This window comes from Anabrus simplex, chromosome 8 (genome assembly GCF_040414725.1).
Source record: "Anabrus simplex isolate iqAnaSimp1 chromosome 8, ASM4041472v1, whole genome shotgun sequence".
Classification (NCBI taxonomy): domain Eukaryota; kingdom Metazoa; phylum Arthropoda; class Insecta; order Orthoptera; family Tettigoniidae; genus Anabrus; species Anabrus simplex.
The window spans coordinates 194,743,452-194,815,540 of NC_090272.1; the positions used below are offsets into that span (position 1 = coordinate 194,743,452).

General features: G+C 40.5%; 1 protein-coding gene across 1 annotated transcript; it reads left to right on the forward strand.

Annotated features, from left to right (window-relative positions):
• Positions 1-5,640: 5,640 nt before the first annotated feature.
• LOC136878957 (uncharacterized) lies at positions 5,641-31,129 on the forward strand. The gene is made up of 2 exons (XM_067152595.2): positions 5,641-5,687; positions 29,025-31,129. The coding sequence occupies exons 1-2, from the start codon at positions 5,673-5,675 to the stop codon at positions 30,354-30,356; spliced, it is 1,347 nt and encodes a 448-aa protein (XP_067008696.2). The 5' UTR covers positions 5,641-5,672; the 3' UTR covers positions 30,357-31,129.
• Positions 31,130-72,089: the final 40,960 nt, after the last annotated feature.

Genomic DNA, 72,089 nt, shown 5'->3' on the forward strand with positions numbered 1-72,089 from the left:
TAGTTACACGAGGATGACCCCTACAACTTTCGATCTTTTATTAAGTTTGATTGTGACAATCATTTCTGCAACTTCCTCCCATAGCTTATCCACGAGGGCTCTGTTGCTGTGAACGTCCAAATTGAAGTTATAAATAGCTGGACGTTTTTCTATGGACACAACAAGCTCCTCAGCGTCACACTCCATCTAAAAGGGAGAATATATGTTTTACAGATATCAGTAAAATGTACTTGTAATTTATGAACCAAGAGTTATGTTTGATTCTGTTTTAAAGAGAGAATGGTCTGCTTTCAATATCTAACATTTATTTACCCTGTAAGTTTGTGAGTGCGTACAAAAACATTTATAGACAAGTTGTTGCACAGAATGTGAAATATACAATTAAGTTTGGCTTACCTTGACTTATGTTCGCTGCAAACAAGTAGCCTCAGCACAATTTCCGCCTGGCTGAGGTAGCCGGGAGCAAACGAAAAGTTTTGCCTCGGCAGTGTGGTCTGTCATCCTTCGCTTCCGATATTTCGAGGGTTAGTTGGCAGCCTGAAATGGTTTTGTTTCGTTTCGTTTCGTTTCGTTTCGTTTCGTTTCGTTTCGTTTCGTTTCGTTTCGTTTCGTTTCGTTTTGTTTTGTTTTGTTTCTATTTTTTGTTCTGTTATTGTTTTGTTTTGTTTCGCGCACTGTGGCTGTACCCTTACCTTCACTCTGCAATGTCAGAATGGAGATCAAATGTATTGTTCAAACTTAACATCGAAGCCGACCTCTTGACTGACTGACTGACTGACTGACTGACTGATGACCGTTTCAACTATGAAGATTTGACTGACGAGTTCTCTACTGTTAAAATGTACACCCCCATGGCTAGATGGTTAGCGTGCTGGCCTTTGGTCACAGGGGTTCCGGGTTCTATTCCCGGCAGGGTCGGGAATTTTAACCATCATTGGTTAAAGTGATACGAAAACGTTTATGATTGGTAAGATTATTTTCATCTTCTAAAAGGTTCTGGAGCTCTGGTTTTGTGTAATTATAAGTCTAGGGTGTAACAATAAGGTTTCAGAGCACATTCCTCACAGGCAGAGGAAATGCTTTATTTCCATGTTAGAACTTATTTTCTACAACTCTACATGAAATGAAATGGCGTATGGCTTTTAGTGGCGCGAGTGTCCCAGGACATGTTCGGCTCGCCAGGTGCAGGTCTTTCGATTTGACTCCCTTAGGTGACCTGCGCGTCGTAATGAGGAAATTAACCAATTATGATTAAAATTCCTGACCCCGCTGGGAGTCGAACCCGGGACTCCTGTGACCAAATCCCAGCACGCTAACCATTTAGCCATAGAGCCAGACACCTCTACATAGTACATTAATCATGGGAAACAGACGGGAACAGAACGTACCAGCATTTCACATGGAACGCTTTGTTACATGACATGTTTGAAATGCCGAAGAGGGGTGATGAGGGAAGTTGGCGGATCCAGATATCAGCAAAGGAAAGAGAATAGCCACGAAGTGCGTGAAGATGAACGACTCCCCAGGCCAAACGGGCGATCGGACATGAGTAGCCTGGTACAAGCAAGTAGAGGAAATGCCACACTCATTTAGGGACCTAATAATCACCCTCCCGCGATCTCAAGTTGCTAAAAGATTGAAAAGATTAAACAATAATAATAATCATAATAAGTTTGAAATAGCCTTCCGACTCACTGTAAACATATATAACACTAGCCCATGGCTTCGTTCGCGAAGATCTCGTAAGTTGATAAAAATTAATTTTTCCTCGGTACTGCACTAAGACATTGTCTGAAAATCCCTAAAGTATATATATATATATATATATTTTTTTTTTTTTGCTAGTTGCTTTACGTCGCACCGACACAGATAGGTCTTATGGCGACGATCTAAAGTATAAAAACTCGCCGAAAAATTGCATTTCATTTACCCCAGAACCTCTTTGTAAACCACGTTTGTGGCATTGCCTTTTGGGGCTAAGATGACCAAGCTACTGGCAGAGCTAAATCTGGGACACGGGACATGAAACTCTATATGTGAGAAAACAGTCCTCTTTTAAGTCGGGGGAAAAATGAAAGGGTTTCTTCATTTCTAAAGGAGATTCCAAATACCAATTTTCACGTCTGTTACATCTTACCTTTTGAGGTATAAGTATCCTCGTAAAGAGAATTCAACCCCTTCTCCATTTATTTTCGATCTCTAGCTTAAGCTGATTTTCCAAAAACAAAAATTACGTGTTTCTTTATTTTTAAAGGAGATTACAAATACCAGTTTTCACGTCTGTAACATGTTAAGTTTATGAGATATACTGTAGATATACTCATTTTAAAAACTGCTCCACTCCTTGGCAGAGTGGTCAGCGTTGAGGCATTCGCTTCACAGGGTTCCGGGTTCGATTTCGGGCTGAGTCGGGGAATTAAATCGCGCGTGATTAATTCTTCTCGCTCGGGAACAGGTTGTTTATGTTTGTCCCAACACTCTCCTCTTCATATTCACTTTAGCAACCACAATAGGAGCACGCATTAGTAATTGCATCCCTAGACATATGGTTGGCGCCAGGAAGGGCATCCAGCCGTAAAACAGGGTCAATCCACATTTGCGACACAGTTCGCACCAGCGACTCCACAGGTGTGGGAAAAGCGGTAGAAGAAGAAGATACCCATTTTAAAAATTCACCCGCTTTTTAATTATTTCACCCCTTTAAGTGTATTTTACAATAAAGTGTGTTCATTTATTTTTAAAGGAGATTCCAAGTACAGTTTTAACGTCTGTAACATGTTCAGTTTCTGAGTATCCTCATGTAAATAATTCAATCTTTCCTCACTTCTTCCCTGCCCCCCCCCCCTCAATCAACCCTTAAGTGGATTTTCTGAAAACAAAAATTTTTGTTCTTTTATTTCTAAAGAAGATTCTAGATACCAGTTTTCATGTCTGTATCATGTTAGGTTTTTGTGATATATTGTAGATAATCTCGCTGCTGTACAATCTTGGAGCTGACGCCATGGTTACGGCAGTTCATTTCTTTATCCAATTGCTAGAGCAGGGGTAGTATGGTGCCAATATCTCCGTAACGGTTGGTTTTAGGGCTTTAAAACATGGTTTTCGGGCCCGTAGGGCTTACCGAGTTTTGTTCTTTACGTCAAGGGGCTTAAAGTGAGCTTTGTCTCGTCCTTGTACGACAAATTCGATTTCGCCTGCATTAGCCTATTATTTTTATATTTTTATACCTCCCCCCCCCCCAAATTGTTTTGAAAATAAAATACAGCCCATGTTACTCACTGGCAATGTAGCTTTCTATAGGTGAAGTAATTTTTAAAATCGGTTCAGTAGTTTTTGAGTTTATCCGTTACAAACAAATATACAAAATTTTCCTCTTTATAATATTAGTATAGAAAAAGTTCATCACTGAAAATACAAAAATTAATTATCAAACTGCAGTTAGACCTGAAACCTTATATGCAGCAGAAAGTTTAACACTTCGAACGCATAGTCTGCTTGAAAAAGTTATAATTAAGGAAAGGAGGATTGGCCTATCTGACAAATTCTTGGTTCCAGTCTGAAATATGGTGTTTACAGATTTCGGAGCAACTTACACCCACACTGGAAAGATATCAAGTGTAATCCGGAAAAGTAGGATAACGTTCTACGCTCACCTCTTCAGTTTGCCAACTGGAAGCATCTGTAAACGTTTGTTCTCCTACTTCAGAAGTCTCAAAACGATCCTTCCTTGGTTAATGAAGATCGACAAGGATCTTTTAAAGTTTGGAATCTCAGAAACAGACATTCAACTCCGAGCACCACCGGGCGAGTTGGCCGTGCGCGTAGAGGCGCACGGCTGTGAGCTTGCATCCGGGAGATAGTAGGTTCGAATCCCACTATCGGCAGCCCTGAAGATGGTTTTCCGTGGTTTCCCATTTTCACACCAGGCAAATGCTGGGGCTGTACCTTAATTAAGGCCACGGCCGCTTCCTTCCAACTCCTAGGCCTTTCCTATACCATCGTCGCCATAAGACCTATCTGTGTCGGTGCGACGTAAAGCCCCTAGCAAAAATCTCCGAGCACCACTCAAACACAAACTTAGACAGGTTCACCAAGAATAAGTCCCAACTCGACTGAAGCATGTCTATTCTGTTGCATGGAAGAAAGCACAGACCGAAAAGATGAAAATCTGGTGAGCCCGCACGAAGACGAACAGTTGAGATCTTGCTTAGCGGCCCCAACGAATAATAATAATAATAATAATAATAATAATAATAATAATAATAATTTCGTATGGCTATCGCTACTTTGGTGCAGTTCTTATAAGGCAGACCCTCCGAGGAAAGCGGGTGGTATCCGCCGTGTATACGAAACTGTGTGTTATTGCAATGGAGGATAGCATGTTGTGTGTGGTGTGCGAGTATCAAGGATGCTGGGGACAGTACAAACCCACTGTCCCCGAGCAAAGGGAAGTAACCACTTAGATTAAAATCCCCAACCCGTCCAGGAATCGAACCCGAGACCCTCTCTACCGAGCCCACTTCGCTGACCATTCAGCCAATGAGTCGGGCAGAAGATTTAGTAAAAAGAAATGAATGTTAAAGGTAGACGATACAGGATTAAAGGAATGAGATTATTTATTTAAAATGTGTCGAAATGCTGGGTTAGAAAGAGTGAAAAACCTTGACGTAATTTGAATTAAAATAGATAAATAAATGAATGAGGGAGAAAGGTTAAGAATATTTGGAAAATGTAATCGATTTTCACTGTCCCCAATATAATAAAATTCGAAATCGGAAGAGAATAAAAGTTACCGAGGTAGTCAGCTGCGCCATTCGCGTCGCGTAGCTGTGAGCTTGCATTCATGCATTCGGGAGATATTGGGTTCAAATCATACCGTCGGCAGCCCTGAAAATGGTTTGCCATGTTCAATAATAATGCTATTGTTTTCGCTTCCCACCAACTACTTTTGACGGTTTTTCTGAGATGCCGAGGTGCCGGAATTTTGTCCCGCGGGAGTTCTTTTACGCGCCAGTACATCTACTGACACGAGGCTGACGTATTTGAACATCTTCATATACCACCGGATTGAGCCAGGATCGAACCTGTCAAGTTGGGGTCAGAAGGCCAGTGCCTCTACCGTCTCATCCACTTAGCCTCGCATTAGCCATGTTCATACCAGGCAAGCAAATGCTGAGGCTGTACCTTAATTAAGGCCGTGGTCGCCACCTTCCTAGCCTAGCCCCTTTCCCTTTCTCACGCGCCGGAAACCTTTTCCGAAGGGTATAGGACACGTAAGATGGAGGAGAGCATCTTGTAAAAAGATGGAAACGAAGCGAGATTCAGTTCGGGGCCCACTGATCACCTACTGAGAACGAATCTCTGCCTTTTAGTAGACCATAGAGTGGTAATGCGAACAAAATAAGTTTGGGGTTATTTTTGTCATCAATTAACACCTCAAGTGCTTGACATAAATGACGTCATGGAGATGTTTGTGTTGTTATAAAAATTAGGAAATGTGTTGAAGATTCTTGCAGTGTGTCGAGCGAATTGTGTCACAACATTCCCCTCTCCCCGTCTGTATACATAATTATTTACGCACTCATCAGGTTGCGTATTGCAGTCTTGGCGAATTCTTTTCTCATTCGTGTAAGACCGGTCGTGAGTTCAGCCTATCGTCAGCAGCCGACACAATGCTCTTGGCCACAGTAAGTACCGATTAAGAATATAATGTTTTATTGAGATGTATTATTAACTTTCGTATTCATGTACCGACCAGGAGAAAGATTAACTCATAGAGTTACTGTAAATGTTGAATCGCGACTGAATGCAAATTACGAAATGGGTACGTTCTTTAAAACCAGTAAGATGAACATAAGTTTGTTCTCACCAAAATATACATAATAATATATAATTTAATGCAACTTCACAAACTGTTAAAAGCCGGCCTGAGTGGCTCAGTCCGGATGTATTGGAAGGTGCTCAGATACGTCAGCCTCGTGTTGGTAGATTTGCTGGCACGTAAAAGAACACCTGCGGGACTAAATTCCGGCACCTTGTCGTCACTGAAAACCGTAAAAGTAGTTAGGTGGAGCATTATTATTACAAACTGTTGAGGAGAGTTCGACAAACTCAGTTTTACAAACAGCTCAGAATATTCATGCCTTCCACTGACCCAAGATGTTTGACTTGAACTAACTCGATCCAGTATTTTAGAAAGCATGTATGTATGGTGAGTGCTCAGCCCGGAGGATGGTTTGGACATCAACAGCTCCGCCATCAGCCGTCATAGGTGGCCTGGACGTTACTGAAGTGGCGTACTAGGGAAATGAGGAGTGAGGTAGCTTCTCGTTGTTCCCCGCCGCACGTTTGCCTTCTCCCCGAGCCAGCCCGTCTGCTTAGCTACGGAACGGGACCGGTGCTACATTTTGCGTACTCCATCAGCCTTCCTCATAGCTCTCCTTGGTAACTCTCACATTACCGGGTGAGTTGGCCGGCACCCAAAATTGATGCTGACATCTTTCTTTACGTGTACCTCAATGTGTTCTCCAACTTTCATCGCGATCGGAGACTTAACCATTGCCGATGTTCCCTCGTTAGTGGCTTTCCCAAATGAAATCAACATAGGTCATTACAATGACGTCAGTAGCAATGTCGCGATTAAAATCAATGGTATCCTATGACATACTCGATCAAATGAAAAACCAGACATTTTCTCACTTTTAACGAACAGTACTACTCTGCCGATCTAACAGTCTAAAGATCCAGAGCTGGGATGACCAGGCCGCAGACAGCCGTGAACACTCCTCTGCCATTATTGCATTAAGTATGCACACTGATCATTCCAATCAGCGCCTCAGAGTAGGGATCAAATAGCTGGAATGTTATGAACCAGTGTGTTACGTACCAGTAGTATAAGAAAAAAAAATGACCGAGCTCGATAGCTGCAGTCGCTTAAGTGCGGCCAGTATCCAGTATTCGGGAGATAGTAGGTTCGAACCCCACTGTCGGCAGCCCTGAAAATGGTTTTCCGTGGTTTCGCATTTTCACACCAGGCAAATGCTGAGGCTGTACCTTAATTAAGGCCACGGCCGCTTCCTTCGCACTCCTAGCCCTTTCCTGTCCCATCGTCGCCGTAAGACCTGTCTGTGTCGGTGCGACGTAAAGCAACTAGCAAAATAAATATAAGAAAATGTATGAACCAGAGAATGGCATGCTAAAGAAGAAAATTATCTAACTCCCCAGCTATTTCCCCTTACCCTAATCTATCATTCGACTCAGCGTTAAAAAAAATATTTATAGCCTAGATTGTAGTGGCTCATTCCCCGACTTTACATACCGACTCTCTTCCAAGCCATTTTCTCGTGACGCGCGTGCAGACAGACAGACAGACAGTGATGACGGAAAATTAAAGAGTACATTTCCTTATTACTATGGACACATCCGATACAAAAATAACATTCTTTTCACATTCTGACAAATGTAGGCTACACACAAAATTCTTATTTTTTGTATATGTACGGTTGCGAGGTCTGGTGCTATATTCCTAGAACACCTTTTTCAAAATTACTGACTTTCCAAAACAAAACTCTACGAATGATTTCATGAGTCCCGTTACTGAAATCTAATAAAAAGATTCGAACCGAACTTCGTATTCGGCTTATTATATCTCACGTTAACAAAAAAGTGAAGATAACCAAATCTAGAATCCTCCTCATTCATTCTACCGACCCAGGCCTTGAGCAGAGCCTTTGTTGCTATTCGACAGTAGTAGGCTATGTGCCGGCACCTGGTTTCACCCTCTCTCTTCCTACTATCATATATCACGTCATTCATTCCATCTCATTGGCTCCTGTGATAAGACTGATGTCCGGTCTTAAAAACCCGCCACGACAAGGGTTGGACAAACAAACATTTCGTGTATTTATATGTTAAAACTAGCCTATGTATATACGTGGTAAGAATCTGCGAGCCATTTTCCGGAACATCTCAACTCAGTCTACTTATGTGCAAAAAGGGCTGTAATATTGAGTAAAACCATGGCCAAGTATACCCGGATAAATACATTCAAGTACATGTGCACTGACAATGAGATGAAAATATGGTTAGGAAAACGTGTGAAGACCCCAGAATGGAAAGTTGCTATCCTGAGTTTACTCAAGCAGCTGGTTAAGGAAACGTGGATGACATGGTACTGAACGGAAATGACAGTTTGAGTTAAGCCGCAAAAAGGCGAATAACGAGGACATAAAAATGGCAGGACGTGTTGGTCTGGAGATGCTTGCTTATTCTGACTCAAAAGACTCATAACGTTACTCGTTTTGGTTATGGATTCTGTGGATACTTATTCTGATTGTGATTCTCATTCTGTACTCATTTACTGTGGACCATCACTGTTTTTCAGTGTGTCGTGCTGCCAGTCCTCTAAGTTTGAATGATTGTTATTAACGAAAATGCGCACATTGAGCAAAATACAAAACCTATACCTATTACATTACTCTAGTCCTAGTTTTGTTATTGATATTTGCCCTTTACTGCAGATATTTGCGTGATATATTTCCAATGTTCATTGCACAATTCATACACACACACACACACACACACACACACACACACACACACATACACAATTTTCATTCGGGTGATGAAATTTCTTATTTTAGCAAAACCATATGTTGCATATCGCGTTATTACGTGTCGAAGCTCGTAATTTGCCTGTTTCCAATCATCACATAAATATGATTGCAAATAAAGGGTACAGATCTCTGCACATGGTTATGAGAGTATTTAGGATTGTAGTAAGGATGTAAAGGAGAGGACATAGACGTTTCTGGCAAGACCCCAAATGGAGTATGGTTCCAGTGTATGGAACCCTCACCAGGATTACTTGATTCAAGAACTGGAAAAAATCGAAAGAAAAGCAGCTCGATTTGCTCTGGGTAATTTCCAACAAAAGAGTAGCGTTATAAAAATGTTGCAAAGTTTGGGCTGGAAAGACTTGGGAGAAAGGAGACGAGCTGCTCGACTAAGTGGTATGGTCCAAGCTGACAGTGGAGAGATGGTGTGGAATGGCATTAGTAAACGAATACGTTTGAGTGGTGTCTTTTTTTAAAGTAGGAAAAATCACAATATGAAAGTAAAGCTGAAATTTAAGAGGACAAATTTTTCAATAAATTTCCAATTTCTTTTCAATCATTGAAGAAAAAGTTAGGGAAACAACAGATAGGTAATCTGCCATCTGGGCGACTGCCCTAAATGCAGAGTAGTAGATTTTGATCCGGCATTATGGCGTCTGTTAAATAAAAGACGTTCCATATGTAGCTGCATTATTCTTTGAGAATTCGGAGTATGTTTTCGTAGGCCTTAGTGTTTGGCAGGTTTATGTGCATTCTGATGCCTTCTATGAAGAAAGTTTCTTTCAGTAAGACGTAGGTCAGTCTTGATGGTGCTGTCTTCCCGATACCCAGGATTCGTTTCATATAAAAAGCTCTAACTTCCTCTAGCGTTATCAGGTCGTTAATTTTATGTTTGTCCCAGATTAAAAGTTCTTATTGGTGCTATAGCTGTTTTAACTAGTATAATTGCTTTTTTTTGTTGAATGTTTCTGTGGTTGTTGAATGTTGCAAATTGCTTTTATTGCTGATGTTGCTCTTTCTTTGATATGTTTGTTGAAAGATGCCAATTTTGTTTGGAGAGTAACTCCGAGATATTTGAATTTTGATACTACTCCTAGAGGTGTATCGGACTTATATGCTGTCTAAGCCACCAATATAAGCATGAAACTATGCTGAAAACAGTGGTGAAATATGCGGTTAAGTATGCACTTATTTTCACGCTATAGTTTTGTGAGCCGTACTGTTAAGCACTGGAAATACTTAATTTGTGTGTAAAGTTGTATATGATGATGCTGGGTTTAGAATGTTAAACTAGTAGTAAGTTATTTCTTGTAAAAATGTTCTTTTCGTGGAATTGCTTGTTTTATTCTTGTTGTTGTTGTTGGGTAAACTATCGTAATCACAAAGCCGCACATATACGATGCTGTCAATTGTGTAGACTGTTATATTTACAAATGATACACACATTATACACACATTATACACACACATAAATGAACCACCATTTTGAACAAAGCACTTGACTGAATCTAATAATAATAATAATAATAATAATAATAATAATAATAATAATAATAATAAGATGATGATGATGAAGAAGAAGAATGCCACATTAGCATGTCAACCAACACAACAAACTCACAACATGAATTCACACACTTACTAACAACTCCTCACTCACAACTCAAATCCACTAACCACGACAGTCTCTTTACCGTACTTTACCTGGCGAGGCTTCTAGAAAAGTATGACACAACATGTTTTCTCGTATCTTCTCGAGTCTCCAATAACCTATGTATGAGTACAAATGGATAGAACATTCTATACAACTCTAATGACAAAAGGTGCATTGTTCTGAACTCTTGCCCTGTGTTGCACAACATGACATCGGATTTATATATCATATGTACAGGTAATAATAAATTATATACTTTTTTAGTAGTGGCTTTACGTCGCACCGACACAGATAGGTCTTATGGCGACGATGGTATAGGAAAGGGCTAGGAGTAAGAAGGAAGTGGCCGTGGCCTTAATTAAGGTACAGCCACAGCATTTGCCTGGTATGAAATGGGAAACCATCTTCAAAGCTGTCGACAAGGGGATTCGAACCCACTGTCTCCCGGATGCAAGATAACAGCTGCGTGCTCCTAACGGCACGGCCAACTCGCTCGGTTTATATACTATTAATTATGTGAAAAATAAAGTCGTATTAATATATACATACACCAGACGTATCGCGACATAACCTCACATGTTTTGTTACACAAGACAGATCATACAACACACAAATAATACATGATACGACTACGATTTATACCAAATAAAACCCGTACAGACAATCTGTCGTACATAGCTACGTAGATGATGATGATGATAATAATAATAATAATAATAATAATAATAATAATAATAATAATAATAATAATAATAATCCCTTGCTGGCAAGATGTATGTTTACAGTGTGCTATGTCTTCTGGAATGGGCTAGAGCAATTTGTTACTTTCATTGACCTGTCTCAGTCTCATCCTTGGCTTTGACAATATGAAAGTGACCGAGGTATGAGCGATGCTAGTAATACAATTCCTTATGCAGCCAGTCCCTGTTATGATTGGTGTGAAAATATCGCCCATAGGGTCGGTTGGTGCATGCATTTCAGTGGGCTTGGCAGACTGATATGCAATAGCAACTTCTGGCTCGGTGAGGAAAGCAACGGAAAACTACCTAACTCCTCATTTCCCTATTATACCTTTTCAGTGACGCCTAGGCTGTCTATGATAGCCTTTTGTGGAACTGTGGAGGAACAGACCAGCCTTCGGGCTGAATACCCAACAACAACAACAACAAATAATAATAATAATAATAATAACTAATAACTAATAATAATAATAATAATAATAATAATAATAATAATAATAATAATTACGGAGTTTTCCGTGGTAGTTAGAGGTGAAAGAAGGTGCGGGGGGTGAACTGGTCTCAGGCTACGAAATTAAAGTGAATTTAAAATTTAACAAGGTTATATTTTCTTTTCAAAATAAAGAAATAACAAGCATGGCAGGTACAGAGTAGCAAGGCAACAAAAGTATAGGTACAATATTTACCGGATTTGGGCTTCGCGCCCAACTTCACAATCAGCCCAACCTTACTCCAAAATAAGTTTTAACAGAGGGGCAGAAAACCCCATTCATGCTCAGGAGCACTTGCTCCAAATTACACAGAAAAGCCTCCTCGAGGCATACAACACTCAATTTTCAAGAAAGAGCCACTCGCTCTCAAACTTTAAGCCTCTCAAAGGCCACACCAAACTCCACCTTCAAGCTGTCCTCTAAGGACGTAAACACAGGGGTAAAATACCCAACCTACTGAGGTCTATTAAGCGAGAAAAGGATTAATTACGTGACCTCTAAAATAACAATTTGAGAGGAGGCGAACCGCACTCCTAATACCTTGTTTAAAACCTACTTGGCACTAGGCCGCTAATGCTAGAGCTAATCCCATACTAAAGAGGTGACTTAGGAAGGAAACCATTTACATTACGTTAAGGAAGAATCGGTTATAAAAAAATAAGTTCACCTCAAAACAATATGAGTGTGAGCTCGAGAGGGTTAAGCACTCTCTATCCCAATATGTAGCTTTAAAAGAGAATAGGTGCTAAGAGTAGTTACATTTTAGGAAAAGGTTACATGGTGGAAACGCTTCGGACCCGCCCCGAGAGTTAAACTGCTGAGCTAGCAAGAAAAGAAGTTATTAAAAGGCCATTACCTGGTTGTTGAACAGCTGCCCGAAGAAAGAGGCGCTTCCCGCCCCCTGCTATGTACTTTACACACTGAAAGATGGTACTGAAGTGGCGCAGAGACCCTAAAATCAGCAGTTTATATACTCTCGCAGAAAGTTCGAGGCGTTTCATGAAGAAAAACACCCGCCCACAATCATTTATTGGCTAGGGTACAGCAACATATCCCCTTTGGAGAAGATACACCTGATTGGTTAGAAATTAATTTTAAAAATTCGGGATTGGCTAAATACAAAACAAGGGGAAAGAAAGGGGTATACAGCCAACTTAAACAATAACAGAAAGAAATTTAACAAGAAACAAACTTTTGAAATAAAAATTTCTCCAAAAAACAGTTCTTTCACTTCGCACTAGGGTGCACTATTGTAGTGTCCTCTAGAAGAGAATATTCACACTTCTTACTACAAGCAAAACAAAAATACGTCGAAAACAACACAGTTCAGAAACGTCAAAATTTCCAAGTAGTGACATCTTCAGGGTAACTTGAAAATTAACACATAAGACAAAGTTCAGACTTATTCCAGTAGGGGAGTTTCAACTGGCGCAAGGTTTGAATTAGCCGCGTGGAGGTGTACCGCCCGGTACAATAATAATAATAATAATAATAATAATAATAATAATAATAATAATAATAATAATAATAATAATAATAATAATAATAATAATAATAATAATAATAATATCACCTACTCATCGAGCTCGATATCTCCACAATTTACCGTGGGTTTAGAGAATTGTTTCCAGTCGTTCAATCAATACTTATCTGCATTTAGGGCAGACACCCAGGTGACAGATTCCATATCTGTCGTTTTCCTAGACTTTTCTTAAATGATTTCAAAGAAAATGGAAATTTATTGAACATCTCCCTTGGTAAGTTATTCCAAACCCTAACTCCTCTTCATATATAAACGAATATTTGCCCCAATTTGTCCTTGTGAATTCCAACTTGATCTTCATATTGTGTGATCTTTCCTGCTTTTAAAGACACCACTCACACTTATTCGTCTACTAATGTCATTTCACGCCATCTCTCCGCTGCCAGCTCGGAACATACCACTTAGTCGAGCAGCTCGTCTTCTTTCTCCCATTCTTCCCAGCTCAACTTTGCAACATTTTTGTAACGCTACTCTTTTGTTGGAATCACCCATAACAAATCGAGCTGCTTTTCTATAGATTATTTTTCAGTTCTTGAATCAGCCATACTCTAGTTGGGTCTTTCCACAGACTTATGTGCCCTCTCCTTTAAATCCTTACTATAATCCCTGAACACCTTCATGTGCAGAGATCTTTACCCTTTATTTACAATCCCATTTATGTGATTACCCTAATGAAGATCTTTCCTTATATTAACACTTAAATACTTACTATGATCCCCAAAAGGAACTTTCACTCTATCAACGCAGTAATTAAAACTTAGAGGACTTTTCCTATTTGTGAAACTCACAACCTGACTTTTAACCCCGTTCTTCATGCCATTGCCTGCTGTCCATCTCACATTATCGAAGTCATTTTGCAGAAAATGGGTAAACAGAATTTAATGAAAATCGGTATGTAAAGTCGAGGAATAAGGAACTACAGTCTACGCTACAATTAATTTTGTAAGACGCCCTAATATTACAGAGTCGAAAGAAAACTGAATGTGAAGGCCTACAATACAGAAAGCTCAGAACATTGATCAACAATAACGTTATATTGACCATTGTTTGTTGTGATGTGCTTTGTGTCTCTGTTGCCGCTCATCTCCGATAGATGGGATTACTGTTGCATACCGAGTTTTTTAAAAATTTGCTTTACGTCGCGCCGACACAGATAAGACTCATGGCGACGATGGGATAGGAAAGGGCTAGGAGTGGGAAGGAAGTGGCCCTGGTCTTAATTACGTTACAGCCCCAGCATTGGCCTGGTGTGAAAATGGGAGAACACGGAAAACCATCTTCAAGGCTGTCGAAAGTGGGGTTCGAACCCACTTCCTCCCGGATGCAAGCTCACAGCTACGCGCCCCTAACCGCATGGCCAACCCGCCCGGTCGTACTAAAAATAACAGCCTGCCTGAATATTGGCGGGAAGTAGCTGGGGAGTTAGATACCTTTCTTCTTTAGCATGTCATTCCTCTGGTTCATACATTTTCTGATACTAGTGGTACGTAACACACTGGTTCATCATAGCATACCGTACGAGCTATTCAATCCGTACTCTGAGGCACTGACTGGAATGAGCAGAGTGCATATTTAACAGAATAATGGCAGAGAAGTGTTCACGGCTCTGTTTCTAGAAAATAGAACTCAGAGAATTAGAGGTGAAGCTTTATCTGTCCCTGTAAAAATTAAGAGGGGAATTCCTCAAGGCAGTATTATTGGACCTTTATGTTTTCTTATATATATATCAATGATATGTGTAAAAAAGTGGATTCAGAGATAAGGCTTTTTGCAGATGATGTTATTCTGTACAGAGTAATAAATAAGTTACAAGATTGTGAGCAACTGCAAAATGACCTCGATAATGTTGTGAGATGGACAGTAGGCAATGGTTTGATGATAAATGGGGATAAAAGTCAGGTTGTGAGTTTCACAAATAGGAAAAGTCCTCTCAGTTTTAATTACTGCGTTGATGGGGTGAAAGTTCCCTTTGGGGATCATTGTAAATACCTAGGTATAAATATAAGGAAAGAACTTCATTGGGGTAATCACATAAATATGATTGTAAATAAAGGGCACAGATCTCTGCACATGGTTATGAGAGTATTTAGGGGTTGTAGTAAGGATCTAAAGGAGAGAGCATATTTTTCTCTGGTGAGACCTCAACTTGAGTATGGTTCCAGTGTATGGGACCCTTACCAGGATTACTTGATTCAGGAACTGGAAAAAATCCAAAGAAAAGCAGCTCGATTTGTTCTGGGCGATTTCCGACAAAAGAGTAGCGTTACAAAAATGTTGCAAAGTTTGGGCTGGGAAGACTTGGTAGAAAGGAGACGAGCTGCTCGACTAAGTGGTATGTTCCGAGCTGTCAGTGGAGAGATGGCGTGGGAGGACATCAGTAGACGAATAAGTTTGGATGGTGCCTTTAAAAGTAGGAAAGATCACAATATGAAGATAAAGTTGGAATTCAAGAGGACAAATTGGGAGGAAGGGGAGTTAGGGATTGGAATAACTTATCAAGGGAGATGTTCAATAAATTTCCAGTTTCTTTGCAATCAATTAAGAAAAGGCAGATAGGGAATCTGCCACCTGGGCGACTGCCATAAATGCAGATCAGTAGTGATTGATTTGATTGTCATCACGGCTGTCTGCGGTCTGGTCATTCCAGCACTGGAACTTTGGACTGTTAGATCGGCACCGTAATACTGTTAGCTACAAGTGAGAAAATGTGCAGTTTTTCATTTTGTATGATAACATTGCTTTTAATCGCTACATTCCTACTGACGACTTCAGATAGGAAAACCACAAAGACAGACATTCTGAGAATCCCGTAGCGAAGCACGGGTACATCAGCTAGTATGCATATATATGCACTATTAAACTTAATAGTACCGGGCGAGTTGGCCGTGCGTGAACTCGCATCCGGGAGATAGTTGGTTCGAACCCCACTGTCGGCAGCCCTGAAGATGGTTTTCCGTGCTTTCCCATTTTCACGCCAGGCAAATGCTGGGGCTGTACCTTAATTAAGGCCACGGCCGCTTCCTTCCCATTCCTAGGCCTTTACTGTCCCATCGTCGCCATAAGACCTGTCTGTGGCGGTGCGACGTGAAGCAAATAGCAATAAAACTTAATGATTCGTCCAATTTAACCTTGAAATGTACTTCCTTGGAAGCAAGCAAAATATGCATTCGCATAAACATTCCACGTCTAGTTAATTATAAGTGAAGGATGAACTGTGGACTTTGTCTCAATTCGGTCGCAGTATTAGAAGTATCGCACACTAACCGTCGTCAGTCAATCGGACTGTGCTATGTGGGAATAGCTCGACAAATATGAAGTGCAGTAGGTTGGACAGCACTTTACATCAGCATGGCACCCGCTACTACACGAGCATGACACGGCACGGGTTTGGGGAGATGTCGTCAGAAGAAGGTCGAACCTAGGACAGCTCTGGAGTTCCAGGACGTGAGGCTTTAAATCAAGTCGCGGAAGCAGCAATCTATTGGAGTGACTAACCCATTAGTCTGCAAAGGTGTAAATGGAGATTAATATGTTGTATTTAGGGCTGATCTATAGCCATCTTGATATAAAAGCGTGCTACCAAGAAGTGTGACGTCACACGCTTAGTGCTAAGCCTTCGTTGTCGCGTGTAATTCCTATACTACTGATACGATACTTTTTATCATAACATAGCAATAGAAATGCAATAATAAACCCTTAAACACATAACTATGAAGAAGCGCTATCAAAAGAAATTACATTCAAATATAGAAATATATACACTCAACATGTGTTGGATATTCAAAATATTCGAATGATGGCTGCTCAGCTGGACTGTACAATGACAGTCACTAGGCGAATTATTCTCTCTAAAAATAATGCCATTGTTTTATGCTTGTTCGAGCACATGATGTTGTTAATTATTTATAAAAAACTGTTAAAATGTAGGTGACAGATCTTGGACACAACACTAATTAATTCTTCACCACACACCCATGCTTGTCACCGAAATTGGCCAGGTTATTCAACTTTCATTTTCAAAACATTAAAAGAAAAATCCGTGTGTTTTGCATAGTGTTGTGACGTACGAGTATTATATAATGACTGCCCAGCATCGTCGGTTAATTTTGTCTTTTCCCTAGGCACAGCTGAAATGAAACCGTTTGGTCTTTTCACCGTGTCTACCCGAATTACAGTACGGTATATGATTTTCAGAAAAATGTCCAATACAGACACAGGCATATTTACTGGGTTCCAAATTAGCTCTGTGTATAGCATGACTCCATTTATGTCGTTCTCCTTATCGCTAGGAAACGCAAATGTTGAGATAGCACCTTCCTTATTTGAACGGTATTTACAGTATGTCCGCTTCTGTGGTGTAGTGGTTAGCGTGATTAGCTGCCACTCCCGGAGGTCCGGGTTCGATTTCCGGCTCTGCCACAAAATTTGAAAAGTGGTACGAGGGCTGGAACGGGGTCCACTCAGCCTCGGGAGGTCAACTGAGTAGAGGTGGGTTCGATTCCCACCTCAGCCATCCTGGAAGTGGTTTTCCGTGGTTTCCCACTTCTCCTCCAGGCGAATGCCGGGATGGTACCTAACTTAAGGCCACGGCCGCTTCCTTCCCTCTTCCTTGCCTGTCCCATCCAATCTTCCCATCCCTCCACGAGGCCCCTGTTCAGCATAGCAGGTGAGGCCGCCTGGGCGAGGTACTGATCATTCTCCCCAGTTGTATCCCCGACCCAAAGTCTGAATCTCCAGGACACTGCCCTTGAGGCGGTAGAGGTGGGATCTCTCGCTAAGTCCGAGGGAAAAACCGAACCTGGAGGGTAAACAGATGATGATGATGATTTACAGTATACGTACAACCAGGCACAACTACACGTTCGTCCCAAATAGCAAGGAGGAAACTATGCTAATGCATTATAATGCTAATAATAATTAAATAATTAAACGATAATCTTTCATATACGTTAGACAATTTATTATAGTTCAGTGGGTGCGCGTAACCTATCACATAACCTAATATCAGGCTGCTCAAATGATAATGCACCGGGCGAGTTGGCCGTGCGCTTAGAGGCGCGCGGCTGTGAGCTTGCATCCGGGAGATAGTAGGTTCGAATCCCACTATCGACAGCCCTGATGATGGTTTTCCGTTGTTTCCCATTTTTCACACCAGGCAAATGCCGGGGCTGTACCTTAATTAAGGCCACGGCCGCTTCCTTCCAACTCCTAGGCCTTTCCTATCCCATCGTCGCCATAAGACCTATCTGTGTCGGTGCGACGTAAAGCCCCTAGCAAAAAAAAATTATAATGCTGTACACACAAACACATACTATTGCTATAAACACATCTTTTACTGATGCTTTTTCGTACAGTTATCCCTTGAAAACACCAACGAACACCTTTAACAATGTTAAAATAACAACAATGTGCTACCAAACCACCATGAAAACAAGACTCATGCTTCCATATCGAAGCACTACAAGTGTGACGTCATCCCTGTGAACTGCCAAGTGTAGCAAGCCGGAACTACCTATGGAGTTGGCTAGAGATGGGCACTATCGGCTGATAACTATCGAACTAGTCGATAGTTTAAACTATCGTAACAGTCGACTACTTTAAAAAACAAGTCGATTGAATTCAGTCGCACTCCCGTCACATGGAACATGGAACTATCGGTTTAGGGTCACTTCGGATATGTAATATATGTGTTAACTTTATATGTACCTACTTAATATGGCGATTTTCTCTTGTCGTTTATGTGCTCTTTATTCGTTGCATATTTGTTTATATTAATTACGTTATTCATAAACAAGGCATAACTATAATAATAATAATCTGCATAACTCTGATAATAATAATAATAATAATAATAATAATAATAATAATAATAATAATAATAATAATAATAATAATAATCTAGAAAATACAGTAGTAGCGTAAAAGTGTGTTTGGCTATTCTCATATAGGCCTATATCTTGATTGTGTACTACAGCAGCAAGTTTTACATATTATTATTGTTAGCATTGTTCGGGAATGGAGCCTCATTGTCGTCTTTCTACATTTCATTGTCCATTTACTGTAGCACCAAGAAAGGCCATTCGTATGATGATGGTTCGTATTTTTTTTTCTAGTTGCCTTACGTCACACCGACACAGATAGATTTTATGGCGACGATGGGACAGGAAAGGCCTAGGAGTTGGAAGGAAGCGGCCGTGGCCTTAATTAAGATACAGTCCCAGCTTTTGCCTGGTGTGAAAATGGGAAACCACGGAAAACCATCTTCAGGGCTGTCGACAGTGTGATTCGAATCCACTATCTCCCGATGCAAGCTCACAGCCGCGTGCCCCTGACCGCACGACCAACTCACCCGATGGTTCGTATTAAGGGCATCTCTCTATTTATTAGCCCCGTGTACTAACGAGTGCGTAAATCGGATTTTAACCTGCACAACTGTGAATTCCTCGATAGTGTGATTATATAACCCGGGATTGGGGTATGCACCAAAGGTACAGTACTACTGTGACATTTGCCAAGAATGAATGTAGAAAACCCCATGGAAAGCTACATTAAGGATATGGTATCCGCTGTCAGTGAATGGAATACGAACCTGGGATATCCAGGTGGTGCAGCTTCTTATTCCTAATGTGGAGCGGAGTGGACTCCTCGGCTGCGAACGTGGGTACCTCGGAGTAGATTTGTAAGTCACTCAATTTTGTTCTAATTGGTGTCTATACAAGTGATTTCTAATTATTGGTGAATTGCGTTAAAATGAGTCGTATTCGTAAAAGTACGACTCTCCACTCTTGATACGAAGAGTTTCGACTGGAAACATTCGAATGTTTTTCATGGACTGACTACTTGCGTTGTTTGAATACTTTCATTCGACTGTTCAGTCTTCTCGACAGGAAGTAATGAATACTTTTGTTCGACTGAAAACATTCGACTGTTCAGTCGATAGTTCGAAGAAACTATCGTCCGACTAGTTGATAGTGGTTTTCAGTCGACAGTGCCCATCTCTAGAGTTGGCCACACCGGGCGAGTTGGTCGTGCGCGTAGAGGCGAACGGCTGTGAGCTTGCATCCGGGAGATAGTAGGTTCGAATCCCACTATCGGCAACCCTGAAAATGGTTTTCCGTGGTTTCCCATTTTCACACCAGGCAAATGCTGGGGCTGTACCTTAATTAAGGCCACGGCCGCTTCCTTCCAACTCCTAGGCCTTTCCTATCCCATCGTCGCCATAAGACCTATCTGTGTCGGTGCGACGTAAAGCCCCTAGCAAAAAAAAAGAGTTGGCCACGGCTGATCTGATTCATACAGAAAGATTGTAAATTCTTATTGTTGCCAATGTGGATATGTTTTTTGTCATCTATTGGTGAATATAGAGTCAAACAGTTAAAAGTTATTTATGGTAGCCTTGTTAGCATGCTTCTACCATTTTAATAACGTCTGCAAGGGGTACCAGTTTTGCAGCGTTTATAGTCACGACCTGAGAGGAATCTCTTATGCTCTTCCAATTATTATTATTATTATTATTATTATTATTATTATTATTATTATTATTATTATTATTATTATTATTATTATTATTATTATTCTTGCGTTCCGGCCTTCTAAGGACCACGTTACAATTTCAATTGTTCCTCCTTAGTTGTTCTTTCCTTTTATTATTATTATTATTATTATTATTATTATTATTATTATTATTATTATTATTATTATTATTATTATTATTATTATTATTATTATTATGCCTTTGCTGGCGGGACCTAGTGTTTACAGTGCACTATGTCTTCTGGTATGGGCTAGAGCAATAATGTTACTTTCATTGATCTGTCTCTGTCTTATCCTTGGCTTTGACAAAATGAAAGTGACTGAGGTATGAGCGATGCTAGTAATGCCATTCCTTATGCAGCCAGTCCCTGCTATGTGAAAATATTGTTCACAGGGTCGGTTGGTGCATGCATTTCAGTGGGCTTGGCAGACTGATATGTAATAGCAACTTCTGGCTCGGTGAGGAAAGCAACGGGAAACTACCTCGCTCCTCATTTCCCTAGTACGCCTCTTCAGTGATGCCTAGGCCATCTATGACAGCTGATGGTGGAGCTGTTGAGGATCCAACCAGCTTTCGGGCTGAGGACTAAACATACACTCAACGTTATTATTATTATTATTATTATTATTATTATTATTATTATTATTATTATTATTATTATTATTATTACCTGTTTTGGTAGATTGCAGAGGTATAAGATGGTGCGGGCTTGATGGGTGGAGAGAGAAAAGATGAGAGCATGATTTAAAATACTAAAATTTAAAATTTTATTTTTCCTTTCTGGCTTTAAACTTGATATCTGAATGAACAATAACAAATAACAGTTAAATTGAATTGCGATGAGCTCGTCTGCTCTGATGACAGGAAAGGCGTAAGTCAAATTTCAGGTACACAATAAATACCTAAATAAGCTTGTAGCTCCAAAGTTACACTACTTCAAAGAGCACTTTTGCTCCACACAATTACACTCTAGGAAACTGAGCTCCAAAATTTACAACATTCCAGCCTCTCAAAAGCACAAGTTTCTAATCCAAAATTTTACATTAGATCACTTTGAAAACAGTTTTTATCGTCTTTTCTGCTCGACGGTCTCATTCACAATTGTCTACAAATAATTAGAAATTAAACACGGGCAATAAGTGCCCATACTAAATGGCCTACGTGTACAAAAGATTTAAGATAATCGGCCATGAACAAAATGCTAGGAAGTGAAACACTTGCACTCCTTTTGAAATATACCTTGAAACACTTAAGATCCTATACGGGCTTATGGCCCGAAGTTACAGAGGTTATGCCTATACTACAGAGGGTGACTAGATGGCGAATATATTACATTCCAAAATAAAGTAAAAATTTAAAGTTTTAGAAAATCATAGTCACCCCAATACCAAGTTGAATGGGAATTAAAAGAGGGTGAACACTCTTTTTCCTAAGTTACATATTTCCCAGCAGGAATTTGAATAGACTCCTTAACTTGCTTGAAAATTTACATTTAAAAAATGATATTAAACTTTAGAAATTTACATTAAGAATAAGTTTGAAACCTTCCCAGTCAGCTATCTGGAGCTATCACATATTTAAAAGATGTCTGCCATTACCTTAACCTGGTGGGCCTTCCGACGACGGGCAAGGCTTTCCCCTGCCTCCACTAACTGTATGCACTCTAGACTGGAGCGGTGAAGAAGTCAACATGGCCCAAAAGCTCCCAGCTTTTATAGCAGAGGGGACAGTTCCAGAACTCTCTAGGCTGAACGCCTGTACACACCCCTAATTTTAATAGGCCACAAAAAATATATACAAAAATTTCTGATTGGTTGACAACTTCAGAAAGAAGAAGGCCATGTAGTGTTGGCAACTTCAGCACATAAAAGAAAACAATTCACAAACACTTCAGGTGTACAAAACTTGAAAATCGAATATTCCCTTAACAAATTAATTGTCCGTCCTCCCTCCAGAGGGGGCAAATAAGTCGACAGTGGAGACATCTGAAGGTTAAATTCCAAACTCGTTCGAATACACAGTTCAGGGTTTACATCACAGATGGCCTTCTAAAAGGCGCTCCGTTCAAATGCCCGGAGAAAGTGTACCTCCGGTACAATTATTATTATTGTTATTATTCTGCCTGCAGTATCTGCTGGGTGGATTGAGTAGCTCAGTAGTGGCTGTTGTCGGTCCCAAGCCCGGAAAAAAGAGGAGGGTTGGCTTAAAGCCTTAAAATTACAGCCAGAAAATAAACATCTTGAGGCAATAAAGGGCACGACGGTTCCACATTTTAGTTTAGTGGCGGTACCTAACAGCGTCTGTTCCACATGTTAGTGGCGGCTGAATAAAATAATATCCTCTGCGGCTAACAACCGTAGTTGTAAATCGGAACTTGCTCCACTTAAGGTTGATAACCTTTGATAGTCAGATATGGAAAAGTGTTTTACTCAAATAATTCTACCGTCCAACTCCTTAAGGATGGAGAAGACTGCGTCGGATTCGGTGGGTAGTCGCCTAAAAGACAGGAATAAATTTGAACACTCAAAAATACATACGTATGACCAAACATACAAACATAGAATCAAACATAAGCATATTAACTACATTGCGACGCATAATATAAACTATTTACTGAAAACCGGAAAGCTCAAGAACTTCAGAAATGAATTAGATAGGCAAAATATTCTTGTGGTAGGGCTCCAAGAAATGAGAAATTTAACAGGCGATCCGTTTGAATCTCAAGGTTATAGAGTGTACAATGGGAAGCCAGGCCAAAGGGTCATAAAACATTGCCCCCAATTTGGTACAGGATATATAGTAAATTTGAAAATAATAGATTCCGTGATTGATTTTAAAGCCATCTCGCCGAGAATTGTAATTCTAACTTTACAAACCACAAACAAACTTTACACCACCATAAATGCTCATGCCCCTACCAATGAACAAAATGCCTAACAAAAACTCTGCAACAAGTCAATAACTTCTGGGATCTACTTGGTCAGACAATGAATAAAATAAATGTGAATAATATCAAGATCCTTATAGGAGACTTTAACGCTCAACTGAGTAGGGAAAAGAAGTATCGAGATGAAGTGGACTAATATCCAAATCTACGTATTTTAAAAGAAAACCACACAAACTTAAAACTTGGAAACATCCTGATTGGACAAAAGGAGAATGGCAGCTAGACCCAGTATGTATGGACAAATTCTTTCACAAGGAAATCCACAATGTCAAAATTCTAAGGGGAAAGGACACTGGTTCAGATCATTACTGAATTAAAATCAAGATTAAACTTACTCCATTAAGATGAAAACGACAAAATAGAGTTGGAGAGAAAAGGACATACGGCCCTCATCAGTTAATCCAGAATGCCCAGTATCGGCAAAGAACAGGAACTACAAAACTAACAGACAATTTAGATGACCTAATACCAATTCTTAAACAGAATGCAGAAGATCTAGCGCCATTAAATCCAAGGAAAAGACATGCCTGGTGGACCTCTGATTGTGATAGAATGCATGAAGAAAGACGTCAAGCTTGGTTGAAATTTCAAGCCCACAAAACAGAAGTAAACGCCATGAACCTCAAGAATGTCAGAAAAGAATTCACCCAAACTAGTACAAGAATTAAGAGAAAATATCAAAAAGATTTAGTAAAATCTATTGAGGAAAATGATTACAAAACCAATTCTAGAGATTATTACAAAGCCTTTGTAAAAATTGCAAAAATGCAACCCCCACATTATTGTTGAAAAATAAAGATGGAAAATAGCGCATAACAATAAGGAGAACGCAGAAATCAAGGCGGAAGCATTTAACAAGCTCTTTGAACAGTGATGAACCTGAAAAGCTCTTATTAATTAATGCATATCCCCCGATAAAAACTCAACCTACAGCAAAAGGTGTTGAAACAGTGCTTAAAGAACTACAAAGCGTGTAGTGAAGACCAGGTTTTTGCAGAGATATGGAAATATGCCGGCAGTGCAACTCAGACATCCCTCCATATGATATTACAGAAGATTTGGATATCAGAAAAACTCCCAGAACAATGGACAACAGCTGTAATTAATCCAATTCATAAGAAAGGTGAAAGAAGTAATCCAGACACCTATAAAGGTATTTCCATCATTGACTGCACGTATAAGATTTTCTCTAAGATACTACAATATATAATCGGATTAAAAAACAACTTGATCAAGAGTTAGGTGAATACTAGGGAGGCTCCAGACCTTGGAGAAACTGCTGTGAAAAAATAACAACTTTGAAGCTAGTCATGGCACATTACAGAAAACGAAACAAGCCCCTTTCAATAACGTTTATAGATTTCAAGAAAGCTTACGACTCCATCCACAGACCATCATTATTGAAAATTTTAAGACATATCGGACTTCAGCCAAAGCTAATCAAATTGATTGAGCTTACTCTAACTAATACAATTACTAAAATTAAGTTCAGGGGAGAACTTTCTGAACCATTCTTGGTAACAACTGGTTTAAGACAGGGTGACGGATTGTCACCTCTTCTTTTTAACTGTGCACTAGAGTACGTTATGAGGGAAAGGTACGAGAACAACTCGAAAAATATAAAAATTGGAACCCAGAAGGATAACATACATTTGAACTTCTATGATTTGCTGATGATCTAGCTCTTCTGGCCAGGAAACAAAACAACAAATAAAATCTTTACACGAAAAAGCTCAAAATGTAGGTTTGAAAATTTCATTTAAAAAAAAAACAGAAATTATGCTAACTCAACTTCCGCTTGCAAACAAAATTAAGCTGGGGGACCAAGAAATAAAAATTGTAGAAACTTTTAAATATTTAGGTGAAACAATCACATATAACCTGAACGAGAAGCCAGCATGGCAAAATAGAATAGACAAACTGATTACAGCACACCATGTTACCAAGAATAAAAACCAAACCAAACCAAACCAAGGCCTTGGGCTACCAACCGAAGGCCTGCATATTACGAGGTGTCGTGTGGTCAGCACGACGAATCCTCTCGGCAGTTATTCTTGGCTTTCTAGACCAGGGCCACTATCTCACCGTCAGATAGCTCCTCAATTCTAATCACGTAGGCTGAGTGGACCTCGAACCAGACCTTAGGTCCAGGTAAAAATCCCTGACCTGGTCAGGAATCGAACCCGGGGCCTCGGAGTAAGAGGCAAGTACGCTACCCCTATACCACGGGGCCGGCTGTTACCAAGAATGCATATAATAAAAAGTGTCTCTCAATAGCAACCAAATTGAAACATTAGAAAACATTTACCCCGCCACAAATTTCATATGCAAGTGAAACATTATTCAAAACAACAAACACAGTTGCAGTAGAGTTAGATAGGAGAGTAGTGAGAACCTGTTTAAATAAAAATTATCAAGTAAACGGAGTCTGGAGACTAGGTACCAATGAGACAGTTTATAAAGAAATAGTACCTGTGACTAGCACAATGAAAAATAAACGAATAGCATTCTTAGGCCATCTAATACGGTCACCAGAAAATATAATAAGTAAAAAATTATGGAAGAGTAAGAGTAAGAATAATATTAGATAGATCACAGAATTTAAAGAAGACATGAGAAAGTTGCATATTACAATAGAAGATTTAAAATAAATACAAAACAAATACACTCAACTTACTGAAAGATAAACACACAAGACTACAGACAAAAATCAACAAGCAGAGAATAGGAAGAGTGATTCCAGAAGCAGAAAGAAAATTACGTTCAGAAAGAATGAAACAATACTGGGCTGACAAAAAGAAGAAAAACCTCCATAAACCTGACTAAGTAGTCCTATGTTGACTAAAAAAAGAAAGTAAATAAATAAATAAATAAATAAATAAATAAATAAATAAATAAATAAATAAATAAATAAATAAATAAATAAATAAATAATAATAATTATTATTATTATGACCGCCTCCATGCTGTAGTGGTTAGCGTGATTAGCTGCCACCCCCGGAGGCCCGGTTTCGATTCCCTGTTCTGCCACGAAATTCGTTAAGTGGTACGAGGGCTGGAACGGGGTCCACTCAGCCTCGGGAGGTGAACTGAGTAGAGGTGGGTTCGATTCCCACCTGAGTCATCCTGGAAGTGGTGTTCCGTGGGTATCCCACTTCTCCTCCAGGCAAATGCCGGGATGGTACGTAACTTAAGGTCACGGCCACTACCTTCCCTCTTCCTTGGCTAGCCCATGCAATCTTCCCATCTCCCCACAAGCCCCCTGTTCAGCATAGCAGGTGAGGCCGCCCGGGTGAGGTACTGGTCTTCCTCCCCAATTGTATCCCCGACCCAATGTCTCACGCTCCAGAACACTGTCCTTGAGGCGGTAGAGGTGAGATCCCTTGCTGAGTCCGAGAGATAAACCAATCCTGGAGGATAGACTGATTATGAAAGATGATTAAATGATTATTATTATTATTATTATTATTATTATTATTATTATTATTATTATTATTATTCCGGGGTATCTGTGGAACGCAGAGGTGAAAAAACGCGCTGGGTAGAATGGGTCTAAGTACAATATCAAAAATTAATTTAAAACTTTAAATAAAGGTTATATTTCTTTTCAAAAAGCAAACTTAACACCTTTTCACTTAGTGAAATAACAATGACAAATTGGGGATAAAATTAGAGAGCCACAGAATAGGGAATTTAACAATTTTGGGCTTCAAGCCCCCGATTTACAAGTTTTTCAGCTACAAGATCAAATTTACAAAATCTGCAGAATCTCAATGTTTAGACAAGGACAGGAATATCCCAATTTAAGAGCACTTTGCTCCAAGGATTACAAGTACGGCCTTCCAAAGGCATCCCTCAATATTGCAGAAAACTTAGAAAAGAGCTAACATGCTCTCCAGCATTAACACATTTCTTCCAGCCTACTCAAGGCAACATGACATCAAAAATCTTACAATCTCTGGCCCCTCTAGGCACAATTTACAATCAAAATTACTTTTACGCCGCGGTATCTATTACCTAAACTACTGGGCCTTCGTGTAAAAAAGAAGAGGTTAGATTACTGGACCGAACACAAAATGAATGAAGGCGTACACTTGCACCCCTAGAACCTTTTAAAACCCTAATTGGACTCTCGGCCCGATGATGCAGAGACTAATCTCAAGCTACCGAGGTAACTCGAATGAAAGTTAATTTAATGCATTACAGAAAAGAAGTACAAATTACTAGGTCGTAGTCACCTCAAACCAAGTTTAAGGGGAACTCGAGAGGGTAACACACTCTCTATCTCCGATTTACAGTTTTAAGAATTTATGAAATTTTACATTAGCCGAAATGAGGTTTACATTTTAGAAAACAGAAGGTTACATAATTAGAAATTAGAACCTTCCCCTCGTATAAGTCTGCCGAGGTAGCTACAGAAAAATAAGTCTGGTGGTCATTACATTGGCTGCTGGTCTGCCTGGCGAAGAATGAGGCGCGCCCCCCCCCCCCCCCCCGGTTCTAGAGGGTTCTGGACTAATCCGGATACACCCTCTCGATGTTATTGGCAGAATCAGAAGTTACACCCCAAAAACCCAACAAGAAGCCTGTGATGGGCTGAAAAATAATTACAGAAAATTCCTATTGACCAGATTCAAAACTGGCGGAATGAGAAGGAAGTGTTGCAAACCTTGAAATATATATAAAAAAATAAATGAAAGTTAATTTACTTGAGAAAACCCATAAACACAAAATTTCTTTCAATAACAAATTATTTTACCTTGCACCAGAGTGCATGACCTCAGTTTTTGTAATGACATCTATTGAGAAATGTCAAAACTTCTTGATGTACAGCAAAGCAAAACAAAATAAATCTAATCAGTTCAGGAAACTTAGAAATGCCAAACTTCTCAATTATTCAGTAGTGACATCTTCTGATTATTGTCCCAACTTTATGCCGTAGCATTTTCACGTTTTGTTGGCTAGATAGAGTGAGTTCATTAAGGCGCTTCTTTTGAATGAACGGAGTTGAGGTGTACCTCCCGGTACAATTATTATTATTATTATTATTATTATTATTATTATTATTATTATTATTATTATTATTATTATTTGTTTATTCATTTAATTTACATTATATTTCATTGGAAGTCGCCAGGTGAAAATGACATTCAGTTGTGGTATAAGTATTAATATAATTTTTTTTTTATGAAATTTCAGTTTTGATTCCTGAGTTAGTTCGCTGGAGCTTTTTCTTAAAATGACTGTAGTTTACTATCGATTGTAACACTTTTATGATACATACTAACTTCCTTGCAAATACCGTTTTTGTTTTCTTACACTCTTCAGTGTTACATGAATTCCTGAAAAATGTTGGAAATTGATGTCTAGCCGAATATTAAAGACATCCTTACAAATTTGAGACGGATGAAGGCTCTTTTGTGTGTCCTCCCTTCTTTCCGGCACTCATTACTCTACTTCCCATCCTCTAATATAATTGTGTGTGTTTGTATCTTTCTAGGTTTATCTACATTTACTGGTCAGCCTTGCAGTAAGGATTACCGGGGTGTCATCTGTCCCGGTGATCTTCCACAAGAACAGCGTCCTCGGACCCCTGGGACTGGTATCCGACGACAATATTGTGGGACCTCTTGGCATAATCAGCCATCACGACGGCATAATACACCCTCTAGTTCCCCACCACATCATCGCGAAAGCGCATCCTCACATTGTACAACCCATTATAACTTCTCATCATGGGATAATTGGACCTCACGAATTGGTGCACCACCACCATCTAATTGGACCTCATCTCATAGTCCACAAAGACTTTAAGTTCTTACACCCTGTTAAACCAGTTCACCACTTCGTTGTTCATCATGGACCCCACTTTATCGTTCACAAAGATCACTTCCGTACTTTCCATCCAGTTCACCACGTCATTGGGCACCACCCGGCAGTGTTGGTACCACATAAATTAATTCATCACAAAGTACTGCCTCACAAACATAAGTTCATTCATCACGCTGTTCATCCTCACATCATTGCTCATCACGGTGGATTTCTACGTGTTGCTGATCCCGAAGAAGTCGTACAAGGACCACTATCAGAACTGGGAAAATTTATTGGCGATATGTTGACATTGGGAGGAATTGAAGGCTTCGGTGAAGAAACAAGGGAAATACCCGTGAATTACGATGAAAGTATCGAGGATATTACCGATAAGCAGAAATATTCAGAGCCAAAGAAAGAAGTCGAGAACTCTGAAGAATGTTCAGAAAAAACATCAAAAGAAATCGCAGATGGTCACGAAGCGACTTCAACCGGATATTCAGAAGGAACCAAGAAAGGAGGGGAGGTTCCCTCGCATCTGCCAGACCATGAGAGTCCTCACCCGCCAGCTGAAGTAGTTAAGTCTCCAGGGGACAAGCAACAGGAGGTCGCTCCAGAACCAAGTACCAACGTTGCAGAAATTGCTTCACCGTCCAAAGAACACAGCGAACATTTAGCTGTGGAGAAGAAGCGGCCAGAACATGCGTCAGATCAACATGTGCATACTTCGGGACTGTCATTATTGCCTGGTTTACAGCATGCTGGTGCAGGGGTAAACGTGTACCATAGGATCGGTCTAGATAATACGAAACACCTCACGGGATACAAGGAGCACGAATACGACCATGAAAACGAAGACTTCGGGTTCGAGCCCAACAGGTTCTGCTTACAGGTTCCTATGCCGTACCATCACGGACACCACGATCGTGGATACGACACGCACAAGTTTGGAGTAGAAGGAGGCGGGAGCAAGGGTCTTGGGAAAGTAATAGGACTCGGGGGGAAGCTCGGAATACTGTGAGTGATATGTAGCACAACAGAAACTGAGTGAATGCTTTTGGACAGTGAGCTAAGAGGAAACACATGAACCCACACGACGTGCCAGTCTTTCTTCCCAACCCAGAGATTTTGAACTTCGTTTCCTCTCTATTTTTGAAAATAGCAGGTAACATGGTGAAACTAGTTGTGTACAGTTGCACCAGTACTGCCATCTAGTAGAGATGAGTGGCAGCAGAAGAGACAACCAATCATTGAAATGTTATCATTACTTAATTCTGGAGGCCTTAACACGTGAAGGCGTAATTTCCTGGAGAACCAGTAGAGTTATAAAGAAAATGCATGGAATATTCTTCGCAGAATATAGAATTTTAAGTGCACATGGTCAGATGTATTAACATGGATATATTTTTGGGCTGGGGAGCGGGGGCGTGGGCTCTGTTTGGAGTTAGCAACATCAATTTCACGACACCATAGTAACCATGGCAACCAATGTTCGCATATGTTAGAAGGCAGTTTGGGTTTAGGAAAGGTTCTTCGAGTGAGTCTCAACTTATAGGATTCCAGCAAGATACAGCAGATATTTTAGGTTGAGGAGGTCAAATGGACTGTCTCGCTATTAAACTATCCAGGGCTTTTGATAGGATAGATCATGGAAGATTACCGACGAAAATGAGGGCTACTGGACTAGACACAAGAGTGGTTGAATGGGTGGCTACATTGATAGAAAATTGAACTCTGAGAATTAGAGTATGTGAAGTGTTTAATATCTGATCCTGCAATGGTTAAGAGCATGGGCGCCCGCAAGGGGGGGCAAGGGGGGGCACTTGCCCCCCCCTGGAATTCTAAAGATGTTGATGTTCAATTGTTTAATATCATACTAGATTATTTCATAAACTGAAATTACTGACAGTCAGCTAGCATATGTTATAACTGGAAGTTTCTGTAAACAATTTAATGTTGCTGACGTTATATTGGTTTTTATATTCAAGAAAATTGTTAATGTGCCCCCCCCCCCCCTTAGAAAAGATCCTGCGGGCGCCCATGGAAGAGGAGTGTCCTACAGGGCACTGTTATTGGACCTTTATGTTCTCTTATATACGGCATATAAACCATTTCGGTAAAGAACTGGAATCACAAATAGGCTTTTTTGCGGAAGATGTTATACTGTATTGAGTAGTAAATGAGTTGCTGGATTGTGAGCTACTGCAGTGAGACATGGACAATGTTGTGGGATGGACAGCGGACAATGGTGTGATGGTAAATGGGATGAAATGTCAGGTTGTAAGTTTCAAGAGGAAAAGTCCTCTCAGTTTAAATTACTGTGTTGATGGGGTGATAGTACCCCATGGCATGGGGATCACTGTAAGTACCTAGGTGTTAATACAAGGAATTATCGTCATTGTGTAATGGCGGTAACGAGGTTATAAAGAAAGATTACAGATCTCTTTACGTCGTTATGAGAGTATTTAGGAGTTGTATTAACGATGTAAAGGAGAGGGCGTGTAAGTTTCTGGTAAGACCCCAATTAGAATATGGGTTCCAGTGTGTGGGACTCACACCAGGACTATTTGATTCAAGAACTGGAAAAAATCCAAAGAAAAGCAGCTCGATTTTTTCTGGGTGATGTCCGACAAAAGATTAGCGTTACAAAAAGGTTGCAAAGTTTGGGCTGGGAAGAACTAGGAGAAAGTAGACGAGCTGCTCGACTGAGTGGTATGTTACGAGCTGTCAGCGGAGAGATGACGTGGAATTACATTAGTAGACGAATAAGTTTGAGTGGCGTCTTTACAAGTAGGAAAGATCACAATATGAAGATAAAGTTGGAATTCAAGAGGACAAATTGGGACAAATATTCATTTATAGGAAGGGGAGTTAGGAATTGGAATAACTTACCAAGGGAGATGTTCAATAAATTTCCAATGTCATTGATATCATTTAAGAAAGGCAGGAAAATAACAGATAGAGAATCTGCCACCTGGGCAGATCAATGATGATTGATTGATTGATTGATTGATTGATTGATTGATTGATTGATTGATTGATTGATTGATTGATTGATCCCACTTTCTTGTCCGACCTAAACCAAAAACATCAAAGGTCAAATCGTCCAGTTTGAGTTCTTGAATGTTCAGGTGCAGTTGTAGAAATGTTTGTAGGAACCATAGTAGAACAGACTGTAAACTTCCCATCCCGCGCGTCCCGCGACACATTTATTTGGATCGAGTTCTACACACGCATTTACTATGTCTTCGGTAAACATTACTGTTATAGCACTGCTCCTAGAACATTCAACACCGAGCGAGTTAGTCGTGCGGATAGGGGCGCGCAGCTGTGAGCTTGCATTCGGGAGATAGTGGGTTAAAGCCCCACTGTCGGCAGTCCTGAAGATAGTTTTCCGTGGTTTCCTATTTTCACACCAGACAAATACTGGGGCTGTACCTTAATTAAGGCCACGGGAGCTTCCTTCCCACTTCTTCTAGCCCTTTCCTTTCCAATCGTCGTCAAAGACCTATCTGTGTCGGTGCGACGTAAAGCAAAGGAAGAAAAAGAACATTCAGCATCTCAAACCAACTTCAATGGTCTTGGTTTAGGACTGATCAGAAAGCGGCAACATTCTTCTGAACAGGGGGAGGTGCTGCAGAAAAGCTTGCCACATTGTTCAATCTTCTGCAGACCTCAACAGCGGTAACATAATATACGAACAGTATGATATTCTAGGATTCAGACTATGTTGCGTATAAATCTTGTAATTCCCGCGTTAACGACCGGCACGCTTTTTAAGCCTAGCTTGCCGGTTGTGTTTACATTCCTCGACCGTGGAGAGCCAGGATTTCCCCAACTCGATAAATAGCATTATCAACTCTCCGCCGAACAATGTAGGCTGGAGGACAGTTGGAATATCAGTTGATGACGCAAAAATAATTATAATGAACTAATAATAAACAACCAACACAACTCACACGCAAATGAACTGAGGAAGGTAATCACGTAAAGACTAGCGTTTCAGTTTCATAGCCTCTGAGAGCGAGCAACGAGACTCTACAGAACTGGGTGCAGCTGTGCAACACTGGAGACCTGAGAAGTGAGGCGGCTCAAGGATCGGCACGCTTTTGAAGTACTCCACGTGAACTGTCACTGACAAAGCAAGCACGCTATTGGTCAAGAGCCATCACAACAGAGGTGATTCTAGACAGTCATAGATCTGGTTACTGTCTGGGGGTGGGAGACTGCTTAACGTTTGAGTCGCCGGTCATAAAGGAGGACAATATCGTCTCCAGTGTGCCAGCGCAGCCTATGGCCGTATGCGAATTAGGGTGTTTGACAACCATAACATCAGTACTCATACTAAGCTGTATGTATATCAAGCCGTTGTTGTTCCAACTCTACTCTATGGTTGTGAAACTTGGGTTACATACAGAAGTACTTACTATGCCTGGAAAAATACCATCACCGCTGCATTAGGAGAATCCTAGGAATAAAATGGCAATACAGACGCACCAACGAGTATTTTGGAGCAAGCTAATACAACCAGCGTTGAGATTCTCATAATAAAACACCAGCTTCGATGGACAGGTCAAGTAATTCGAATACCTGAGTCACGTCTCCCAAAACAAATCATGTACTGTCAGTTGAAGGTCGGGCAGAGAAAACAGAGAAAACAGGGTGGGCAACAAAAACGCTATAAAGACATACTGAAGGTGAATCTAAATAAATATAAAATTGTCCCTGAAAATTGGGAGGTTGTGGCAACCAATCGTCCAGAATGGCGTTGCCTCGTCCACCAACAGCATCCATCCTTTGAACTACAACGGAGGAAACTTATGGCCGACAAACGCAATACTAGGAAAGAGCGTATGAATAGCAGATGTATCAACCCTCAAGGGCCAGTGGCTACCCAGGACACCGTGTGCCAACATTGTGGAAGAGTTTGTGGTTCCAGAATTGGTTTATACAGTGATCAGAGAACTCATGGAATCTGAACTTTACCTTTGGAAGAAAATCATACTTGTTAACGAGTGACAGCCTAATAATAATAATAATAATAATAATAATAATAATAATAATAATAATGGCGTATGGCCTCCGGAAAGGCCTGGTGCAGGTCTTTTTCTAGTAGACGGCCCATTAGGCGACCTGCATGTCTGTGAAGATGAGGGCCCTACCTAGGATGATTTCTAATGTCGAATACCGCCACACACACCCAGCCCCCGAGCCATTGGAATTGGAATTAACCAATTAAGGTTAAAATCCCCGACCCGGCTGGGAATCGAATCCGGGACCATCTGAACCGAAGGCCAGTACGCTGACCACACACCTGTGAGTCTCCTGGTCTCAGTAAGGCTCGATCTGACGGACCTACCAGTACCATCATCCTTCGTTTTACGCAAGGTGTATCACAAGTTTGCTTTTCACCACTCTTTCCTTCCTTTTCCTCATGAAGCATTCCGGTGAACTTTTCTTGATAGACATATCAATAACAGGACTACCAACCTTTGTCCCGTTGCTGTACGGGGTCGGGTATAAAGTGAAATAAACCTTCATAGCGAGTTTATACAACGAGATGCCGTTCCTGCCGTCAATCTCACCAGAGGAATGAATGACGTGATATATGATAGTAGGAAGGGAGAGGGTGAAACCCGGTGCCAACACACAGCGTACTCCTGTCGAATAGCACCAAGGGGTCTGCTCAAGGTTTAACGTCTCCATCCGACGAATCACCAACAATAGCGTTATATGCCCTGAGGAGAGGTTTGGAATGTAGTCCCTGCGTTTGGTATACGAGCCAGCCGTTACAGCGTTGCATTTAGTACCCCGCTGCACTTCAACTTCTCCAGGCGTATGTGCTGCTTCCGGTCTTGCTCAAATAAATAAATAAATAAATAAATAAATAAATAAATAAATAAATAAATAAATAAATAAATAAATAAATAAATAAATAAATAAATAAATAAATAAATTAATTAATTAATTAATTAATTTCAATGAAGCCAACATACACTCTATTACGCTTGTAACGGAGAACTGAACAACAGCTGGCAACCTGGCTTCGTTTACACAATGTTCGCGGCACTAGGTGTTGCCACATCTTACCCTACAGCCTCCACCCGCCTCCCTCTTGTGCAATCTCCTGACCGAGCCTAGACGTGGCCACGTCGCGTTTAGTATCCCGCTTTCCCTCAACTTCTCCTGGCCTCCGGGCTGTGCTGAACGAGAACTCTAAAACAGAGGCTGCTTTCTAAGGTAATTTATCAGTCTCTGTGGCAATTCAAGTATAATATTTACTCATCCTCAATGCAATACTTAGCGCTGTATGCTCATTCAATACTTTTACAATGTACGTGCGTGTATGTATATCTGTTTTCTTCTATTAGATTTGAGGATTTAAAGTTTTAAACAATATGATACAGGTACTATATTTCTTGCATTTCCATCCCTATGAACATGTAAGAGCATAGATATTATTCCTTTAGAATTCTCTCGCCGGGCTGAGAGGCTTAGATGGTTGAGGCGCTGGTATTCTGACCCCAACTTGACTGGTTCGACAGTGGCTCAGTCCGGTGGCATTTGAAGGTGTTCGAATACGTCAGCCTCGTGACGGTAGATTTACCAGCACGTAAGAGAACTCCTGCGGGACTGAATTCCGGCACCTCGGCGTCTTCGAAAACCGTAAAAGTAGTTAGTGTGCGTAAAGCCAATAATATTATTATTTTAGTGTTCTCTCCATAGAGGAGATAGGTGAAGGCATACATATTCGAGCGTAGATAGTTGGTAACATTTTGGATCTGCAATAATGTAGTGAGCCGACGCTATGAAGACTTCATTCCGAGGCCTTCCCATAATTACTTGGAACTCGTGCTTTTTAGCCAATGAACATGAAATTGAAAAGAATGAATATCTCCGCTTAGTGGTCGAAAGACACGTGATCTATTGCCCTCTGCATTCAACCAAGAAGAGGGAAATAAAATAAAAATCCACACTATTTTAACGGTCAATTAATTATTTCTTTCCACATCGGAATGTTTTATTCAGTTAATTAACCACGTAAGATATCTGAAGTATATTTGGGATAATTAACCGTTATTCCCTCGAAACGGTCTGGTTATTTTTACGATCCATTTCTTAAACCAATTAGTTTCCTTCTCTGAATGCAACAGTAATAAACATGTGTTCAATAGTTTAATAATATTACAGCCCCAATAACATTATTGGACGCTGTTTTCTAATACATGTTCGATTAAGCCGAATATTTAATAAACGTAAGTGGCATTGTAATAAATTATTGTGGTAAGAATGCTGGCCTTTGTTCTGGAGGTCCCGGGCTCAATTCCCGGCCGGTTCGGAGATTATACCTTCATTGGTTAATTCCAATGTAATCGTTACAAGTAACCCGATTATTTTTTATCAATTAATTCCCAACTATTATTATTATTATTATTATTATTATTATTATTATTATTATTATTATTGAAAATCCAAAGCCTGTTTCCAGTCATTGACCGGGTCAGGGATGGAATGAATGAAGCCCCCATCTTGCGGCTAGGATAGAAATTGTGCCGGCTGTCGAAGCCTGTCGCACTCCTCTGGGGTAATGATTAAAGCCTGACAGATGCAATTAAATGATATTGGAGAGTGTTGCTGGAATGAAATGATGACAGGGATAACCGGAGTACCCGGAGAAAAACCTGTCCCGGCTCCGCTTTGTCCAGCACAAATCTCACATGGCGTGACCGGGATTTGAACCACGGATCCTAGCGGTGCGAGGCGGGCGCGCTGCCTCCTGAGCCACGGAGGCTGTATTATTATTCATTCATCCATTCATTCATTCATGTCGTATCGGCCAATTTTGGACCACGTCATTTCAACTGCCTACTTCTTTTTTTTTTTTTTTTTTTTGCTAGGTTCTTTACGTCGCACCGACACAGATAGGTCTTATGGCGACGATGGGATAGGAAAGGCCTAGGAGCTGGAAGGAAGCGGCCGTGGCCTTAATTAAGGTACAACCCCAGCATTTGCCTGGTGTGAAAATGGGGAAACCACGGAAAACCATCTTCAGGGCTGCCGATAGTGGGACTCGAACCTACTATCTCCCGGATGCAAGCTCATAGCCGCGCGCCTCTACGCGCACGGCCAACTCGCCCGGTACGCCTACTTCTGGCTTTGATATCTGCCCAGTACTTCCGCATGCGTTCTCGGTGTCGTTCTTTGCTCTCCTGCGTCCATGCCTTTCCAGTTTTTAATTTTAGCTTGTCTCAACACGCTCCTGCATGCCATTATGTGTGATTCCCACTTCTTCGAGGTCTCTATCCACCTCGATGAACCAAGCCCCTTTGGTTTTCTCCTGCCGAAAGAAGGTAATGATGAGTTTGGTCAGTCTTGTTGGGTGCATTTGTGTCACATGGCCATAAAAGATAATTCTTCTTTCCCAAATGGTATCGGTAATCTTCTCTACGTAGGTGTATAGTTCGTCGTTTTGTCGTCTTCTGTACTCCCCGTTATCTTTGACGGGACCTCTCAAAATCAATTCTCTACCAGGTCTCTTTTGTTCATTGCAAGACATTCTGAAGCGTTGAAGACCTCTGGAAGGATGACACTGCAGTAATGCCTCAGCTTTGCTTTGAAATATGTGGAACTTTTGTTGCCTTTGGTTAAATGATAGACAACATCCATTTTCTTCATCCGTAATGTAAAGGCTCCTTTCTGTGACAGGTTTGGTGTTATCAGTTCTCCCAGATACTTGAACGTATCTACTTGTATAATTTTTTCTTGTCCACTGTGAGCTCTTTGGGTGCCAGTTTGATATTATTACTTTCTTTTCTGAAAATGTTGTTCCTTTTCCTCTTGAGTCCATTTTCTTCTAGTTGTTAATTTCTTCCTCTACTGAAATCCTGCCTTTCGTGTTAATTCTCTGAAAGGAATTCAGTTTTCTATCGTATCTATTTTAATTACAGCATTTTTCATATCCTTTTCAATTTCAATGAACCACGTTGGCTTGGATTTGTAACTGTTCAATAGGTTGAAGATTTGTTTAGTTAATCTATTGTTATTCATTCTATAAATGTGTCCAAACAACTGAAGTCTTCTTTTCCTCATTACAGTTATCAGTATTTCAACTTTTACATGTAGCTCTCTGTTTGATCGTAGTCGAAATTCGGCATTGTTATTTCTTATAGGTCCCCGTATTTTTCTCATTCTTCTTTCCACTTTTTCTAATTTTTCAAGATCGCCAATTCTTGTTGAGTTTCTGCTGCATATAAAATTTCTGGCCGAGCCACTGTTTGATAATGTTTTAATTTCAAGTTCCAGGACAGAGAATTCTTATTGTATATATTTTTTGTCATATGAAACATCCTTTCCATTTTGTTTACTCTTATACCTGTATATATAGCTACCTTTTCTTTTAAGTTGTTTGTTATCCATTCTCCCAGGTATTTAAAGCAATCTGCCCGGGATATTATGTTATTGTTAATTGTGATATTTTGAGGGGCATTAATGATGTTTGTCATGAGCTTTGTTTTTTCAAATGGTACGAGGGTCGAGTCATAAGTCATTTTTTTTCTCGCGAACAGGAGACAACACGGAAAATATAAGATATGCATTTGAAAATGTAGGGCATGTACTTATGCATAGTGCCTGAAGACAAATTCTGACTTCAGGAGATTCTCGTAGGAAAGTGACAGAACACAGGCCATTGGTAAACATTGTTTTGTTGTGGTATAGACAGCAAATACACAAGACTATGTACAAAGGACAGGTCTCCACTGGTTACAGACCTTCGAAATAATCACCCAAGGTTTCCGCTGTGCGTTGCCAGGCAGGCGCTGAATACCATTCGCTGCATGTGTATCGCTAACGTATGACACATCTCTCCGAAATGCTGTTACGATGTCCTCTTTGTTAGCAAACTGTTGTCCACGTAATGGCTTCGGCTTTGGGGATTAGATCATAGTCACATGGGCTCAGATCAGGCGAATAAGGCGGGTGTGGAAGAACCTCCCATCCCCACCGTTGTAAGCGACGCTGAACGATGGCTGCTGTGTGAGATGTCTCGTTATCGTGTAGGATTATGGAGTTGTCCAAACGATTTGGACACCTAATGCTTCCCGCAGCTCTGCATGGCATTGGCGTGCATTTCTGCCGCGGAGAACTGCTATTTTAATATACGATCGTTGCCCCCTCTTGTTGACTTCCATTTTGTGACGCTCTCACTCACACACTGAACTTGGGGGCATGCTTAGACCCACACTATTGTTTACATACACCATCTAATGGCATCATACGCAAGTACATATCGTAAGTTTCCAAATGCATATCTTAGATTTTCCGTGTTGTCTCCTGTTCGCGAGAAAAAATAAAACTAGTTGCCATGACTAATGACTCGACCTACGTATTTGCAATCCTATTTTGGCCGCTTGTTTCTGTAATTCCCGTATTTGTTCTTGAGCATTATCTAATGAATCTCTAATTAACGCCATGTCATCTGCGAAAGCTAAACAATCTATAATTATTTTATTGGGATTTCTTCCTAGTTGAACACCTTTAGTATTGATGGCTTTCCTCCATTCTCGAACTACCTTCTCTAATGCACAGTCGAAGAGTAGAGGTGACAGACTATCTCCTTGTCGTACACCTGATCTTTAAAATAGTTTTGAGAGTTCTCCCAAAAACTTTACTTTGGATGTTATGTTTGTTAATGTTGCTTTAATTATTTCAATTGTTTTATTATCAAGTCCAAATTCCTTTATCAAATAGAGTATTGCAATCAATTGAATCATAGGCTTTTTAAAGTCTACAAAAGTTATTACAAATTTACAGTTGTGATCTTCCTCATAGCTATTGTTCTTTAGATTTAAAATTTGTTCTGAACATGACCTCCCCTTTCTAAATCCTGCTTGATACTCTCCTAATTGTGGGTCTAGTATTTATTCAGCTCTTTTTAAGAGTGCCTTGGACAAAATCTTATGTGTAATTAGTAAAAAGGGAAATTCCCGTATAGTTGTTAGGGTCTGATTTATTCCCCTTTTTGTGTAGCGGATGTATTAATGTTGATGTCCATCCTGCTGGTAAAGTGCCTGTTGTCCAGATTTTTTCAATGATTTCTGTTAAGCATTGATATTATTATTATTATTATTATTATTATTATTATTATTATTATTATTATTATTATTATTACCAGTATGTTGAGTAAGAACTGCTGCATCCACAACGTACACATCCATAAGTGATACGTAACGGAGGTAACTTATAACTTGATACAAATGACAGTGCCGCGCGTAGAAACCAAAAACGAACTCCCTTACTTAGAGCAAACTTAAAAGACATTCCCTGTTAGGAAAGTCTTATTTGCAATATTTCATTCTGGTGGTTTAACGTCACGCTAACACATGAAAAGTTCTCGGCGAATATTTTATACACCTGCTGGCGGACGCATTATCAACATGTTCTTGAAGCAGTAAGTGTAGATGAGTTCGCTCCAGCTCTTGACAACACATCCAGACTGAGAAGGACTAAGTCACAAAGGAAACTGAAGCAGTGTATGGCAGCCTGCTACCGAACATAATAGGTCGCAACTGTATTACTGAATTATTGTTGCTTCGTATGACGTGCCTATGCCACCGGAGTCGAGGCTTTCTCGCTTTTTTTTTTTCTTCTAGCCCGCCAGTGCACGGGTCACAAAAAGTTACATGAGTAAACGGGTTGGGTCTCACAGATCCATCATCATATTTCTTTTTTATAGTATGCTAATATATTTTTATTTTCAGTATTCATTCCCTCCTATTCCGATAACATCATAATAAACACATTGCTGTCACAAAACCTTTGATGATTAACACTTACTTAACATTTTACAAAGCAATTCTCTAACCACTGCAAATTTACACACAATATTTTATTTGATCACAAAATTCAGAACTTATCAAGTCAAAATTTATTAAATCGTCATGACCTAATCTTCACGATCCAGAATGCTCACTGGAACATTCAAATTTCAGCTTTATGTTCACTGCACACAAATACGGAGGGTTCAAGATACATTTACTTTCTGCACAAACAGCACGAGTAGCGGGTCTTTTCTGACACTACAGTATGCACGACGTCCTCTTTTATTTTCTGTATTTTCACGCCCTGCTTCTGCCGTCAAGCCAGATATCCTTCTTGCAGTATCGCTAATGCTCTTAGGAAGATATCTTGAGACACCTCTTTCTCTTATTTGTTCTTCAGTTAGAAGAAACAAGAGTTTCTTCAAAATATTATTCTGTTCCTTGCGTCTGGAGAGTTAGTGTTGTTGGCTCTGAATATTAAATATTCGTTAAAGCCTGTAATATTCAGCAACGCATAGAAGACGACCATTGTCCAACTTATGGTGTTTCGAGCCGTCCTTTCGTCTACACAGGCTACACCACCCTTACCTGAATTATAGAATGTGACTTTTACAGGCTTCCTCTTTCCTTCTATACTTTCCTCAGTTTTATCGTCGCTGTGCATCGACGAGAGGAAAACCACAGTAAATTTCATCGTCTGATAATGGTTTATCCAATAATGCGGCAACTCGTTCCATATCACGTGGATTGCTGACATTGTAACACTCCTTTTTCTTAGACCTACGAAGAAACGACCTCATTAGCCTAGGTCAACCCATTTTCAGTGTCGTATCTGTACTTAAAACCCAAGGAACTAAGGTGAAAGACAGCCAGGCTAGCTAAACCATGGATTTGGACAAGACGCTAAGTAATAATCACCCTATAATCTTCTTTATGTACACGGTTAATATGGAAAGACTAAAATGCTTATGATAAAAAAAACTTGCACGACTGCACGGGTTGAGTCTCACAGGCCCACAGGGCACTTTAACTTATCACTGCTTTCCATGTTCGTCTGCAGGAATACTACACCGGTGATAAAAGGAAGGTAGCAGAAGCCGGAAGTATGCAGCTATCACCGTCTATCAGAAAATGTTGGAAATACCAGCGCATGGGTCTCACAGACCCAACCCGTGCATTGGCGGGCTAGAATTGGGGCCACACCAAGTCTACGTCGCACATCTTCATTTCTGACATGGTCTAAGAGAGCCCCAGTGACCATCACAACATCTCCATAACATGGAGGATCTGTCCATGTTTCCTTGTCAAAGAGCGACATTCTGCTCCATAGAGAGCAACTGGTCTTATCATTGTCTTGTAAATTTTAGCCTGCAGGTATTTGGGCATCAGTTACCCGTCTCCACTTGGACCATGCTGCGCTGACCCTCATTCACATGTCAGAGGTAGCATCATTATATGATGTGACCAAAGCTCCAATATACTTAAAATGTGTTACTTTTGTAAGGTCAGACCATTGATGATAACGGTGCCATTGGTTTGCGGGATACATTATAGATATTCTGATTCTTGGATGTTGAGTCGAAGCCCATTTTCATCCAGCTTCTTCTTCTATTTTTCTACCTGGCGTTGAAGTGTAAGGCTGCACTCTTGTTCAAGTATGGTATCACACCATGCGCATGTAGGAATTTCCAGGGATGGGGACACCGGATATCTATACAAAGGTTGAAGAGTAGGAGGGAAAGAGATGAATCTTGAGAGCCCAGCCGGACATCTTGTGACATTACGATACAGATGTTGGATCTACCCTACATAATTATGCCTCTGGAACTCCGTGGTTGCGCAGTGCTCATCATATGAGATCGAAAGCTGTTCTGTTTTGGAAGGCGCAGACATGTTAAATCAGCCACTGATCATGTGCACGCGATATGTAATCAAAATAGTTACTATCTAATTTTATCCGCTCATGAATGAATGCTATCCAAAAGTTCAAATATATCCAAGATGGACATCCGATTTATATCATTTATTTATTTACACAATTGAAAAACAATTGAATGGTTTACCTGGTACATGTTCAGCCAGGCTTGCATAAACCGGTTCATCGATTCTTCTCGATTAACCAAACCCGTATCTATGGTACTTTACTGTCAAAAGCAGAATCATTGATATTTATGAACACATATAAGCCATTTCAGGAATTGTCAACTGAGATGAAGTATTAGGGAAAGAAAAAGTGCAAAATAGGCCTATTGTTGATATTATAATGGATAGTGAGCTGGAATGAATTGAGGACGCCAGCTCGTGGTGTAGGGTCCGCACTTGGCGTTTCATTACGGTTAATAAAGTCAAGTCAGAAATAACTGTCTCCGAATACTGAGAGCCGCAAAGCAATGATAATTAACAAGTTTCTGTAACACATCGCGCAGCTGAATTTGAATAACAGAATGAGCTTCAGTGCAAGAAGAGAATGAGTAAACTGAGCTTCAATACGAGAATCAAGAATGAGAAAAACTGCGAGCCCTTCCACCTCCAGGCAAGCTTATATAGCCTTACAGTGATGACGCTGTTGCGGTGAATCCCCGGCGAACATTGGCCCTGGCTTCGTAACGGCCGAGTGAGTGTTAGCGGCCTCGCCTTTAAATGAGCACTTCTTTTAATACAACACAAGCAATCATTATTACCGATTCCTGGCATATGATAAGTCTATTCTTGATTTCCTATCAAGTCGGACCTGTGGAATCTATCTCAGTGGCGGATATATTGGCTTAAATTCAGATGATTCCAGCCCTGGGAAAGCGAGGTTTGTCAACCTGATACAAATGTTATGTGAATCCCCACGTTCAAAGTACCTCCCCTCCAGCTTGTAGCGGTTGGACTTGATGCTATAGGAGGTGTCTACATGACTGAAGGTTCCTGGTTTCGATTCCAGATCAGTCGACGGATGTTTATTCCGAACTGTCCGGCTCTATGGCTAGATGGTTAGCGGGTTCGTCTTTGGTCCAAGGGTTCCCGCGTTCAATTCCCGGCCGGGTCGGAGATTTTAACCTTCATTGCTTAAATCCAATGCCATCTTCACCATTAGAATTCGTCATAGGGAGGGCCCCATTTTCACAGACGCGCTAGTCGCCTATACGGCGTCAAATCGAAAGACCACATCGGAGGCCACACGCCATTAATTCTGGACTAAGAGCTGGAACGACCTGAGGAGCTGTTGATATGAGACGTAGCAGACCAATCAAATATCATGGCTGCTGATGTCGTTACACTGACACGTAGCACTGCAATACCAGCTGTCCTTCTGGCTGGGCGGCAGTTATATTGACAGTCCAAGGTCACAAAAGGGCTATATGTAACGAAAACCTAAAAAAGATAGTGTGGATAATTCATCACTGTCTGGGTAGTATGTTGAAATAATCGATCTTTGAAGGGCGGACAAAAATCTTGGCACTTCATGATATTGTAAGGCATGATGACCTGTGGTTGTGCGCTCTGTACCCACACGTCAAAATATGCTGTTCAGCTTAGAAATCGTCCAGTAGGATTCTATTCGGCTACTAGATGGCAGTACAATTGAAACATCCAAATTGGTACATGGACAAATAATTCTCACCCCTTCAGAAGACTTGGGACCTGGTAGCTGAGAACATTACCTACTATTCATTATTTATACATCCAGCTTTACCCTTTAATGCACAACATGGGCCGACACCACACACCATCTTGCAATTCCCTCGTTAACGACCGGCACGCTTTTGAAGCCTAGCTTGTCGGCTGTGTTTACATTCCTTGTCCGTGGAGTACCAGGATTTCACAAACTCAAGAAATAGCATTGTCAACTTTCCACCGAACAATGTAGGTTGGAGGACAGTTGGAATAACTGTTTATTATTAGTTCGTTATGATTATTTTAGCACCATTTCCATCATGCGAACCCATGGCTATGTGACACCCATCTCCGCACATATTGTCACGAATAAGGTTTGAGCAGACATTCCATGCATTCACTTCTTACACTGTTTGCTGAAAAAAGGATTATTAGAAACCCGTTATTTAAGTTGTGCATTAGAGGATAAATATTAATGATTGCTGTTTTAAAATGGCGACATTCTTGTGAGATATGAGGTAATTTTGTTGGAGTTCACACACAGCCAGACCCTAGAATCTCAACCACATGCTCATGTAAATCATAGCAACTCAAATGTCCCTAGGCAGCAGCCTTGTTTATGACAGCTTTTATGTGCGGGCGTTGCCCATCATTAAAGAAGGTAATTTGATGAATTGGATTATTTGTCATAGGATTGTGAAGACAGTGAGGAAGGACACTCTAAACTGTAACCGAGTAAAGATCTAGGAACCTGTTAATTTTATCACTCGCAGGGACACGCTGCTGTTTCCAGGATTCCACTGTTGGTAAAGAGATATTTTCTTGTGTTTTGTAAACGGTAGACAAAGTATTTTCTTACGTTGATTATATATTTTTGTAAATAAACATATTGAAATTAAACTACTTATTTACTTATTTATTTCATAAGAGACACCTGTTCCATAGTTCCTAGTGGTACAATACGAACATGTATACAATTTACAAAGTTCAAGTGTTGACATACAACAATCAAATCATTTCAAACTTAAATAGAATGTAAAAGTTTGACAAATTTGTTTGAAATACCAACAAAAAAAAAAAATGAGGAAGACATTCGGACTTTTTCTCAGGAAGTTAGTTTATTGTATACATTCGCAAAGTACTGTCATTAAGACTTATTGTCGTACGTTGTTGAATTAATTCAGTTAATGAGTAACGATAAGTTAATTGATACTTGTGCAATATCACAGGTCACCTTGAATTCATATCGTCGCTTGAGAATGGAGATCTCATGTGTAACAAAAGCCTGAGTTTACAGCAGACCAAAGACGCTGCACTATGGTTCGGGTGATAGTGGGTTCGAACCCCGGCAGCCTTGAAGATGGTTTCCTTCGTTTCCCATTTTCACATCAGTCAAACGGTGGGGCAGTGCCTTAATTAAAGCCACGGTCGCTTCCTTCCCGCTCCTAGCTCTTTCTTGTCCCATCGTCGCCATAAGATCTATCTGTGTCAGAACGACGTCCTATTGTTGAACATGGAAAGCCAGATTGTGCCATTTATAAATTATGAACTAAATTTGATAATCATTGATTCGTACAAGCACTAATTTTGTCATTTTAAGGTTTTCATTTCGCACATACGACGTATCTGTAGGCAAGTGTTACAATATACGAGATGGCGATGTTCGTTCATTTTTAATTCTATTGAATATTTTGGTGCGTGGTCTCCACAAAACAATTCAAAGGCTTCGTTTAGCCACAAACCAAACCAAACCAAACCAAACCAAACCAAACCAAACCACACCAAACCCCATGGCGCAACAGCTCCAAAGGGCCATGGCCTACCAAGCGACCGCTGCTCAGCCCGAAGGCCTGCAGATTACGAGTTGTCGTGTTGTCAGCACGACGAATCCTCTTGGCCGTTATTCTTGGCTTTCTAGACCGGGACCGCCATCTCACCGTCAGATAGCTCTTCAGCTGTCATCATGTAGACCGAGTAGACCTCAAATCAGCCCTCAGATCCGGATGAAAATCCCTGACCTGGTCGTGAATCGAACCTGGGTTTTCCGGGTAAGAGGTAGCATGTTAACCGTACACCGCGGGGCAGGATCGTTTAACCACAGCGAAATTTATTTATTTATTTATTTATTTATTTATTTATTTATTTATTTATTTATTTATTTATTTATTTATTTATTTATTTATTTATTTATTTATTTATTTATTTATTTATTTATTTATTTATTTATTTATTTATTTATTTATTTATTTATTCGTATCAGAAGCAATACATCATATAAATCATTAATTAAGAATGAAAAATAATTAGATAGGCCTAACTGGTGAAAACATACTAGAGGTACATTCAAGTAACTATTATATCATATCGGACCAGAATTTGGCGAGATCTCGACCATTTGGTGTGGCCTTCACTAAATATTGCATGGTGGAAACGAGAGGGCAGGAGTTGCAATTAAGGAGGTGCGCCATGGTTTGTTCCTCTCCGCAGGCACGGAGGGTTGACTCTGCAGATAGACCCCGCTTATTCATATTGTTCTTAGATCGACCGACTCCAGACCGCAGCCTGTTCAGACTCTTCCATGTAGACCACGACTCTTCATAACCGGCTGGAAGAGTTTCAGTTTGAAATGGAGGTTTCTGGATCCCCAGGAAGTTAGTCTTGATGATTGAGGTGACTCCGAAAGGCACTCAGTGGAATGAAGAAAACTTCTCCTCGATTTCAATCGTTGTTGAGCAAGTTGATAATCATGTAACGGATGTGTTTGGGAAATGTCTACTTTAGATCTTTCATGTTTGGCAGCTACTTCACGTCTGATATCTGGGGGAGCAATGCCAGCCAAGCAATAGATCTTAGGCAATCAGTTATAAGTCGGCGAAATAATAAAGCAATATTTCGGAAAAATTGCAGATTAGAGATCTCCATTCTGTAAAAGACGATGCACCCTGTAAGTAATACATTATGTATATTTATTGTATGTCTAGAAGATAAGACATTTCTAAAATTTAAGAGTCGAAGGCAGAATAAGAAGAAGAGGCAAATACAATGCTTTATCTATTTTAAAAATAACAATGCATATTAACGTGGCATATTAATAAAAATGCCCCTAAATCTAACAGCTATTTACCAATTGGTGAACTAAAAAGAAGAACGAGGCACTTATGGGGCATATTTTGTAGTTCTCCTTGCATGAGACCGTAACATGGATTGTATAGGTTGACTAAAGTATGAATATGACAAACAAACTAGAGTTGGACAGAGTAGGCTCGCATGGAGACCTGCATCAAACCACTCTATAGTCTGATGACCCAAAAAACAATATGATTCGTTTCCTAAAACGTTAGGAAAGAATCCTTTTTCACAGGAAACAGAAAGAGAAACGTTAGGAGGAAAATAACTATTCTCTAACTATTCCACCGACGAATTATCACCAGCTGCTCCTTTTAGCCAGTGCAGCTTTTTGAAATATATCGTCAATTGGTCCTGTAAGAGTTAAGCTGGTGTGTAAATCTACATCTTAGTCCCGTTTTCTGATACGGGTCGAGGGTGAGATGAGACGAAATTTATGGCATGCGTATTTTATGACTGATGTACATATAATACCATTATATGTTGTCATTGATGCTTTCACGGTCCGTACTTATATACATGATTTATAGGATTTCGGGCTTATGCCGTGTCAAGAAAATAAGGCGAAATTCTTTACGTTTCGCAGAGAACTGTGCGAGAAGAAAATCTCGACTGTCCACGAGAAAGGCTTCTTGAGCTTTTAAAATTTAGACGTTATAATAGAAGTGGAAATGGTACGTTCATTCGTCACCAGATGGCTCCCCGGACGCAGCACAGAGCTAGCGTTCGAAGTGGAAGCTGACCGAACCATTAGAATCAGTCTAAGCGGGTCACATAACATGTGTACGTAACATAATGACATTGACAGGTGTATGACATTGACACAAGCCTGGAATGAAACATCTGGCGATGAGGAACGTACGAATTTGGAAAACACCGAGACGAAATAACAATAGTGAAGGGGCAGGGAAGGGAACTACGTACGTAAATCCTTGATGGCTGGCAACCAGGTTTTACTTAATTGATAGCCAGTTCTCTGCGAAACGTAAAGAATTTCACCTTATTTTCTTGACACAGCATAAGCCCAAAAGCCTATATCATGTCAATACCAATATAGTTGGTCCGTTATTGGACATTATAAATTTTCCAGCTAACTCATTCCTGGTTGCCAGCGTTTCGCCCCAGTGTGCTAAGTTGCGCTCATCAGTTGGTAAATAGCACACCTACCAAGACGCATGGCTAGTGCATACCGTGGAGGCCACTGCGTAGGCTACAGGTTCCCTATGGGAATCAACATCTTTATCATCAGGTGTACATATGCCAATCGTCTGCGTATAAACTCTGTGATGTTCTTGTTATAATGCTGTTTGTTGAGCAAGGTCAGCACGAATCCTTGGCTACTGAAGGTCGGGAGGGATCATGGCACGATGCTAGCCAGGGGCGTAGCCAAGGGGGGTTACTGGCGGGGTTAGAATCCCCCAATGGAATTTTTACAAAACATAAAATAAACAGGGACTGACAACAAACTAAGAGAAAATTCACATATACACAATTGTAAAATCAACAGATCTGCTGAATCTATTTTCTAAGAAGATTGGAAAGTTGGATTTTAGATTGTAAACTGAACATACCATTCGCTGTAAAACTGTTGACCTTGGTCATATTGTTCTTGTTCTGTATTTAATGTAAGATTTTGTAGTGTACTGCAATCTGAATATCAACAGGATTCACTTCTGCCTTTGTCCTTATAATGACACTCAAGCATGCGCGCACCACACACGCACAAACACCCTCATTATGTTCTATCATAATTGTGTAACTATAACCCCACATTGGCCAATCCTGGCTAAGCTACCATCGTCTTTCACTATCTATTGGTATTTCACTAAAGTTGTAGCTAAGAGCATACACTTTGCTATCACTATTGCAAGAATCACAAAACATTGATATAATTATAGCTTTATTGTTGGCTTTGATCAACCTTACAGAAGATAATAATTATTTATTTCTTCGTTGTGTTTTTACGAATAATGGGACACTATTTTTTAAAACTACGATGTCACTAGAAAAAAATCATTTTATTGTTCCATTTATAAGTCTTTGTTGGCGGTCATGTGAGTTCTAAACTAGAACCTTTCTCCTGAATTCTGTTTCCGTTCAACTCTGCATGCGTTGAACATGGATGGCTCTTAGAAGAGCCTCAGCCACGGTCTAAGCGCTCTGTATACTGGTCGTAGGTACCTCTGTGGTCGTACACCACCAACTATTCCTCCAACTGTTCCTAGGCCGTCTGTTACAAGACTTCCTACTCCTCCAACTACACCTCCTACGCTTCCGGCGAGTCCTCCGAGTAGCGGACCATGATCCCCTCCTCCAAGCAGCGGCCCATGGTCGCTCCCGTAGCCTCCTAGAGAGCCACAGATACCGCTCCCGCTGGATCCTCCTCCACTGCCGCCATCGTACTGCTGCTGGGCGCTAAGAAGCAAGGCCAGAGTACGAGAATATTGCTCTGGATTATGCTGTTGTTGCTGTAGCAAAGAACAAAGCAGCTGCAGTTTCCTCTTTTTCTTCAGCTTGTGAAGACGCTCCTCGTACTGTTCGTTGTCCTGGGGGTAGTACGGTCTGCTAGAGCACAATTCCAGCGTCAGTAGCAGAAGAAGCAGCAAGGAAAAGCAGTTCTGAAACAGTATGGTAGAAAAATACGTTAAAAAGTAGAATTCATGTCTGCTAACTGCACATAAAACATAGCGAAGGTAAGCCCAATAATAATAATAATAATAATAATAATAATAATAATAATAATAATAATAATAATAATAATAATAATAATAATAATAATAATAATAATAATAATAATTATTATTATTATTATTATTATTATTATTATTATTATTGTACCGGGAGGTACACCTCAACTCCGCTCATTTAAAAGAAGCGCCTTAAGGAACGCTATCTCTCTAACAAAACGTGAAACAGATACGGCATGAAGTTGGGACAGTAACCAGAAGATGCCACCAGTGAATTATTGGGTAATGTGTTATTTTGAAGTTGCCTAAACTGACTGGATTTATTTGTTTTGGTTTTCGTCAAGAAGTTTTAACTTTTCTCCATAGATGTCATTACAAAAACTGAAGTAATGCACTCTGGTGCAAGGTAAAAGAATTAATGATTTAAAGAAGTTTTGTGTTATTATGTTTTCTCAACTAAATTAAGTTTCATTCATTTTGTTCTTTCAAGCTTTGCAACACCTCTTTCTCATTCCGCCAGTTTTGAATCTGGCCAGTCACTATTTTCTGTAACTATTTTTCTGCCAATCACTGGCTTCTTGTAGGTTTTTTGTTAACCCAAAAAAAATGAGCGGGTGTGTCCGGATTTAGTCCAGAACCCTCTCGAACCGTCCCCTTGGGTGTATAAGCTGCGGCTTTTCAGACTACCTTGTCTTTTGATCGCCGAATTTCTGAGAGTGTGTTAAGACAGGAGGCGTGGCGCCTCACTCTTCGCCAGGCAGTTCATCAGCCAAGGTAATGGCCACCAGTCATCTCTCTGTAGCTACCTCCGCAGACTTACACGAGGGGAAAGTTCGACTTTCTAACTATGTAACCACCTTCTTCTAAAATGTAAATTTTCTTTCGGCTAATGTAACATTTTATGAAACTGTAAATCGGGAATAGAGAGTGCTTTACCCTCTCGAGTTCCCCTTCAACTTAGCTCGAGGTGATTACGATTTTGTAATTGTTTCCCTTTTCTATAAAGCATTTAATTAACCTTCATTCTTGTCACCTCAGTAGCTTGGGATTAGCCTCTCCATCATCGGGCCGAGAGCCCAATTAGGGTTCTATATTTAATTTTCTAGGAGCGCAAGTGTACGCCTCCATCCATTTTCTGTTTAGGCCTGTAATTTAACCTGTTCTTCTTTCCACGAAGGGCCAGTAGTTTGGGTAATTGATACCCCAGTGTAAAAATTGTAAAAGTATAAGTTGGGCCTAGAGAGGCCAGACATTTGTAAGATTTTTGGTGTACTGTCGCCTTGAGTAGGCTATAAGATATTGGGAGCGCAGTCTCCTTGGTTAATGTTGGAAAGCATGTAAGCTCTTTTCTAAGTTTACTGTAACATTGAGGGGTGCCTTTGGAAAGTTGTAAAATTTGTATTGGTTGGAGCAAAGTGCTCTTGAATTGGGAGATTTCTCTCCTCGTCTAAAAGCAATATTTGCGATGTTGTAAAACTTGTAAATTTGGAGCTGGAGCTCAGCACTTGTAATTTCCAAACCGCTATTTGTACCTGTAACTTTGTTATTTCACTAAGTGAAAAGTTCGTTAAGTTTGTGATTTAAAAAAACATATAACCTTTATTTTAATGTTTTAATTTCATTTTTGATATCGTAGATAGACCCATTCAGGCCCACACCTTCTTTCACCTCTCTCTTAACCACGAAAAATCCGTAACAATAATAATAATAATAATAATAATAATAATAATAATAATAATAATAATAATAATAATAATAATAATAATAATGTGACTAATAGAATACTTAGTTTGATCACTCCGCTCTCTTAACATTCTCGTTAGTGGCCCCGCCAGAGTGTGGCGCTGCAGTCGCAACGAACCAGCCGCAACAACACGTGCGCCAAATTGTCGACGAAGGTAATAGCGTGCGTGAAGTCATGGTAGCAATATTTACGCCTCTCGAGGGAATTTATTTGTTTTGATATTTTCCGGAAGTCTGTGCAGTGTTTTGTGCGTGTGCAATCAACTGGTTTTCTATTATTTCGACAAAAGTACTGTTTCGTTCCTGGTTGTAAATCGGGTTTCTTGGGAAGTGAACGGGAGTTGTTCCGTGGAAAGATAAGTAATTGCCAGCCTAAAAGCAGAATATGTGACCTGCACTTTTCGGCAGATTTAATTAACTTAAAAGCGGATTGTTTCATTGTGAACGGCGAAAACGTTCAACTTCCTCATGTGAGGTGAAAATTAAAACCAGGAGCGGTGCCTCATATTTTTCCATATTTACCGAAATACCTATCCACTGAGGTAAAATCCGGAAGGTACCCAGTAGGAAAAGAAATGAAGACAGTATCAAGAGGATAAGGAACAAGAATCACGATGTGAGTGAAGCAGTGATGGCAACAGTGAGTGGTCACGTTCATGGTCAGCCTAATTGTAGACAAATTCACGGCCAGTCTAGTTCTCTTACAGATGCCCCAAAAGGCAATAGTGTCTCTCAAAATGCGACTAAAACAAGCAACTCGTAATTTAATGCGAGCTAAACGTCTCTTTCCTCAGTCAAAGCTAGGATTGACTTCTACAGGGGCAGAATAAGAACACGGAATGTTTAATGTTTTATGTGCTCTGTTTAAAACATCTTTTATTTCAAGTATGTAAAGCAAAATATTGCTTTCGCTTTTCGTAATGTTCCATTTTACTTCGTGTGTTCTCTTATTAAAGTACAATGTTATTCTTCGTGGGGACTGAGAATATTACTTACAAAATTCCTGACAGTATTATTCGTATGTCTAAACAATTATTGGGTGTTTTATTTGGTTATTTCCGTGTCACTGTAACGTCCATAAAAACAGCTGACCGTGTAGCGTTGGAGATTGGCTCCACTAACGCCGCTCTGCGGGAGCGCGCTTGAACTCGATGAGTGATCTCACTAGGTATTCTATTCATCATGATAATAATAATGCTGTTCTTTCCTAGCGTTTAGTATTAGTCCCCATTAATGCAGGGTCCGCTTTTAAACATGCCATCCTCCACTTCCTGCCACCAATAGCATCAGCTTCAAGTGATGCCTACAAGACGCATGTCTTCCTTGATGCAGTCGAACCATCGCTTCTTGGGACGACCTCGGGATCGAGAACCTCCAGGATCAAATTGAAGAGCTGTATCATTGAGTCTGCAGGGCTTCGGACGATATGACCATACCATCAAAGTCTTGCTACTCGCATCTTCTCTGGGACACGTGCCACTCCCAATCGCCTTCAGACATCTTCATTTCTGACATGGTCTAGTCTTGTAAGACCCAGTGGCCAACGTAACATTTTCATCTCCATACCAAGTAGAACCTTCTCATGCTTCTTAGTTGTAGGCCAGCATTCCGACCCATAGAGTGTAACGGATCGGATCATGGATTTGTAGACTTTTCCTTTCAGGCGGCTGGGAATTGTTTGGACACCTTTTTAGGATGGATAATAATAGATTCACGTAAAGGTTATTCAGTCTAAATAAATTCCCGAAAGGAAATTGTATGGATGGAAAAGAGGAGACCTGAATGAATTGAAAATCGGGAAAGACATAATGAAAAATCGCAAAGTCTTCAGGACCTCAGTAAATACACTGACTGACAGAGCAAATGCAACACCAAGAAGGAGTGGTCAGAACTTTATGCCAATTGCAGGGTAGACTGACGTCACTGAGGTATGCTCATGATGTGAAATGCGCCGCTGTGCTGCGCACGTAGCGAACGATAAATGGGACACGGCGTTGGCGAATGGCCCACTTCGTACCGTGATTTCTCAGCCGACAGTCATTGTAGAACGTGTTGTCGTGTGCCACAGGACACGTGTATAGCTAAGAATGCCAGGTCGCCGTCAACGGAGGCATTTCCAGCAGACAGACGACTTTACGAGGGGTATGGTGATCGGGCTGAGAAGGGCAGGTTGGTCGCTTCGTCAAATCGCAGCCGATACCCATAGGGATGTGTCCACGGTGCAGCGCCTGTGGCGAAGATGGTTGGCGCAGGGACATGTGGCACGTGCGAGGGGTCCAGGCGCAGCCCGAGTGACGTCAGCACGCGAGGATCGGCGCATCCGCCGCCAAGCGGTGGCAGCCCCACACGCCACGTCAACCGCCATTCTTCAGCATGTGCAAGACACCCTGGCTGTTCCAATATCGACCAGAACAATTTCCCGTCGATTGGTTGAAGGAGGCCTGCACTCCCGGCGTCCGCTCAGAAGACTACCATTGACTCCACAGCATAGACGTGCACGCCTGGCATGGTGCCGGGCTAGAGCGACTTGGATGAGGGAATGGCGGAACGTCGTATTCTCCGATGAGTCACGCTTCTGTTCTGTCAGTGATAGTCACCGCAGACGCGTGTGGCGTCGGCGTGGAGAAAGGTCAAATCCGGCAGTAACTGTGGAGCGCCCTACCGCTAGACAACGCGGCATCATGGTTTGGGGCGCTATTGCGTATGATTCCACGTCACCTCTAGTGCGTATTCAAGGCACGTTAAATGCCCACCGCTACGTGCAGCATGTGCTGCGGCCGGTGGCACTCCCGTACCTTCAGGGGCTGCCCAATGCTCTGTTTCAGCAGGATAATGCCCGCCCACACACTGCTCGCATCTCCCAACAGGCTCTACGAGGTGTACAGATGCTTCCGTGGCCAGCGTACTCTCCGGATCTCTCACCAATCGAACACGTGTGGGATCTCATTGGACGCCGTTTGCAAACCCTGCCCCAGCCTCGTACGGACGACCAACTGTGGCAAATGGTTGACAGAGAATGGAGAACCATCCCTCAGGACACCATCCGCACTCTTATTGACTCTGTACCTCGACGTGTTTCTGCGTGCATCGCCGCTCGCGGTGGTCCTACATCCTACTGAGTCGATGCCGTGCGCATTGTGTAACCTGCATATCGGTTTGAAATAAACATCAATTATTCGTCCGTGCCGGCTCTGTTTTTTCCCCAACTTTCATCCCTTTCGAACCACTCCTCCTTGGTGTTGCATTTGCTCTGTCAGTCAGTGTAAACACACATTGGTGGACAAAACTAGCAACAGGACTGAGACAAAGTGGTCAAAAGAACAGAAGAGGCAACACAATGAGTTCATGAAGATATTTTGAAAGACTAGGAAGGCGAAAGTCATCAAGCAAATTGAACAAGTTCCAACGCGCTCTAAGAATGCGCATAACGAAACAAGAAGAAGAATTGTTACGTACTTATTTCCACGGAGCAGAGAGGGCAGAGAAGCGAGGGAGGTGAATAATTGCTGGACAAGGATTAATCCGAACTTACATATAGCTAGCAAAATCAGGATCGACCGCAGATCCCTCCGTTCTCGCTACGGGACGATTCCTTAAGTAAACTACCCCCCCCCCCCCCCTCCCATTAACTATGCGAGATTTCAGTCGTCCCTACTCTAATTTCTATATCTGGTGTTCTGATGGTCTTCCGACATTGGTGATGCGGTCAAAACGTGTAGCTCATAATTCCATGTCAGATTATCACATGCGGAGTGTATTTCGAGTGATGATTAGATTAATATATTTGTTAAAATAAGGACGCATCTTCTGGGATTTCCCTTTCTGAGCCAGAGTCCACTGCTAGCGTGGCTACCTTATCTTCTGCGGCATAATTTGATAATGCTGAATTTTTATAATACTTTATAATTTTGACAGAGGTCTTAAGGGGCCCATAGACGTGCAATATTATTGCGCGAAATGGATTGTACAATATTGTTAGCTGCCCACAGACGTACAATATTATTGCACAACAATCGGGTTTGTGCAATAAATAGAATCGTGTGGAGATAATATTGATGGTTGTGCAATATATTGTGCAAAGCGGTCATAGACGTACAATATGCGTGGCAATATATAGTCAGTCCATGCCGGTATTTTGTTTGGTGAGCACTCTTTTCCGTATCACGAAGCCACTTCACTTCCTTCTGGAAGTTTGTACACAAAGAACTGATTTTTTAAAAATAACTTCTTGTTTGTCGGCATTCAGGGAAATTTTCGCGATATTTCTCAATAAGCACCTCGTTCTGTTCACCTTTTTTAACGCGATCGCTGTAATCTTTGCTCTTTACGTCCCATAAAGCCGGAAGGCCATGGTACACTTCGATAAACTCCAAAATAAACTTTTTCACCTCCTGTTTGTATGCCATCACGATACGTTCTCCCCCACTTGTTGATACCAACTGGCGCAAGGACGGGATATTGCACAATATTGCCAACACACGGCACAGTATTTTGTGATTTGCGCAATATATTTCAAACTTTTGATTTCATACAATATATTGCACAACCCTTCAATATTAAATACACACTATCAATTATATTGCACAAACCCCGACACTGCGCAAGAATAATATTGCACGTCTATGGGCCCTTTAAAATGCTCACCTATGACTTGCCGACCTTTTGCTTAGTAAGTAATGCAGTCATCCCGAAATATCCTGTCTTAAACCAAGTTAGCAAGTTGACACTACTCTATTTCGGCCATTTTTAGTGGGCGGAGCAATTAGAATGTTGTCTTCCCTCTTTGTTATTTCCTGAGCTAGCTTTATCTCGTCGAGTATTTTCAAGCCACAAAATACTTGAACGGCGCCACAAAGTCGGGGGTATTGAGCAGTCGGATGCAACATAACTTCCCATACGACCAAAGGAAGCTGGACAACGCCTTAATTTCCCCAGTCAGTTACCAATACGGTTACAAAAATGTCCACGATGAAAACAATGATTTCTTCAGAAGAATGAATGTCTTCAGAAGGATGAGGAGAAGAAGGAGAAAACAACAGTTTATGTCTCCAAGGAACCACCTACTCATCAGAAAGCTGTGCATTGTGTGAATGAGTTGGAACGTTATGCCTTTGTCTATAAACAACCAGAAATGATTGAAAATGTATTTGGACTACATATATACGAAAACTGAATCAGGATGAGCAAGTGCAAAAGTCCAAAAATGAAAAAAATAGTCTTGTGTCTGATTTTTTGGCTAAGCAGTAAACTGGACAGTACAATTGCAAAATAAAACATAAGACAATACTGTAATGCTTTTAGTAGGTATGAGATTCAGTGTATATGATTTCAAAGATCCGCTGTTTTTATTCTGTTAAGACAGTACACGCTAGCTCAGAGTTTTTCCTTTCCTGCTCTGACAGTGTACTTTTGAAATACTGTACACCCACCCTGTAGACTGGACACCCCACAACATTGGACACATATTTAAGGAACCGTAGGTTTCCAACTTAGAAGGGTTTTACTGTAGTGTTACAACAGGACTAGAAAAAGTCTTAAGATATATGCACGGAAAATGGTTAAGAAAATACCTATCGTATATTATTATTTCAGTAATATAGATCCCTTCTGCGGCGTTCACAAGTAACCGTTCGTGACAAATGAGCATTCAAAAGAAAGAGAATAGGCATTAGCAGTGACGAATTGCACTTTCATTTGATAAATATCGATCATTTCTTTAAAAAATGAGTTTAAAGAATTGTACGAAGTGTGCGATTTGCAAATATTGTTGCTGTAGGAAAATGCGCACCGACATTGCTGTCCACTTCACATTTTGACCGCTGGGACGCCTGTTTTATGTCATTACAATATGCTGTAATTATAAGTTAAGAAAAGTATGATTGTAAAACCAAAAATTACTTCCGCAACATTCGTTAGTATAATAATGCACTTGCATTTGCTTCCGTTCAAGTGGGTATCAAAAATGTTAAAAAATGTAAAGTAATATTACATTAAGCGGTAAGTAAGTCTATCTAATGTACTGATTGGTGTAATTCTTAGTTCATCATTTCACCACGGGGCTACTCCACCATATACTTTATGAACATGCGAGGTTTCTCGCACGGGTCCCCTAGTAGTTTTAATTATGAAATCGAAGAGACACTGTATATTAAAAAGTGAGATACGGTACGTAAGTACCTGAGCGCGGACTACTTACATAAAGGAAACATTGTCGCTGGTATAATTCCGGTGTCACTGCAACAAATTATCCTTCTACAATTACGACAGTTTTGTTTTTGTTTTTGAAAAGAGTAGCAGTTCCTCAATATGACTGTTCTAACTAGAATTCCTATCCGTTCTCTTGACTATAAACTAGAAGCTGGTTTTGATTTCCATCAGCAGTTTGTATTCTTAACTAACTTGCACGCTTCGTTTTCTTCAACTAGAACAATTAGCCAAATCCAGGAAGTTTGTTTCCTGGACATGCGAGCTAGTCCTGAGTTCAGGGCCCTCTGTATGAGCTGAGGAAGCGTGCAAGTTCAAGGTCGATGGGAACAAAATGCCATTGTTTGAAACAGTTGCACTTATCTCAGTACGTGACGTTAGGTCAGCATACGAAATTCTGCGTTAACGAGCTGAAAATGAAATCAATGGTGAGAACGATCTCACAACTTTCATGGCAGACATTATCGATATGTTGATCTGTTAGGAAGTATACAGAGATACAGAGTGCCATGTCAATATTTTCAAATGGTGGAAATTCTTTTAGAAATAGTCGCACTTCCCATTTTTCCAAAAGCAAGACATATTATTTAGGCTAATATCTACAAATAAATTTATAATTTTGTGTCCTCTTCAAATTTTGCATCATTTTTCGTTTTTATTTCGTTTTACTTAAACAAAAGTAGAAAGTGTGTTCAATGTAATATATCTGTTTGTTTGTTCCATCATGGAAATGAAATGGCGTATGACTTTTAGTGCCGGGAGTGTCCGAGGACATGTTCGGTTCGCCAGGTACAGGTCTTTTGATTTGACTCCCGTAGGCGACCTGCGCGTCGTGATGAAGATGAAATGATGATGAAGACGACACATACACCCAACCCCAGTGCCACCGAAATTAACCAATGCTGGTTAAAATTCCCGACCCTGCCGGGAATCGAACCCAGGACCCCCTGTGACCAAGGCCAGCACGCTAACAATTTAGCCATGGAGCCGGACAAAAACGGCTCAACAGAATTTCTCGAATTCAGTATTTATTTATTTATTTATTTATTTATTTATTTATTTATTTATTTATTTATTTATTTATTTATTTATTTATTTATTTATTTATTTATTTATTTATTTATTTATTGGATATACTGTAGAATGTCCCAGTGAGCTAGTGGCTCAAGGAGGGAGTGCCCTTTACAATCACGGCTCGGCTGCTTTCAAATTCATTTTTTTTTTTGACAGCTGAACAAGTCAAGCAAGACAAAGTTGTCATATAACAAAGGAAATTATAAAATTATAAACATTGATTTACATATTTATATTATTATTATTATTATTATTATTATTATTATTATTATTATTATTATTATTATGCGGTTAGGGGTGCGCAGCTGTAAATTTGCATTCGGGAGATACGGTTTCGAACCCAAGTCACGGCAGCCCTGAACATGGTTTTCCGTGGTTTCCCATTTTTAATAATGTTATTTTGCTTTACGTCCCACTAACTACTTTTTCGGTCTTCGGAGACGCCGAGGTGCCGGAATTCAGTCCCGCGGGAGTTCTTTTACATGCCAGTAAATCTACCGACACGAGGCTGTCGTATTTGAGCACCTTCACATACCACCGGACTGAGCCAGGATCGAACCTGCCATGTTGGGGTCAGAAGGTCAGCGCCTCAACCGTCTGAGACACTCAGCCCGGCTTCCCATTTTTTACACCAGGCAAATTCTGGGACTGTTGTACCTTGATTAAGGCCACGGCCACTTCCTTCCCACTCCAATTGTAAATTGGCAATTGTAAATAAATTGTTATTATTATTATTGTTGGTAGTAGTACAGATGGAAAAACAAAAATGCGTTTAAAATAAACTTGAGTAGTAAAATGGGTATACGATGATTATATACTTCGACGTATTATTCAAGAAAGTACCTGCGTGGTTCCTGTGTAATAATCTGTTCAGATTGTTTATTTATTTCAGTTTAGGAGATAGATTGTGATTGCATGTGGTTGTTGAATAACAAATTCTTCTCACACCATATGTAGTAGTGTTAATGGAACCTACATAAAAATGGTTTGCTGATCTCATGTTAGGAGTATGAATATCTTAGTACTGTATTTACATTATTTTTATACCTGCACATAAATAAAACTTTAGAGTATTTAAGCTGGGTTTTTACTCGTAATAAGTTTGTTTCCTGAGGAAAACTTCCGCAGATGGTTTCGATTTCCGGCTCTGCCTCGAAATTTGAAAAGTGGTTCGAGGGCTGGAACGGGGTCCACTCACAATCAATCAATCAATCAATCAATCAATCAATCAATCAATCAATCAATCAATCAATCAATCAATCAATCAATCAATCAATCAATCAATACTGATCTGCATTTAGGGCAGTCGCCCAGGTGGCAGATTCCCTATCTGTTGCTTTCCTAGCCTTTTCCTAAATGATTTCAAAGACATTGGAAATTTATTGAACATCTCCCTTGGTAAGTTATTCCAATCCCTAACTCCCCTTCCTATAAATGAATATTTTCCCCAGTTTGTCCTCTTGAATTCCAACTTTATCTTCATATTGTGATCTTTCCTACTTTTATAAACGCCATTCAAACTTATTCGTCTACTAATGTCATTCCACGCCATCTCTCCGCTGACAGCTCGGAACATACCACTTAGTCGAGCAGCTCTTCTTCTTTCTCTCAATTCTTCCCAACCCAAACATTGCAACATTTTTGTAACGCTACTCTTTTGTCGGAAATCACTCAGCCTCGGGAGGTCCACTGAGTAGAGAGGGGTTCGATTCCAACCTCAGCCATCGTCGAAGTCGTTTTCCGTGGTTTCTCACTTCTCCTCCAGGCCACAGTCGCTTCCTTCCCTCTTCCTTGTCTAACCCTTCCAAACTTCTCATCCCCCCACAACGCCCCTGTTTATAGTAGGTTAGGCCGATTAGGCTAGGTATTGGTCCTCCTCCCAAGTTGTATCCCCGACCAAAGTATCACGCTCTAGGACACTGTCCTTGAGACAGTAAAGGCGGGATCCTTCGCTGAGTCCAGGGGAAAACGAACCTTGGAGGGTAAATAAATAAATAAATAAATAAATAAATAAATAAATAAATGCAAAACGAAATGGAGTGTACTCAAACGAAGTAAGGTGATGCAGGTAATATAAGTAAGGAGAACTAAACTTCAGACTGGCACAAGCAAGTAAGAAAAGCAATTCGCTCAATTCGAACATTGATATAGGAACTAGAAAGATGTTTTTGAAGACTTTCGTATGAAAATGAAACATGGTCAATAACTAGCTCAGAAAGAAAGAAAATTCAAGCTTTTGAAATGTGGTGTTACAGGATGCTGAGGATGAAATGCGTAGATCGAATCACGAATGATGAGATACTGAATCGAATTGGTGAAAGGAAAACGACTTGGGGAAATTTGACCAGAAAGAGGGATGGCATGATAGGACATATCTTAAGACACCCAATTAGTTTTTGAGGGAAGTGTAGGCGGTAAGAACGGTAGGGGTAAACCAAGTTATGAATATGACAAACAGATTAGAGTAGATGAAGGATTGCCGTAGTTCCGTAGAATTTAAACTAGCTCTAGCTGGCGAAATGCGCATTACGTCATCACAAGATGGCCGCCAAATTAAGTTATGTCAGTCATCGTGCGATGTAGCGTGGACGTCGTGGAGACGAGTAAGGTCTAATTTGATTCGTCCTGAAGAGGTGTAAAAGAAAACAACAAATAAGTTAAAATGTGATTGTCTTGCGACTGAAAAGCGACTATGGCATACTTTACAAATCTTCTAAATCTATGAATAATAAGCAGGTAAAGTCCTGTAGGAAACGTACGCAAGTGGCAACTAGATATTTCTGTATACGTAAATATTTTTGAGCTACAATCGTTTTCAGCGTTACATGGGAAAAGTCTATCGAATTTTCGCGGGTGTTCCCGGCTCCGACGTGAATGGCGTTTCACGTCAAAATTGAAGTTATCCGAAAAGTTGCAACTATTCTTCTCATGGTAGGTAAAACATGTTAAATTATTACCACGCATTTACCTATAATTTTATGATGGACTCTCGTGTATGAATCTTGTTTTCTACTAACTAAAGCCAAAGGCGAATTTATGTTCGTACAATGTATGGAGACCCGTGGGGGAGTGGAAAGTAATGGCTTACACTATTCATAACTTTGGCTCTGGGCTAGCTTTAGGAGAGATCTTCAGTGTAAACTCACACCCATTTTGTTGAAAAACTACAGGCAAACGTTCCCTAAATTCTGTACACCACAGGACAATTGATCGTTTGTAATAAATGTATAGCAAATGGAAATTCTGTGTTCTTTGTGCAAGTTCTCATTCAAAAAAAAAAAAAAAAAAAAAAAAACATTTATTGCTTCCTTTATGTTAAGGCTGCCAATTTGACAATGCTTAATTTAACACATAAAATATGTAATTATACAAATGAATTTGAATAGGAATGACATTTGGAGAACATAATGTTTGGTAAATACGACAGCTGTAACTGAAGTAGTGGCAACACTGTAGTCCAGACACTCGCAGGAGATCGGGCATGCACAAATAGGATATGGGAGCGGTCAGGTGGCGCTCCAGTTGCGAGTGTTGTTGCTATGTGGCGTTGAAGTGAAGAGTGTCACCGCTCTAAAGCATGTTTTGAAAAGGTGATCAGCGTTCGTGGATTAAAATCAAGGTTGCCCGTGGCAAAAATGCATTACAATGTTATCGAGGATTACGTGAAGCCTGTGGCGAGAATGCATTACCGTAGAGGACGGTTGCGCGATAGGTCAAGGCGTTTCGTGCGAGTCGGAATTAGGAACGAGCTATACTTATAATCTAGCTTGTTGGGAATGACACTGACGATTTGTACCGCAAAGGTCGGTCGTGCATTTCTTAAGATCAGATTGACATCGTGAGTTGTTTCGTATCCATAGACCATCGATGGACTGTCCGGAAATTATCCGAAGAGGCATCTGTATTCCGCATCTGTACTGTCGTTGACAGGGAAATACCTTGTCAACGGTCTCCAACGGCTTCCCGACATTTAGCAAAATGTAATAGATTTTGCGTGTGATTGCACTGAAGGAATGAAAGGCAATTGTACTTATTAGTTCATTAACTATTACGTTCTATCAATATTGCTACTACTTCATTTACAGGTTTCGTATAATTGGAAATATAAAATTAAATTTAATACACATACAAAGGACAGTTTAAAGAGTCGAAATCTGAAAAATTCTATAAGTTACTATATCCGAGGTGTCTAAGTGCCAAAAATAAACCCTTTATTTGAAATGGTATCCAAATGGATACATACATTTCACATACATTTTCTTACCTAGCAGGGAGGCCACTTGGATACCTCATTCAGCATATGGTGACCTCTGGTGGACCTTGGCCTAACTACACCAGTTTATGCCAAGATGGCGAAACATTGGTGTACACCTTCGTGTCATGCAGTAAGTAATTGTTTATTCTTTCATCTATTTCATTCACTTCAATGGATCATTTCTGCTGATACATTGTTTTATGACACACACAATTGTTTTTGACTATATTTGTTGTATTACTTACTTTACATATTATGGCACAGTGTTCAAAAGTTTGATGTATCCATATGAACACATCGCTATTATCTCAATTATTCACTCATGTTACTGAATGTATCCATATGGATACCTTGCTGTGTATTCGATACCTTACGTGATAACATGGTTTCAGTTAAGTTCTCAATGAATGAGTCACAATTGTTATTGTTGTCGTTATTATTGTTGTTGCTATTAATAATAATAATAATAATAATGTTATTTGGTTTACGTCCCACTAACTACTTTTACGGTCTTCGGAGACGCCGAGGTGCCGGAATTTAGTCCCGCAGGGGTTCTTTTACGTGCCAGTAAATCTACCGACACGGGGCTGTCGTATTTGAGCACCTTCAAATACCACCGGACTGAGCCAGGATCGAACCTGCCAAGTTGGGGTTAGAAGACCAGCGCCTTAACCGTCTGAGCCACTCAGCCCGGCATTATTATTATTATTATTATTATTATTTTATTTTTTAGGAAATGAAATGTCGTATGGCTTTTAGTGCCGGGATATCCCAGGATGGGTTCGGCTCGCCAGGTGCAGGTCTTTCTATTTGACTCCCGTAGGCGACCTGCGCGTCGTGATGAGGATGAAATGATGATGAAGACAACACATACACCCAGCCCCCGTGCCATTGGAATTAACCAGTTAAGGTTAAAATCCCCGACCTGGCCGGGAATCGAACCCGGGACCCTCTGAACCGAAGGCCAGTACGCTGACCGTTCAGCCAACGAGTCGGACTATTTTTTAGGGAAAACGTCATTTCACTTCACGAAATGAGAAAATTATGATCCTATAGCTCATTCTACGTTAAGAAAACAGTATTGCTCTTACGCACCTACAAGGAGTGAACACACTCCCTCTGAGACTCCCATAATTCCTCGCGATTAAAGGATATTATACTGTACTTTGTAATGTATTATGAAAGATAGATAAAAAGGATGAGGCATTTTTGCCCGTGAGTTATTAAAATCTATATACAGGGTCTTTATTTATGCTTGGCAAGGACTTTCTCGCTCGACCTTGGCCGCCAGTGACGGTTCAGTTGCCGGCTACCGCGCGTGAGTATGTACGGCAGAATACGGTGCTCAAAATCATTATCATGCCTTTTAGTCACCATGTTTACAGTTTATGCTCATAATCATTATCATGCATTTATCATGCATTTTACTCACCATTTTTACAGTTTATGCTAAAAATGTTCCCCATGCGCTGCCAGACATAATCGGCATCTCCTAATGAAGTTTTCAGTTACTCTACCAAGTTCTTCAGCACTGATGGATGCGATTGCAGTTCCAGACACCCATAATTCCTCGTGATTAAGGGATATTATGCCGTACTTTGTAATGTATTATGACAGATAAAATAGATGAGGTATTTTTGCCCTGAGTTATTAAAATAACTACATAACATTTTCTTTTTGATAAATATATTCGTAAGGAGGAAGCATAATGGCAGGAACAGCCATCGCTTAGTTGCCTTCCTTCATTTTCCTTCTTCTGAGACCGAGCTGGATAGCTGCAGTCGCTTAAGTGCGGCCAGTATCCAGTATTCGGGAGATAGTAGGTTCGAACCCCACTGTCGGCAGCCTTGAAAATGGTTTTCCGTGGTTTCCCATTTTCACACCAGGCAAATGTACCTTAATTAAGGCCACGGCCGCTTCCTTCCCAATCCTAGCCCTTTCCTGTCCCATCGTCGCCGTAAGACCTATCTGTGTCGGTGCGACGTAAAACAACTAGCAAAAAAAAAAAAAAAAAAAAAAAAAACCCTTCTTCTGAGCTGCTCTGGTACAAGCATCGTGTAGTCCCTCTCTCTGTGAACAGCAGGCAGCTCACTTCTGTAGTAAAGTCATAAACAGGATTTAATTGTTGCGTGTGTGTTTTCAGGCTTTAAATTAATGCGTACTTATCTTGTGTTGAGTGAGAGGTGGTTGTATATTGCATAGTATTTGTGTGTGTTCTGTTATTTTCGTACTGTACAGAAGATGTTACTGAAGATTTTGGTGTTGTGTGCAGCGATACGTCATGACATAATTTGTACTGATAAAAAAAAAGTGCGGTGTGTTTTATTTGTGCTTTGTTTTGTTATTTAGCTGTTCTTTCTTGTTAAGCGCATTTTAATTTCACCACTATTTTACGACCGCATTTCATGTTTTTGTGAGCGATACGACAGCACAGTAGTACCCCGCGTTGCCTGGGGTAATTTATTAAAGGCAGCTAAATGCATCCCTCATCACTCGAATCCATAAAAAAATATTTTTCTATTTTCTTCCCCAGTTTGCCTTACACTTCAAAGTTGAGGTTTTTTTATGTGCCGTAGTAACCTCTGATTCTGTACAAGCCAAAAATAGCCCCTGTAAACAACCCGTCCGCTTTTGTTCATAAAATAATTTCTAAGTTTCTTCCGCTGTTTATCTTGAACTAAAATACTGAATTTCAGAAATTTATGTTGTTGAGCAGAGCTGTTCAATATGGCAACTCTGTTGTCTTAAGAGCAATGCTGATTTCTTAACATGGAATGAACTACAGCAGGTAGGCCACTTGGATACCCCATACAGCATATGGTGACCTCTGGTGGACCTGGCCGAACTACACCAGTTTTATCACGGCCGACTTGATGCGTCGCTATAGCTAGCTCCTTACCGGCCTTGACAATCGGGTCCACGCACTGTAATCGGAGTAGTTACACAACTCGACACGTGGCGCTGGCGGCCGACCTATTTGCGGTAGAAATGCATACTTCTTTATGGAAAATATATTGATTTTGGTTGGCAATTTATCGTAATTTAGAGCTATGGAGAATGTTACATGGGTTAATACTGTTAAAATGATTAATCTTAAAGGTTACTTTTGTTGATATTTGCCAAATTGATGTCGTGAAATGAAACTGCGGGGAGATGACTTAGTCCAGCTGACGTTCTGATATTGACTCTGATTGCCGATGTATCTTAATTTAGCGAATGAAATAGTATGTTACATTGACTAATATTGTTAAAATGATTAATCCTAAAGGCTACTTTCATTGATATGTGCCAAAACAACGTCATGAAATGAAACTGCGGAGGATGGAGTAGTCCAACTGGCGTGATTGTGAGGAATAATAGTAATCGTTTTTATTATCATGGCATTTAGATACATAGCAGAACTTACCACAATACTTTTGTCTTCTGATGTTAATAATGAGATTAAGAGTCATTGTTCAGTTAGAGTTTTAAAATTCTTCAAGCGCTGCTCTCAGGAAAGTGGCTGGACAAAACATAAGAGTCTTACTTTTTCCATATTCGTTGTATGCAGAACATAAATATTTTGACTCAAACATGTTTAAATGTTAATTTCAATATATATAGTTTTATATTACATTTCATTCATACCTTTCACTAGAATATTAAATACCGGGCAAGCTGGCCATGCTAAATTCAGAAAATAAATTTTACTTGAAATGCAGTAGGGTGGAACAAGTTGGCCGCGCGGCGTGGAGCTGTGAGCTTGCATCCGGGAGATAGTAGGTTCGAACCCCAGTGTCGGCAGCTCTGGAGATGGTTTTCCGTGGTTTCCCAGTTTCATATCAGGCTGTACATCAATTAAGGCCACGGCCGATTCCTTCCCACTGCTAGCCCTTTCCTATTCCACCGGCGTCATAAGACCTATCTGTGTCGGTGCGACGTAAAACAAATAGCGAAAGAAGAAGTAGAATTTTAAATAAAAATTCAGTGAGAGAAAAGTATTTTGAGTAAATAAAATGTAAACTGTTCTCTGCTCGATGATGATGATGCTTGTTGTCTAAAGGGGCCTATCATCTAGGTCATCGGCCCCATTGCTCAGGTAACAACACTTCATACGCTGGCCTTACCGCCATAGCAGTAGTGATTCTTACTTGTCAATGTTTAAATGTTCAAGTTCAGATTATCTTGAACAAAAATGTGCTGTGTTGCTGTCATATGGCAAATACGACACCGCCTAAAGGATTATTCTATGAAAGATAATTCATGGGTATAAATACCTGATTAGCGGCCACTGACGGAGGCCCGGGTTCGATTCCTGGCCCTGCCACGAAATTTCAAAAGTGGTACGAAGGCTGGAACGGGGTCCACTCAGCCTTGGGAGGTCAACTGTATAGAGGGTGGTATCGATTCCCACCTCAGACATCCTCGAAGTGGTTTTCTATAGTTTCCCACTTCTCCTCCAAGCAAATGCCGGGATGGTAACTAACTTAAGGCCACGGTTGCTTCCTTCCCTCTTCCTTGGATATGCATTCCAATCTTCCCATCTCCGACACAAGGTCCCTGTTCAGCATAGAAGTTGCGGCTGCCTGGGCGAAGTACTGGTCATCCTTCCCAGTTGTATCCCTCGACCCGCAGTCTCACTCTCCAGGATGCTACCCTTGAGGTGGTAGAGGTGGGATGCCTCACTGAGTCCGAGAGAAAAGCCAACGCTGGAGGGGTAAACAGAGTATGAAAAGAGAAAGAAAGAATGAAGGTAAATACCCGACATAGAAACGGAAAACTAAGACGAGAGTGTTACCTGCTTTTAGCCACTCCGTAGTTTTGTCCTGGACTACAGAGAATTCGTGAAATGATAGTGTCCCTTTGCTTTTTTTTCCTGTTCGGAATACAAAAAAGGCACACAGCAATATATATTCGAATATTTCCTAACACAGTTAAAGAAAAGCAAATCAACACACCATTAAAAAACGAATTAGCACATAAATTAAAATCCTTGTTCAGGACGAAGTTACAGCGAGAAATCACTTTGTTCTTGTTTCCATAAAATTTCTGCTCGAAATACGAAAAGGTGCACAAGAATGTCTCAGATTCCAAGATTTGTAAACACAATTTAAAAATATAATCACCACACTACACAATAAAAAATAAACTCACTTGCGCATAACTATCAGATTTCATTATCAAGCCAACAAGCACCTCATTGCGAACACATTGCCAACATTTACGACAGCAAAACCAAAAAATAGAACTGGAAATGCGGCAATTTGCGGTATACAGCTTCCTGTCAGTGGGTAGTAGGCCAGCGCTCCAGCGGCATTATGGTGAAACTTTCCTATTACAGTTTTATGCTGGGCTTCACAAGCGATTGTCAAGGCCGGTATAAGGAGCGCAGCGAGGTATCCAGTCGGCCGTGGTTTTATGCCAAGATGGAGGAACGTTGGTGTATAACTTCGTGTCATGCAGTAAGTAATTGTTTATTCTTTCATCTATATCATTCACTTCAGTGGATCATTTATGCTGATACATTGTTTTATGAAACACACAATTGTTTTTGACTATATTTGTTTTATTACTTACTTTACATATTATGGCACAGTGTTCAAAAGTTTGATGTATCCATATGAACACGTTGCTATTATCTCAATTATTCACTCGTGTTACTGAATGTATCCATATGGATACCTTGCTGTGTATTCGATACCTTAAGTGATAACATGGTTTCAGTTAAGTTCTCAATGAATGAGTCACAATTGTTATTATTCTTGTTGTCGTTATTATTGTTGTTGCTATTATTATTATTTTACTTTATAGGGAAAACGCCATTTCAGTTCAAGAAGTGAGAAAATTATAAGACTAGTACTTGAAGCATATGTGCCTCCAAACCTAAAATATATCGAAAGATGAAAGCATTGTTGAAAACAATATATCAAGGGCAAGCCAAAATATGGGGCTTCAAAATATTTGTTCGGGCAGGTGTGTCTGGCTTCATGTACGATTTCCTTGTTTATGGACGATCGAACACCTTTTGCCAATATACATTCTCTACAGTGGAAGAAAAGTTAAGTCTGGGTGGTAAGGTAGTCGTCAGCCTCTGCAAGTCAATACCAGAGCCAAGTCTGACAGCAGTCTATTTCGATAAATACTTCACGTCCTTTGACCTGCTTCACTATCTGAGGGATGAATTTGATATCCTGACTCTTGGAACCGTTAAGAAAAATCGCCTGAGAGGCTGTGAAATAGAAGGGAAAAAAAAAAAAAAAAATCAGCTCGTGGCAGCAGCTACTAGAAGGTAGACAGTGAACAAACAACTGTAATTATCAAATGGATAGATAACAAAGAGGTGCGTTTGGCTTCGAATTATATTGAGAAAAACAAACAGGTAAGCACCGTAAAAAGGTACTCAAAAGAAGAGAAAACAAAAGTAGCTGTAACCTGTCCTCGTCTCGTGAAAGAATATAATGGACATATGGTAGGTATTGCCTGATTCAGGAACTGGAAAAAATCCAAAGAAAAACAGCTCGATTTGTTCTGGGTGATTTCCGACAAAAGAGTAGCGTTACAAAAAAATGTTGCAAAGAAAGAAGACGACCGAGCTAGATGGCTGCAGTCGCTTAAGTGCGGCCAGTATCCAGTATTCGGGTGATAGTGGGTTCGAGCCCCACTATCGGCAGCCCTGAAGATGGTTTTCCGTGGTTTCCCATTTTCACACCAGGCAAATGCTGGGGCTGTACTTTAATCAAGGCCACGGTCGCTTCCTTTCAACTCCTAGCCATACGTTAAACCAATAGAAAGCAGTGGCGGCTCGTGACAAAATTTTTAGGAGGTTCACAACATTTCTGTTCATGTCTCAAATCAGCAAAAGAGTAACATAGGTACATAAATCATTTCACTAACAGTTCCTTGTACGGTTCCTTCTTCACAAATACTTTGGTAGAACCCCTGTAACCGAGGATAAATTTTATACGAGATTTGTTAGTGTAGAACAAAAGTAAAATTCACAATAACTTTACTACACTGAGATTATTGAAGGATGCGAGCACTATTCCTGGTTTTTAAACAGCACGAAGTTCACCTGGGTATGACGAGAAGCATAGAAGGAATATGTACCGCATTTACCGGTAATTTTTTTAAAATAATTATATCCGAATTGACCCCAATAGTCTCCACATTATCTCGGTTAGTTAGGGTTCTACTGTATCACATGGTAATTATTCTCATTTTGCAAATTATAGCCACTACTCTAAACAATTTAGCATGCAGTACAACCAACAATACTAGATCATGCTTATTTAAATGATAGGATTTAGATTAGCAACTCACGTAAATGCTGATTATTTGTACAGGAAAGCAATCCTTCTGTCTTTCAATCGCGCAAATTTCTCAATGACTTTACGATTGAAGTCACTGATGTTGTTGACAAATCTCTTCTCAATAGCAAGCATAGCCAACGCTGACAGTCGTTCTCCAGTCATGGTGTTCCTCAGAAACGTTTTAATTCGTATTCAAAGTAGAAAAACACCTCTCAGGCTCCGCTGTCGTAATTGGGGTTGTGACAACAATTCGGAGTAATTCGCATACTTGTGGAAATGTGTCCCTATCTAGTTCATTGTCAAGCAGAAACTGCAACATGGAAATGGCCCCATCATCTTTCCTGAAAGCCATTTCTCATATACAATACTTCTAGTTCAGTCTTCAGCTGTATCTTATTTAGGCAGGGATACATATGCGCCATTGTATTCAGTTCTCTTTCTGGAAAAGAGTCTGAACAGACACCAAAATGCCTATTCAGAATTAGGGTACTAGCGAAATCTGCCGGTAATGTAATGCAATAGTAGCTCCTGGGAGGCTGTGGCTAACCATAATAGGGGAGGTGGCGGACCCTTGTGGTCAACTGTAATACTGCCACTGGGTTGAGGGTGGCTCTAGACGACAAGGCACGTACCTTACCGTGCTCCTCGCTAATGGGAATATCAGTGCAGAAAACCATGACGTCATCTGCTTTGCGCATGCGTATAGTCTTCAGCACAATAGCGCATTATCCAGTGTACTCGCTGCACTGTCAGTCAAAACGAACAACTGTCGGTGTAACGGAGCTTCGATATAAGTCGATTGTCGAATGCTTTCGATTGATTGTCGAAATCAGGTCGAAAGAAAAGAATGAATGCGTAAATATGTAATAAAACTGGGTGTTCACGTGCTCCTGTGCTCCTGAGAGCCCACCGCCACTGATAGAAAGAAAGAAGACTTCTCGAATAAGTGGTGTG